The sequence below is a fragment of the Arachis stenosperma genome, chromosome 3, assembly GCF_014773155.1.
Source record: "Arachis stenosperma cultivar V10309 chromosome 3, arast.V10309.gnm1.PFL2, whole genome shotgun sequence".
Taxonomy (NCBI): Eukaryota; Viridiplantae; Streptophyta; class Magnoliopsida; order Fabales; family Fabaceae; genus Arachis; species Arachis stenosperma.
The window spans coordinates 16,347,139-16,408,086 of NC_080379.1; the positions used below are offsets into that span (position 1 = coordinate 16,347,139).

The 60,948-nt window shown below is 31.6% G+C and overlaps 4 protein-coding genes across 6 annotated transcripts; 1 reads left to right on the forward strand and 3 right to left on the reverse strand.

Moving 5' to 3' along the window:
- Positions 1-24,045: 24,045 nt before the first annotated feature.
- Positions 24,046-27,235, forward strand: LOC130967351 (purple acid phosphatase 2-like). The gene is made up of 8 exons (XM_057892166.1): positions 24,046-24,117; positions 24,565-24,768; positions 24,891-25,002; positions 25,623-25,852; positions 25,940-26,078; positions 26,306-26,526; positions 26,613-26,734; positions 26,822-27,235. The coding sequence occupies exons 1-8, from the start codon at positions 24,061-24,063 to the stop codon at positions 27,024-27,026; spliced, it is 1,290 nt and encodes a 429-aa protein (XP_057748149.1). The 5' UTR covers positions 24,046-24,060; the 3' UTR covers positions 27,027-27,235.
- A 512-nt stretch (positions 27,236-27,747) lies between these two features.
- Positions 27,748-33,706, reverse strand: LOC130967350 (putative disease resistance protein At3g14460). Of its 3 annotated transcripts, none has more exons than XM_057892163.1 (4): positions 30,374-33,706; positions 29,690-29,917; positions 29,211-29,405; positions 27,748-29,043 (listed from the first exon to the last, which is right to left on the reverse strand). In XM_057892163.1, exons 1-4 carry the CDS (start codon positions 33,507-33,509, stop codon positions 27,992-27,994), a joined length of 4,611 nt encoding a protein of 1,536 aa, XP_057748146.1. In that variant the 5' UTR covers positions 33,510-33,706; the 3' UTR covers positions 27,748-27,991. The 3 variants fall into 3 exon arrangements, with proteins under 3 accessions (XP_057748146.1, XP_057748147.1, XP_057748148.1); XM_057892164.1 differs by having other exon boundaries at positions 29,211-29,402; positions 30,374-33,705; XM_057892165.1 differs by having other exon boundaries at positions 29,211-29,378; positions 30,374-33,704.
- Positions 33,707-33,895: 189 nt separating this feature from the next.
- LOC130969237 (putative disease resistance RPP13-like protein 1) lies at positions 33,896-37,997 on the reverse strand. The gene has a single exon (XM_057894881.1). It carries the CDS (start codon positions 37,850-37,852, stop codon positions 34,331-34,333), a length of 3,522 nt encoding a protein of 1,173 aa, XP_057750864.1. The 5' UTR covers positions 37,853-37,997; the 3' UTR covers positions 33,896-34,330.
- A 2,635-nt stretch (positions 37,998-40,632) lies between these two features.
- On the reverse strand, positions 40,633-44,810 carry LOC130968402 (putative disease resistance protein At3g14460). The gene is made up of 2 exons (XM_057893654.1): positions 41,024-44,810; positions 40,633-40,892 (listed from the first exon to the last, which is right to left on the reverse strand). Exons 1-2 carry the CDS (start codon positions 44,544-44,546, stop codon positions 40,816-40,818), a joined length of 3,600 nt encoding a protein of 1,199 aa, XP_057749637.1. The 5' UTR covers positions 44,547-44,810; the 3' UTR covers positions 40,633-40,815.
- Positions 44,811-60,948: the final 16,138 nt, after the last annotated feature.

A 60,948-nucleotide genomic window follows, 5' to 3' on the forward strand; every position in this document is an offset into this window, starting at 1 on the left:
TTTTATTTATGAGAGAGTGTGAATTATTCTTTAATTTTTAATTAATTAATACAATTAATTTTTTTTATAGATATCTTTTTTCATTTAATACACAAAAAATTAATTTATTTTTTATGGGAATCAAATCTCAAACATCTTTTCCTCATTATTAGCTTTTTAATTATATTTGTAATTATATCATTTTATTTTAAATAAAAGTCTTAAATCTTTACATCATTAACCCTAAAAAGTATTTTTGAATCACCACAACACATTTTATAAAAAAAATCTAAAATATCAAATTTGATTGGTCTCAATTTATTGAAAATTAAAAGCATAAAAAAATGTTCGTTTATGACTTAAAAAAAAAGTTATAACAAATCAATTTTAATTCTTGAATTATAGATATTATATTTTTAAAATTATAAATGTTAAATTAAAAATATTTTAAATTTTTAATAACTTCTACACGGTATATACAACTCATACTTTGTTCGATTATATATTATAAAACAAAAAATAAAGAATCCCGCTAGGGAGTTAATTGAGTATTTGTACAATGTGTACCATAGATTATTTATTTAGCCTAATATGAGTTAAAAAATGAACATTTAGGATAAAATACTACTAATTTCTCAAACATAATACACTCATACTATCTAGAATAACCATCCAAGTATCAGGAATAATAAAGGAAAAATTATTGTAAAGGACCGCTAGAAAGATTTAATTATTAAAAAGGACCTTTAATATTAAAATTATTAAAAAGGACCAAATCTCCTTATAATATTTAAGAAGAAGAACCAAATCTTTCTATAAAGAGACAAATATATCTTTAATTATTTTTTATTTATTTTTTATAATTTTCCCTTAAATAATAAAAATTACTAAAATAATAATAAAAAATAAAATTTTAATAACAGTTTTACTAAATATTATTTTCTAAAATTGGTCATCTAAAATTTTAAATTAATAATTATTCTTCAGATACTTACACAATAATACTTATTTCGTGTTATGTATTATAGTAAATTGAGTTTATGAACTGATTCAATTTATCATGTATTTTCTATAATAATAAATTAAATTGGATTGATTAGATTTATTAAAGAATTTAGTGCAGATATAATTTTTCACTTGTTTTAATAAATTGAAATAGCCTAATTTGATTTATTTAGATATTTTGTCTTATTAATAATTAAATTTATTTAATTTAATTTATATTGATATATTTAAAACAGACGTGTAATCAAATAATTTTATGTAGGATATCTGTATAACTTTAATCTCTATTTATTAACGTAAATTATCTTTGAATTTATATCATGTTTTATTATTATAATTCAATAGCTAAATTAACATGAATGCTTTTTTTTTTCCAAAGATAGAAGACTCGAATCCGCGACCTCTTAATTGAATATGGAGAAACCTCTTAAAAAAAAATTAACATGAATGCTATACCCCAAAGAAAATATAAAATACAGAGTCTCTAAAAATTATAATCTTTATGTTGATAAATTTTATTTTTCTTAAAATTTTAATAATTTTTATTTATTTTTTTAATTTTGTGATCTTTACCCAACAAAAAAAATAAAGCTAAAAAATCAGAAAAGTAAAAAAATACATAAATAAATAATAAAAATTACTAAAATTTTAGAAAAAAAAATTGTTAATATAAAAATTATAAAAAATAAATAAAAAATAATTAAAGATATATTTGTCTCTTTATAGAAAGATTTGGTTCTTCTTCTTAAATATTATAAAAAGATTTGGTCCTTCTTAATAATTTTAATATCAAAGGTCCTTTTTAATAATTAAATCTTCCTAACGGTCCTTTACAATAATTTTCCCAATAATAAACATCCGATATCCTACTAAATCGAACATCCTTATATCTCCGTTGTACACATTGTAGATATACTCTATTGGCTCTCTATACTTCTTCAAAAACAAATATAAATATAAAAAAATTATAAAATAAATTATTAAATATAATTATTAACAGATTAGATTAAAATTAATAAATAAACATATATAAATATTAACAAAAAATATTAAAATAATTTAAAATTGTGATCTATTGACATATATATGTATAATAATTCAAAAGATATATATTTTAAAATTAGATAATATTAATCGTAAAAATCTGTTAATTATATATATATGAAATTACTAAAGAAGTTTTTAAATAAATTTTTTAACGCATCATATTAAAATCAACGAGGATTGAACAATGACAAATATGGAAATAAATTGAGGGCAATGCTTATAGGAAAAAAATTATTACATCGTTAAAATAGAGATAAATGAGCAATTTTTTTTATGAAAATAGCGCATGACCTTAAGAAATTTTAATGTTGCAAGACAAATTTTCTATCAGAAAGTTGCATATAATCTTCCGGAACACAAATTTTATATTTGATAAAATGATGTTATTTATCGAATATGAATTGATTGCTAATAGAATGACATACTATAATAAGTATTTATTATTGTGTCTAAAAGTTATTATTTAATTATTAAAAAAATTAAATAATTAATTTTAAATTTAAAAATATAAAATTTATTATAAAAAATAAATTAAAAAAATTAAACACAAAATAAAAAATACTATAAAATATTAAAATTGGCTTATATTATATATAATATTAATATTTATTTTTAATACAATCAAATATTTTAATATTAAATGTATGGACAAGTTACCAAAATAAATAGTTTGTCTTTTAATATTATTAGAATACAACATTTATCTATAGAAGATGTAAATGCATCTTTCTTATTTCTATAGAAACTGACAAAGGTATGTTATATTCTAATAATATTAAAAGACAAACAATTTTATTTTAGTAATTTATCCTGCTAAGTGTAATTATTAAAATCAAATTCAGTATAAAAATCAAAATAGGTGTAAGAAGGTGAAAACTAAATGTAGTTAATTACATTAATTAATATAAAAAAATATATTTTGACAACTTTTGGTCCCTTAACCTTTATTTTTCAAATTTTTTTGAGAAATAAATTTTGGTATTATTTATAGTGTATAAATACTGATACAGAAATAGAACAGGATACGATACAGAATACGTCGACACATAAATTTTAAAATCTTATAAGATACGGATACTCATATATATAAAATATAAATTATTTTTTAGATAATCGTACTGATATTTTGATATTAAAATATATTTTTTATTATTTTTAATGTTTTATTTTAATTATATAAAATATTTAAGATATTTTTGTTTTAATAAAAATAATATATACTATTTCTAAGTTTATTTTAAAAATATATGTTAAGAATAAAGTTAAATACGCTAACACATAATAATATTCAGGTGTGTTTAAATGCATTCGAAAAAGAATTTTTTATTTTTTATTAAAATACAGTTAAACATAACACACATATTAGATGAATTTCTATGAATATTGTGTCAAAAAAATTATCTGACCCGTAAATACAATAACTCAACAAAATGTTCTTACTTTATAGAGGATTATATATATGGGCAGTTAATTAACCACATATACATCATTACATTACACGAGTTAACAGCAATTTATATAGAATAATGTTAGTTAATATGCTACATATTCATCAAAATTAGCTATCAAAATTCGTTACCAGTATAAAATATATATTGAAATATAAATATATATTTAAAATAAATTAAACCACACATGTATTTATATATAAATATATTAGTGACTAATTTTAATAGTTAATTTTAATGTATAAATAATATTTTTGATTTATATATAATTATTAAGTACTGTAATTAACTTCAATTAAATAAGTGGCTTAATCAGTTTAATTAATCTAGCTAACTCAAGTTTCAACTATTTGTGCCTCTCTAACTATCTAGCATACATTAATTTATTACCGAGCATCCATCTAAACCATCACAATTATGCTAAAATATGTCGTAATATTATTTTTTTAGAAGTTTAAGAGAAATATTTTTAACATGCACTATCAAATGAGAATATCTTTTTCAAGTTTTCTCACTTAATTTTTTGTGTAGATTTTTTTTATTTGTCTTATATTTTTTTTGAAATTTATCAAACATCAACTCTAATAAACTTTTCAAAAATAAAATTTTAATATATAAATAATAATTTATATGCAATTATTTTTGTATTAAGTTGATAATTAAAAATTATTAAATAATTTAATATATTTGATAAAATTATCATTTAATATTTTTTAACCATCAACTTCATATAAAAATAATTATACGTGAATTTTCATATATATAGGAACAATATATATATATGATTATATTTTTACTCGTTCCATTAAAAAAAAGTGTGAACCAAAATAGTAATAATAAAAGACCAATATGTGTGTATACACAACAAGTAGCATTATCTTTTTTCCACCATGCAAGTTGACTTGGTAAGATACAAGGACTGAAAATTTTGACTGAATGAAAAGTTGAGAATTATCAACACTATAAATACATGCATATACATAGAGACTTAGCGTCAATTAGAAGATACAAATAAAAGCACTTATACAAAAACATCATATTTACAAACTAATAACTTTTTTTTTGTCTTACAAAATGGTTTCCTGTTTTATTTCACTCAACTTTGGAAACATGGCAAAGCGTCTTGTTGGGAGTCGAAAGAAGACTCAACCTGAATCTCAATCATCCAAAACATCATGTAAGTAGAAATTAAACCCTAATAATTCTTTTTTTAATTGTTACGGTTATTACATGTTTTGTACTCTATGTATATGTATGCTAGCTATATATCTCGCCTCATGATATATATTGAGACATTTTGTTATTACTTGAAAAAGAAAAGGAAAAAAAAAAGTAGGAACCTTTTTAATTTTGGCTTAATTTCTGGAATTAATATTTTATTTCTATTCATTTTCTTGTTATAAGAATAGCATGCTCACTTAGCTTGAATCCTTAATTACTTTTTATAATTTATGTATGTGAGCATATTTGCAGAGTATATAAAAATAATATTTTATATACAAATTAAAACATGTCTAAAATTATCGTGCACAAAACTTTATTTTAACTCAGTATATCTGTATATATATATGTACTTCTTCTGTATGCATATTTATATATATCAAATAATACTGCCAGTTTAAAGTTCTTAATTAATTATTTCATAATTTTAATTTTTACTAAATTGAAATACTTTGCAGCAGCTCCGAGAATTCTACTAAGAGACGAGCCACGGGGACACAACTTTTAAACACTGCTATATGGAAAATATTAGAGTCAATATTTTTAGTGAAGAAAAAAAAATAGAAAATTAGTTTGTGTTGATCGACTTAAATAAAAAGAAAAATGTTTCTAACATTATTCTTCGTGTGTATATATATATATATATATTTCGATCGATCGTTTTTAGGTTATTGTTGTGTAAGGTTCAATAAAAATATTTGATATTAGAATATTTTTTTGATGTTCCAGCATACTTTATATTTAATGCTTTTAATAAAATTCTAACTAATGTGATAAGATATGATTTAAAATATGTGTAAATATTTTTATATTAACATTATATTAAAATTAAATTTTAGTAAAAACGTGTATTCAACTAGACAAAAGAAAATCAACTACAGACAATGTGATGGTATACTGAAAACAAACGTTAAAAACAATTTAAAAAAGAATTAAACAGGTAAAATGTACATAATTAAAAACCATCTTAAAAACTGAAGTGCTTTAGGGTGAATAGCTGACCCATGTTATAACATTTTAGAATTAAAATTACTAGATACCAAGTAAAATGTCACCCTCAATTCTTCGTTCAACGGCAACATTTTAGAATTAAAATTAAAATATATAAAGAAATCAAAAACAAAAGTTTTCATCTAAACTTAATCTATTTTCCTAAAAAATAAATAAATAACATTTTAAGCATTTATAGAAAAATATCAAGACAATCTAGTGATGTCCATTTTCTGAAAGTGTCTCATCACTAATAATGGAATCTCATCAATGAGATAGTAGAAGAAAGAATTACTTTAATGTGCTTTTTTTAGGAGAGTTTGTAGTAGTGCATACAGTAAAAAGATCAACACATGTTCAAAAGTATGGAAAAATTAAAAAATAGCAAGCGTATATAGTGGTGAAATAATATTTTATTTAAACGAAAAAATAATAGATTTCACATAATTTACATTTATTTTTATTTTTATTTTTTATATTCTCTATACACTTTTATTCTATACTACGAAAATAGACATTTTAACAAATTTTAGCTAGATAAATAAAAATTTAATTCAAAGACACAATATTATTAAGAGTACAACATTCATCACAATATCACGTGAAGCTCAATAATAGCATGATATATATAATTGCAAAGTTAGCTTAGGTAAAGAAATTACATATACTTTTTACTAACGATAGCAGATTTGAACTCGCGATCTTTTGGGTACAAGAAAATTATGGCATTGAACTATAATTTATTGACTTTAAACAATTTTTTTTGAGTTGGTAAAAAACTGAAAATAAATACATATACTATATAATGTGTGAAAAATATATACATATTAATATTAAGCTTATTAATATGTGGGATTTTTATTTTAATAAATAAATTAATATAATAATTATTGAAATAAATAATTTAAAAAATATTTACCAAAATAAATATTATTCTTATATCTCGTTTACACTGTAAACAAGATAATTTTACACGAAACGAGATATACGTAGTTTTTCAATTTTCTTATATCTCGTTTATACTGTAAACGAGATACATGTTATCTCGTTTACACTGTAAATGAGATATATGTATTTATAAATAATTAAATATAATTTTTGAAAATAATAAAGAATATTAATGCTTTTAATTTGACCAAACTCTTAAAAATATAATGTTTCAAATAATAGAAAAAATAAATCGTCCATTTTAAATAAGAAGAAGATGCACTGTCCATTTAAAATAAGCACGTTAACGCGTTCATAAGTCACTGTTAAACTGCCCACTATTAACACGGTTACCTTAGATTGACTCTTGATGGAATCATCCAACTAATCAATTCATCTCTATTGAGTTCTTTGCACAATAAGGTTATTTAAATTATATTTCAAATTACTCCCATGCAACAAACAAAATTTTTATGCACGAGATACAACAAAAAAAATTTGTAAATTTAAAATTTAAAAATTTAAAAATTATATTTAATTATTTCGTTTAAAAATTTGAAATTTCTTTTGTCACAGGAGAGTACATGAAAATTTCGTATTTTGTTTGTTGTACGGGAGAACATAAAAATTTGAAATATAATTTAAATAACCTTATCTCAGACAGAACTCAATGGAAATGGATTGATTGGTTGGATGATTCTTATTAGGAGTCAATTTAACAGTGCACTTGTGTGCTTTTAAAGTAAACGTGTTAAGGTTATTATTTAAAATGGACGGTTTATCTTTTTTATTATTTGAAACCTTCTATTGTTAAGAGTTTGGTCAAATTAAAAGTATTAATATTTTTTTATTATTTTTAAAAATTATATTTAATTATTTATAAATGCATATATCTCGTTACGGTAAACGAGATAACATCTATCTGTAAATGAGATATACGAAAATTAAAAAACTACATCTATCTCGTTTACACTGTAAACGAAATACGTGTAAAATTATCTCATTTACAGTTTAAATGAAAAAAGAGAAGGATATTTATTTCGGTAAATATTTTTTAAATTATTTATTTCGATAATTATTATATTTAATTTATTTATTAAAATAAAAAAATCCATTAATATGCACCAGAATGTCCAATAAAAATAAAGAAAGTCTAAGTAACTAGCACTTTTATTAAAATTTGACCGGCACTTAACCAATAGAAAAAAATAAAGTAATTTCATACTATTAGATGAAATATCACACCATTAAAAATATCAATAATAACTAATTGATGGCTACAAATCACAAAACTTGTTGCACTCCTCATAAAAATAACCACATTACATGAAAATTGTAGTGCAAACATGATTATTATTAGGGACAAAATATTGTTGGCCATGGTGGAAACTCTCAACCATCGGGAAGATTTCAAAGACAAATCAAGTGACAGAATATAAGATGAAAATATATCATATCCAACTCAAAACCTTAAGGTGTCAAGTCAATAGGTCTCTCATTTTATAAATTTCATACCTTTCTTTTCTCTCTTTCTAGTGTTTCACTTTAAATACTCCTTAACAACTAGACCGATTAACCATCGATTCTGATACCACTTGTTGGGTCATCGTAGGTAGCTCTCGACCACTAGAGAGAATTTGGGGAGGAATCATAAGATGAGAAGGCACCACATATATATATATCCAACTCAAAACCTAAAAGGTGTGTGAGGTTGACAGATTAGTTTTGACGCCTAAGAATATCATTACTAGGAATATGATTTCTTGAAATAGTATTACCAAGTATATGGTATTCTATCTTTGGTTTATAAAAGTAAAATCCATGAAATATTAATAATATGTTTAGGAATGTGTTAATTTTTGTTTGGTTCATATTTAGTGTATTTAGAAATTGTGAATACTTTGTCCAAAATGTCCTTAAAATTTTCAATTAGAATATTAATGATTAAATTTAGTAAATATATATAATAAAATAAAATATTTTTAATGAAATTTTTTAGATTCTAAATTTTTAAATAAATTATAAATATAATAAAATATTATTTTTATTTTATTATTGATTTTAATTTTTTTAAATTTACTAAAATATCCCTAACGTGGGTTTTGATAAACATGAACGCGAACGATTTCCTTCCAGAATAAGGAGTGCAGTGGTCGTACAAATCCAAAGTGGTAGCGAAGCGGCGCTGACGCCGGTAGAGCCTCCATGAATTTGAGGAAAAAGCTCGCTGAGTTTGGTTTTCTAGAGGAGGGCTCTCTGCTAGCGTTTCTTTTTTTTTTTTGTTTTAAATGAGTTAGAAAAAATCTTGAGAGAAGGGTTAGAATTAAATTAACAATGGTATTTTGGTCTTTTTACTTTGTTATACACATTTCATTCCCATTGGAATTAAAGATAACAAGGAGAGAGATAGGAATGAAATTGGTGAAATTTTGATTCCAGGGATTAAAAATTACTTGGAAATAATTTTTTAAACTTTGAAACAAATATGGGAATAAGATATTTCTATCTAAACATTCATAGGAATATTCTAATATTACCCCAACCACACACACCCTGAGGTGTCAAGTTAATGAGTCTTTCATCTTATAAACTCCTTACTCTTCCTTCCCCTCCTTATTGTTGTAATGTGCAGCTTATTGGCCTTTGCATGTGAGGCGGCAGTGGCAACATCATATAAGTGTATGTGCATGCAAACTTTCATAATTCATACTTAAATAATAGACACTAACAACTCTCATCTCCCAAAAAAAAAGCTTTAATTTTCTATATGTAAAGCTAGGAATCTAAGACATCATATATACAGTAAAAAAATTGACCCCTGAAGCACAAATGGCCTAGGTAGTTACAGACTAATTTTGGAGAAAAAATGGGATAAGACATATCTTTAGATGATTGGGTGAGAAAGTTTCATAAATCAACATGTATTGCAACTTCAATTAGAAGAACAAAACGGGCTTTAATATTGTTGGGCCACTATGGGGAGATCTCAACCATCGAGAAGAAACCAAGTAAGAGAATATAAAATAAAAAGACATCACATCCAACTCAAAACCTTAACGTGTCAAGTTAATGGATCTCTCATCTTATAAATTCTTCACTCTTCCTTTCCCTCTTTCTAGTGTTTCACTTTAAATACTCTTTAACCACCAGACCGATTAACCATTGGCTCTGATACCATTTATTAGGCGATCATGGGGAGCTCTCGACCACCGAAAAAAGTTTGGGGAGGTATCAAGTTAGAGAACATAAGGTGAGAAGACACTACATATATATCTAACTCAAAACTTTAAGGTGTCAAGTTGGGTCTTTCATCTTATAAACTCCTTACTACTCTTCCTTCCCCTCTTTCTAGTGCTTCACTTTGAATACTCCTTAACCACCATACCGATTAACTATCGGCTCTAATACCACTTGTTGGGCTACCATGGAGAGTTCTCGACCACCCGAAAAGAATCAAGTGAGAGAATATAAGATTAGAATACACCGCATCCAACTCAAAACCTTAAGATATCAAGTTAATGGGAATCTCATCTAACACTCTTACTTCTCCTCTTTCTAGTACTTCACTTTGAATACTTCTTAACCATCAGACCGATTAATCATCGATTCTGATATCGCTTGTTAGGATACCGTGGGGAGCTCTCAACCCCTTGGGAGACTCCAGAGAAGAACAAAATGAGAGAACATAAGATGAGAAGACACCACATCTAACTCAATCCCAATATTTTTTTATTAATTTTTTTTAAAGTTTTTATTGTCTTTCGTTTACATGAGTTTTCTTCTTCTATTCTTTATTTATTTTTATTTTGTATGAATTTTTTTTGTTTGGTTTTGTTAAAATTTATAATTATAATTATAGTATATTATGTTTATTGTTGTAACTTTGTTATAATATGAATTATTGATTACACTAAAAACGATAAAATAAAAAAATTAACTATAACTAATAATATATTTATAAATAATAAAAATGTATAGTCTAAAATAATATTAAATAAAAGAATACAGATAATACTAAAAAAATTATGAGTAATATAATCTAATAAAGTATATTTTGATATATTATTTAATCATTCCTTGAATCGTGTAATTACCTTTCATAAGCACCAATGTTGTAATTATTACTGTTGTAATGTGCAGTTTATTGGCCTTTGCATGTGAGGCGGCAGTGGCAATATCACATAAGTGTATGTGCATGCAAGCTTTCATAATTCATACTTAAATAATAGACACTGACAACCCCCGTCTCCCAAAAATAAAAAGCTTCGATTTTTTATATGTAAAGCTAGGAATCTAAAACATCATATATATAGTAAAAAATTGACCCCTGAAGCACAAATGGTCTAAGTAGGTACAGACTAACTTTGGAGAGAAAAAAAAGGATAAAACACATCTTTGGATGATTAGGTGAGAAAGTGTCATAAATCAACATGTATTATAGCTTCAATTAGAAGAACAAAACGGGCTTTAATACTGTTGGGCCACTATGGGGAGACCTCGACCATCGAGAAGAAACCAAGTAAGAGAATATAAAATGAAAAGATATCACATCCAACTCAAAACCTTAACGTGTTAAGTTAGTGGATCTCTCATCTTATAAATTCCTCACTCTTCCTTTCCCTCTTTCTAGTGTTTCACTTTAAATACTCCTTAACCACCAGACCGATTAACCATTGGCTCTGATACCACTTATTGGGCGACCATGGGGAGCTCTCGACCACCGAAAAAACTTTGGGGAGGTATCAAGTTAGAGAACATAAGGTGAGAAGACACTACATATATATCTAACTCAAAACTTTAAGGTGTCAAATTAATGAGTCTTTCATCTTATAAATTTCTTTTACTCTTCCTTCCCCTCTTTTTAGTGCTTCACTTTGAATACTCCTTAACCACCAGACCGATTAACCAACGGCTCTAATACCACTTGTTGGGCTACCATGGAGAATTCTCGACCACCCGAGAAGAATCAAGTGAGAGAACATAAGATTAGAATACACCGCATCTAACTCAAAACCTTAAGATATCAAGTTAATGGGAATCTCATCTAATAAACTTCTCACTCTTACTTCTCCTCTTTCTAGTACTTCACTTTGAATACTTCTTAACCATCAGACCGATTAACTATTGACTCTGATACCGCTTGTTAAGATACCGTGGGGAGCTCTCAACCCCTTGGGAGACTCCAGAGAAGAACAAAATGAGAGAACATAAGATGAGAAAACACCACATCTAACTCAATCCTAATATTTTTTTATTAATTTTTTTTAAATTTTTTATTGTCTTTTGTTTACATGAGTTTTCTTCTTCTATTCTTTATTTATTTTTATTTTGTATGAATTTTTTTATTTTTTGTTTGGCTTTGATAAATTTATAATTATAATTATAGTATATTATGTTTATTGTTGTAACTTTGTTATAATATGAATTATTGATTCCACTAAAAACGATAAAATAAATAAAAAATTAACTAAAATTAATAATATATTTATAAATAATAAAAATTTATAGTCTAAAATAATATTAAATAAAAGAATACAGATAATACTAAAAAAATTATGAGTAATATAATCTAATAAAGTATATTTTGATATATTATTTAATCATTTCTTGAATCGTGTAATTACCTTTCATAAGTACCAATGCTATAATTATTATTGTTGTAATGTGCAGCTTATTGATCTTTGCATGTGAGGCGTCAGTGGCAACATCACATAAGTGTATGTGCATGCAAGCTTTCATAATTCATACTTAAATAATAGACACTGACAACCCCCGTCTCCCAAAAAAAAGCTTCAATTTTCTATATGTAAAGCTAGGAATCTAAGACATCATATATATAGTAAAAAATTGAACCCTGAAGCACAAATGGCCTAGGTAGGTACAGACTAACTTTGGAGAAAAAAAAAGGATAAGACACATCTTTAGATGATTGGGTGAGAAAGTATCATAAATCAACATGTATTGCAGCTTCAATTAGAAAAACAAAACGGGCTTTAATACTGTTGGGCCACTATGGGGAGACCTCGACCATCGAGAAAAAATCAAGTAAGAGAATATAAAATGAAAAGACACCACATCCAACTCAAAACCTTAACGTGTCAATTTAATGGATCTCTCATCTTATAAATTCTTCACTCTTCCTTCCCTCTTTCTAGTGTCTCACTTTAAATACTCCTTAACCACCAGACCGATTAACCATTGGCTCTGATACCACTTATTGGGCGACCATAGGGAGCTCTTGACCACCGAAAAAAGTTTGGGGAGGTATCAAGTTAGAGAACATAAGGTGAGAAGACACTACATATATATCTAACTCAAAACTTTAAGGTGTCAAGTTAATGAGTCTTTCATCTTATAAACTCCTTACTACTCTTTCTTCCCCTCTTTCTAGTGCTTCACTTTGAATACTTCTTAACCACCAGACCGATTAACCATCAGCTCTAATACCACTTGTTGGGCTACCATGGAGAGTTCTCGACTACCCGAGAAAAATCAAGTGAGAGAACATAATATTAGAATACACCACATCCAACTCAAAATCTTAAGAAAGTTAATGGGGATCTCATCTAATAAACTTCTCACTCTTACTTCTCCTCTTTCTAGTACTTCACTTTGAATACTTCTTAACCATCAGACCGATTAACTATCGATTCTGATACTGCTTGTTAGGATACCGTGGGGAGCTCTCAACCCCTTGGGAGACTCCAGAAAAGAACAAAGTTAGAGAGCATAAGATGAGAAGACACCACATCTAACTCAATCCCAACATTTTTTATTAATTTTTTTAAAGTTTTTATTGTTTTTTGTTTACATGAGTTTTCTTCTTCTATTCTTTATTTATTTTTATTTTGTATGCAATTTTTTATTTTTTGTTTGGCTCTGTTAAAATTTATAATTATAATTAAAGTATATTATGTTTATTGTTGTAACTTTGTTATAATATGAATTATTCATTCCACTAAAAATGATAAAATAAATAAAAAATTAATTATAACTAATAATATATTTATATATAATAAAAATTTATAGTCCAAAATAATATTAAATAAAAAATACAAATAATACTAAAAAAATTATGAGTAATATAATCTAATAAAGTATATTTTAATATATTATTTATATATTATTTTTAATTTAATAAGTAAATATTATTTTTATCATAAATTGATTAATAAAATTTACTTAAATATATAAAATAAAATAATTATTTAAATTTGTATCTTTTTTTAATTATTTAGCTCCTAAAAATGATTTTGAGCAATATAATCCAAATAATATGTTCTTTACTACGATTCATTTTAATATAGAAGTTGTCAAATATAAACGTAAAAATTGTAAACTAACTTGTATGGCTGGTAGACTGTTATAACCTAGATACAAACGAATTTAAAAGAAAAAAGAGTGAGACATATTTTTGGATGATTGAATGAGCAAGTGCTGTAAAGCAATTTATATTGCAACTTCAATTAGAAAAATAAGTTTAATATCTAAAAAGTATAGTTTGTAGACTGCAATGGCCAAGGTAGGTACAAACTAACTTTGGAGATAAAAAGGATAAGACACATCTTTGCATGATTAGGTGAGCAAGTGTTATAAACTAACATGTATTGCAGCTTCAATTAGAAGAACCAAACGAGCTTTAATACTGTTGGGCCACTACAGGGAGATCTCGACCATCAAGAAGAAACCAAGTAAGAGAATATAAGATGAAAAACACCACATCTAACTCAAAATCTTAACGTGTCAAGTTAATAGATCTCTTATTTTATAAATTCCTTAGTCTTTCTTTCTCTGTTTCTAGTGCTCCACTTTAAATACTTCTTAACCACCAGATCGATTAACCATTGACTCTGATACCATTTATTGGACAACCGTGGAGAACTCTTGAACACTGGGGAGACTTTGGGAATGAATCAAGTTAGAGAACATAAGATGAGAAGACATCACATATATATCCAACTCAAAATCTTAAGGTGCCATGTTAATGAGCCTTTTATCTTATAAACTCCTTACTCTTCCTTCCCCTCTTTCCAGTACTTCACTTTGAATACTCCTTAACCACAAAATCGATTAACTATCGGCTTTGACACCACTTGTTGGGATACCATGGGGAGTTCTTGATTACCCAAGAAGAATCAAGTGAGAGAACATATAAGATTATAATAGACCACATCGAACTAAAAATCTTAAGGTATCAAGTTAATAGGACTTTCATCTTATAAACTTCTCACTCTTACTTCTCCTCTTTCTAGTGCTTCACTTTGAATACTTCTTAACCATCAGACCGATTAACCATCAGCTCTGATATCACTTGTTGGGATATTGTGGGGAGCTCTCAACCCCTAGGGAGACTCCAGAAAAAAAATCAAGTGAGAGAATATAAGATGAGAAGACACCACATCTAACTCAATCCCAGCGTTTTTTATTAATTTTTTTGAAGTTTTTATTGTCTTTTATTTACATGAGTTTTCTTCTTTATTTATTTTTATTTTGTATGAAAAATTTTGTTCTTTGTTTGACTTTGTTAAAATTTATAATTGTAATTATAGTATATTATGTTTATTGTTGTAACTTTGTTATAATATGAATTATTGATTCCATTAAAAAAGATAAAATAAATAAAAAATTAACTATAACTAATAATATATTTATAAGTAATAAAAATTTATAGTCTAAAATAATATTGAATAAAAAATACAAATAATACTAAAAAAATTATGAGTAATATAATCTAATAAAGTATATTTTAATATATTATTTGTATATTATTTTTAATTTAATAAATAATATTAATTTTTATCATAAAATTGATTAAAAAATTTTACTTAAATATATAAAATAATTATTTAAATTTATATCTTTTTTAATCATTTTTTATCTAAAAATGATTTTATCTAATATAATTCAAATAATATTTATTTTACGACAATTCATTTTAATATAGAAATAGACAAATATAAATGTAAATATTATAAACCAACTAATATAGCTGGTAGGCTGTTATGACCTAAGTATAGACTAGTTTTTTGAGAAAAAGGGTGAGACATATTTTTGGATTATTGAATGAACAAGTACTGTAAACCAACTTGAATTGCAACTTCAATTAGAAGAACAATTTTAATATCTAAAAGGTATAGTTTGTAGACTGCAATAGCCTACGTAGGTACAGACTAATTTTGGAGATAAAAAGGATAAAACACATCTTTGGATGATTGGGTGAGCAAGTGTCATAAACCAACATATATTACAGCTTCAATTAAAAGAACAAAATAGACTTTAATACTATTGGGCCACTATGGGAGATCACGACTATCGAGAAGAAACCAAGTAAGAGAATATAAGATAAAAAGATAACCATCAGACCAATTAACCATCGGCTCTGATACCGTTTGTTAGGGTACTGTGGGGAGCTTTCGACCACCAGGGAGACTATAGGGAGGAACCAAGTGAGAAAACATAAGATGAGAAGACACCATATCTAACTCAAAACCTTAAGGTGTCAAATTAATGGGTCTCTCATTTTCTAAACTCCTCATTCTTCCTTCTTTTCTTTCTGTGCTTCATTTTGAATACTCTTTAACTACCAGACCGATTAATCATTGACTCTGATATCACTAGTTGGACTACCGTGGAAAGCTTTCGACCACTAGAGAGACTTCAGAGAGGAACCAAGTAAGAAAACATAAGATGAGAAGACACCACATCCAACTCAAAAATTTAAGGTGTCAAGTTAGTGGGTCTCTCATTTTATAAACTCCTCACTCTTCCTTCTCCTCTTTCCAGTACTTCACTTTGAATACTCTTTAACCAATAGACTGATTAACTGTCGTCTCTGATACCACTTGTTGGGCTACCGTGGGAAGTTCTCGACTACCAGAGAGACTTCAGAGAGAAACCAAGTGAGAAAACATCAGATAAGAAGATACCACATCTAAGTCAAAATCTTAAAGTATCAAGTTAATGGCTCTCTCATCTTATAAACAACCTAGATCTTTTCAAAGAAAACTTATATATAAATTTATTTGGCTAATGTAATATACCACAAATATTTTTCTCTAATGATGATTAGTGAACATGTAGTCACATAATCTATGCATAAGCAACAACGTTCCGATGTTGCATCAAAACGCACTCTTAACCTTTCAACAAAGCATCATAATAAACCTCAAATGGCTTATGTGATTCATGCAACACGAGTATTGACGCTACAGTTAATCAGAGTTTGAAAATTTTTCTCACGGTCTGACGTCCATACAAATGGTGCATCCTTGCGAGTCAACTTGGTCATAGGCAATGCAATATGCAAGAATCAAAGTTTCACAACTCCTCGTGAAGTCGCGTACTTACGAGTTTCATCTTCTACGTCCATAAGTCGTGTTCTAAGGAACTAAGTCTTGATGGTCACATCTGGGAATCGTACACGACACTGAAATAAGCTCAAGTTTAGTTCGAAAGGATACTAAACTCAAAAGAGAACGAATGGCACGAATGGTAGTCTCGAGAAATAGGAAGGATATCTTATATTACAATTAAGCGAAGTCGTAGAAAAACAAAACAATGAGATACACCAGAAAGAGAATTAAAGTGCATCTCAATAAAGGGATCTAAGTCAAAATTCCTAGATAGGGAGAACAAGGCATATCAAATCAAATAAGTTTGAGCTGATTTTAAAGAAATATAAGTTCGCGAAAGAAGGCAACTCAACTCAACAGCAAGTTCCTAAGGATCCAAGGATCACTTGATTGTATCAAAACAAGCTCGGGCTTACCTCGAAAGGTACATGATTCATGCATGGATACATGCGAGTAAAGAATAGGATTGGAAAAATGATCAAATCATTTTTCAAGAAGAAATTTGAGACAAAAACTTCAATGCAAGTTATAAAAGAAAAGGTTGATCGAGTCACAAGGATTCATTAGCACGCTCTCTCTCTCGCATAAAGCCACATGCTATCGTCTTTCTTCTTTATTGACAAAACCGGTACTCCTCATGGAGAATACTTGGTCGAATGAATTCCTTAAAGGCGATATTTCACGAGGCATAATTGAAATTGGTCCTACTCCTGACACTAGTTCTATTAAAAATTCTATCTCTCAAGAAAGGGAGAAAACGCATGTATATCCTAAGACTAGAATCACACTTTAGGGCCTTAACGTGTCCTTAATTTTAACTCAAGGTCTCATCAAAATTCTCGACTTCTATGATTATGATGTAACTAGAACCTCAATCAAATTCACGGCCCTCAAGAAAATCACATGATCAAGACCTTTAGAGAGAACATTTAATACTAACTGAAATTAGACCTAATCATCATTAAAGGGTCCCTTAAACCCAACCAATATATCATACCAAATATTTCAAAATTTTCAACACCCACTAAGAACAAGTTATTTCGTCAATTCACTAACACCTCAAATTCGGGAGTCAGGTCTAGTAGCATCGTCCACCGTCATGGCAAAATCTTGGCCCTGTTTTTGAGCTCGATCTGCATTCTAAGTTCTCCTACAAGCACAATACCTAGTCTTATGCCCTGGTAAGCCATATTTGAAACACCTCAACCCATCTGAATATGTCCTCGCTTGCTTTTCCTTTCCATTTTTATGGTGGTTGTCATTCTTTTAGTAATTGTTCTGACCCTGAGGATGTGGAGGGATGTAACCATTCCTTTTGAAATTCTGGCTCTTTGGTATAAAGCTCTTTCCTTTTCCCTTCCTGTAGGATTCTTGGCTGTCACTCTTATCCAAATCAGTCTTCTTCGAGCACTCTTCTGCCATTCGACTCTTGTTGACCAACTCTGGAAAGCTCCCTATCTCCATTGGTACCACAGTACGCAGAATATCACCTCTACCACCATGTCCATTACCACTTTCATTGCCACTTCCAGCTTGTTGTTCTATCCTATCCACTGCTCGGTTGGTCACAATAGCAGCAGCATTAATAGTCGTAGCCACATTCTCCATTGCGGCTATGAAATCAGCCAGACTACCTACCAATACGGTTTTCTCATTACCTTTTCGTCCTCGTCCTCGACCTCATCTACATCCACGAGACACCATTTGGGTCTTATCCACACCAAACAATTGATATTAAGGTGATTAGTCTCAATATCTCAAGTTTAGCGCTTTAAATTCTCAAAAGTATGCTTATGAACAGTTATGCTATATTTATCAAGCAGATATCCTAAATAACATATACACAGAGTATGCTCAGAAGCATAGTCAGTCCATCCTTCAGGCTCTACGAGAACAAACTGGGTCTAATACCTTAATGTAACACCCTAACACACAGAGCTTTACGCTTAATTTGTAAATCAGAAGTAGTGGAATATTACGACCTCTAAAACAGAAAAGTACATACATACATACATATATATTTGAAAGATAGTATAACCAGGAGCCTTGAAAGAAAGGATAAGCAAAGTAAAACAGAAATCACGTCGCACTCGAAACGTCAAGACCTGCGAAGCAAAGGCCTACTAAAAATATATATACATCCCAAAAGATAACTAAAACGTAAATCCTGTTTTTCCAAAATCAACTTCTAAGAGGGATATATAAGTTAATATACAAAAGTGGAATATATATATAAACTAAGTACCAAAAAATTCCTAAAATAAATCTTCGCTTCCAGAAGAGCATCCAACACGCTTAACGAGGTACATCACGTCCTGTATCTAAAAAATTGCACATTCCTGAAACGGGTGAGAACCAAAAGGTTTTCAGTAGGGTAAAAGTTCAAAATAGAGACGATATAAAATCACACGGACCCACTAGGCGATCATATACTCAACTCAACTCAAAATTTAAGGCTAGGGTCCTTTCTAAACCAAACAGGATAATCAGAACTAAATTAAGCTAATTAATGATCTCAGACTCCCAATTACTCCTAATACAAGTCACATTCTCCTCCAGAACAATCCTCGATATCACCACCACCAGCATAAGAGATGATTTTTCAGTTATACAAATACAAACAAGACAATACAAGGCATACACAGATAAGGAGAGCATATATAACAAGTAGATCAAATAGCAAATAGGCACAATTAATCAAGAAAGCAAACCAATTACAAGATGCACACCAAAATGATGCATGTCTGTCCTATGACCAATGAGCTCATCTGTCGGTTATGCAGCCAAACCGACATGTCCGGTAGCTAATCCTGGACAGTCCTTGGGTGCGCGCATCCCCAAGAGAAATTTACATCTCTTAGAGGAATTATCCGAAAAGGTATTAAGTGTCTAGCCACATCTTGCGATGGAGGGTCAACAAAGTCTCAAGTCTCGACTTAGAGCAAATGGGGTGAACCACTGCATCTACCCAGGGAGTCTCAATCCTCAGATTCAATTTCAATTCATTACGCAAGCGGGATAATACCCAGACCTCGCAATAAACAGTTATTTCAATCAATACGCAAGTGGGATATCACCCAAACCTTGCCAAACCAGCCAATCAGCCATACTCAAACATCGTCAATCTCATTCATTCATGTCTCGTATCAATTTAATATTTAGTAAGTTCATTACTTTCAAGTTCTCATCAATATTCATCAACTCTACTCCACAATCTTATCTAAAATCTCCATTTAATCCAATCCATAGGTTCATACTTATTCTCAGGCCAAAAAAAATAAGTTATCAGACCTTAATTGGGGGTTACAAAAGTTTACAAGCTTGTCAAAAAAGCTAAATAGTCAAAAACAGAGTTTAAGTGTGAAAACAGGGCTTGTGCATACGCATGCACCTGAAAGGTTTCCCAGCTTGTGCGTATGCATTTCTTTGTGCGTACGCACAACCTGTAAATTTCTCTTGTCATGCGTACGCACATACTCGTGCGTAGGCACGAGCACTTACACTCGCTCTACCTCGTGCGTACGCACCACTTTGTGCGTACACTTGACTAAAATCCTGGTTTTTCTACAACATCTCAGATTTTCAGTTTAAAACCACAATTTTTAATCACTCATAACTTCTTCTACAAAATTCAGTTTTTCATCATTCTTAAACCATCTTAGAGCTCTCATCACCACATTTAATTTAAGATAAATTTCATTGAAATTCGAACTCCAAGCGCCAAGTTATGACCCATTGAAATTAGTCAAAAACTCATTTTTACCAATATCTGCATAAAGTCATTTCAACCAAATTCACCAACTTACTCCATTCCAAACCATCCTAAACCTTCACTAGACATCATCAATACACATTCCTCAATACTCAAATATCTTCTAACTCATTCAAGCCTAACCAACCCAATTCCAATCCATATAACTTAAACCATCAAAACATCAATTTACATTACAATCACCACTTATAAATTTTTAATTTAAATTCATCTTTTCAACCACAATTCACGTTCAATTCATTCATATACACATTTTATATTACTCAATAATAATTCAATTTACATAACCAATCAATCACAATAACAACCATTTCTATTCAATCCCATCCCTAGAGATAATTAACCTAGGTTTTCACATAATCTTATATAATACCTGCTCAAAACTAAAATCCATACCTCTAGTGAAGATATTCCCAAGCTCCAGCACCTTAGACTCCTTCTTCCTCAAAGCAATCCAAGCTTTTGTCCACTTCAAGCTCAAATTTACACCATCCAAGTTCCAACCAAGCTATTTAATCTAATCTTTCCACCAATTTCATACAAAATCACAACTCTCAATACCTAGCCTTTATGAAATTGAAAGATTCAAAGGAAGTAAGATTTCCTTACCTTCACTAATTATTTTGATAAAATTCAGCAATAGCTCATATTAGAGAAACTCTAAACTATCAAAATTATAAAATTTCTCAATATCTAAAACTCAAACTCGAATTTAATTTGAATAGCAAAACTGGAGCAAAAAAGTTCGAGATTCTTACCAATCTATTCAGATAAGAACATAGAGGAAGAGATGAGTGACACGTGGCCGTAAACAACACGTCAATCAGAATTCGGGTTCGAAAGATATGAGTAATTGAAATAAAAAATGAATAGTACTCTAGGTTTTCTTCACTCTCTTCTCTCTTCACCGTTTCGTCCCTCTCTCCCAATGCGATGCATTTCTGAATTTGATGATCTTGTTAAGTGTGGGGGAGTATTTTAATAGTTGGGCTTGGGTTCAACATGGACCTGGTTCAATTATTTTATCCCATTTGTCCAATTTTGGATCAGAATTTTTAAGATTAGTGTTTTAATTCGTATTCTAATTATTTTTACTTCTTCAAACTATAATTTTAAATTCTTAATCTTCTTTACTCATAATTAGTTTATTAATTATAATTTAATTGGGTTTTACACCCTACATATTCATATTTTTTTTATCTCTAAAGACAATATCTTCTCTAAATTAGACAATCTTTTCTCCAATTCATATCTTCCAAAAAAATATTCTTCAACATTTGCGCCTTCACCTTAATAGTTAGCACTCAAAGTCTTTGTAAATTTTTTCAATTTTTTCAATTTTTTCATCGTGCTCATCAAGCGAGCCAAAGAATGATAAACTACACAAATTCTATCCAAATACAACAGTCTAAGCTTACCTTAAAGCATGCGAACCCAAAAAAAGGTCTATTGGAGTTGGTGGTTGTTCTCAACTTGTGGAGAATTACATAAACTCCGTAGAAACACTTTGAAATAGTGCCATCTCTATCATCACCTCCTTGTACAGTACACAGACTGGCATTTGAAACGGATCTCTCTTGGCTTCTCCCACCTCGCCTTGTGCTTGAAGAGCCTCCATCAGTAGCCATGGAAAATAGTTTCTTACCCTCAATAAGTATCAGTAGCAGCAATAATGGATTACACCTTCCATAGAGTTCCAATTTGAAAAGATAAGACTCAATATCGAAACGGATGTCTTTCATATTTGGAAACTTATTTATCTTATTCTAACACTCACCTATTCACATCAACAAGTAACAAATGGCTCAGCAATCTCCTCCAAGTCAACAAACTCTATTACGTCTTTCACCCCTAATTCCACGGAGGGATAAATATGTTACGCGTTCTAAAAGTGAAAGATTTAAATATATTTTTCAATCTTGGAAGACTTAAATATCCACAGACAAATAGGTCAAAAAATTTTTTATCCTTTGCTCTAAAACATATAGTTACAATTTTTTTTATAAAATATTCAAGAAGCATGACCCCTTATTGGCATGATAAAATTCTGCCACTATACAAAAATGGATTTTTTTTCAAAATTTGTTTTTGAGCATAAAATTAGATTTTGTAGCCAATTTTTTTTTCAAAAATAAAAAATAAACAGACCAATTCATATAATCTGTCAAACTTGTCATAAAATATTTCACATGGCATATCTCCCCTTCCTCACCTCAAAGGTCACAGGTTCAAACCCGACCGGTTGCACTCAGGGAGAAAAATGTGGTAAGTATGTGAGAAGTGTGTGAGTGTGTTGTGTATCTAGGATTGGGGGTTATCCAATCCATTGGAGTACCTAGAATTGAGGTTGTCCAATCCACCGACAAAAAAAAAAAGAAACAATTTTTCATGTCCAAAAAAGGTAATTTTTATTTTTCACCAAAAGTTCAATCTTAAGTCTTAACTATATATGGTATTATTATTTTTTAATATGTATATATTTCGCCCCTATTATTGTTTATAAAATTGATCCGACGCCAAGATAAAAATTTTCACTCTTAAATATTAAAATATAAAATATTTTTAATTTTATGCTTAATAATAATAATAATAATAATAATTGTGTTGCTCGCTTCTTAACAATTTTTTCTGAACTATGAATTTCTAATTTTTAGATATTTTAACATTAAGAATTTAAGATATTAAATAAAAGCATACAAATAGTTTAATATCTAACAACATTCATTTTTTTTTTGATATTATAAGTTATAACAACATTCAAATCTATCGTGGATTGAATGGTGATTTAAAATGAGCCTTTCTTCAACTCTACTAAAGACATAGATAAGTACTTGAGACAAGAGGTATTGTTTATGTAACACACATGTGTTTGGTTGCGAGCATGTTTTGTAAAATTTTCTGAGGTAGTGTCTCTTGTACTTTGTAGGATAAATCCTTTCTCCTAACATATTTAATCCATTTATTTTCAATGTCTAGCATTAAATCAATTATCGAGAAAAAATTATTAACAAAAATACAAGCCCTATAAATACCCAATAGCAAGAGCCATTAACGGTATAACTATTACTAAAAATCCCAAAGCTATAAATACATAAACACCATAACATGCATACAGGAAGTGTGGTGTAAATTAATTCATTTGAGTAAATTATTATTATAGTAGTTTGAGAAAAAAACAATGCATCCTTTGGGTTCTTCCCCATCATCATGTTTTGTAGCATTAGGTTTAGTTGTATGTTTTTTGGTTCTAAATGTGGCAGTTTTGTGCAATGGAGGCTCAACAAGCTCCTTTGTTAGAAAAGAGGAGAAGACTGAGGATATGCCACTTGATAGTGATGTCTTTGCTGTTCCTCCTGGTCATAATGCTCCCCAACAGGTATATATATACCAAAAAAATAAAAAAAATTGCAAAAACAGGTTGTTTTTTCATAATTAGAAATACAGAAAATGATAAAAAAAAAAGCATGTTTTTTCATAATATGCAAAAAAATTAGATGCATCTTGAAATTAATTTGTATGACTTATTTTGAGAAAATTTACATTTTTTAAAATCATACACAAATTTTTTCAGTTATGTTTTTTCCCCTTCTAATCTGTTGTTGATATTTTTTATTTCTGTTTTCACTATTTTGTAGAGTATTCAAAAATTTTATTTTAAAAGATAAATATTTTTATTTGTTTCTGTATGTGTCTTGAACAAAGTTGGGTTTGTTTTATTTGTAAAGTGAATTAATCAATAGGTTAAATGGTTTACTTTGGTTTGATTAGTTCTTGTGATTTAGTCTTCTGACATTTTTAAAATACTAATGTATAAATTAAAAAGGTTCATATAACACAAGGTGATCTTGAGGGGAAGGCAGTGATTGTATCATGGGTGACAATGGATGAAAAAGGGTCAAACCAAGTTCGTTATTGGAGTGAAAAAGACAAAAGCAAACCAAAGGTTTCTAATGGAAAAGTTGTTACTTATAAATATCACACTTACAAGTCTGGTTATATTCATCATTGTACCATCAAAAAATTGGAGGTATATTCCATTTTCTTCTTTGTTATTGTGTTTCTAGTTCTAGTTAAGATTTTGCCTTATGGATTAATTTTTTTTATCATTATTAGTAATAATTTTTTTATATATTTATTTCTTTTCTATAGCACAACACCAAATATTACTATGAGGTTGGAACTGGAAAATCGGCACGTCAATTTTGGTTTATGACTCCTCCAGAAGTTGGTCCTGATGTGCCATACACATTTGGTGTCATGGGTAAGTGTTTTTTTTTTTAATTTAATTTTACGCAAATTCCCAAACCATTTTTGATATTCATCTTTAAGGTTCCGTTTGATCAGTTCTCATAGACAGATTGATATAAATGCGGAATAAAAATGTTTGAGAGCCAATAAAAAATTAATTTAAAACACTCTAAAATTATCTAATTTTATATTTTTTAATTATAGCTAGAATAATTGGATAATATTAGATGTAACAAGTGTATAATTATAGATATTACATATATAATATATTTATAACTAGAATAACTTAACATTAAATAAAGTAAATTTAGGTTATTGTCTGCTTAACATTATTCAACGTGAATATACAGTAAAATATAGACAAAAAAATACTTTTATTTTTATATCTTATTTGATGAATAAAATAGATTACAAATCACCATGTTATCACTTTTTCACATTTTGTTATACATTTGAACCTTATATCTAAATATAGAAAAATAATAATTCCATTCAAAAGTGACTATCAAAAAAGAGTGGAATAACATAAATTTAAAATTTTTTATTAATAATAATTTGAGAGTATATATATATGTTAGCTGAATCTTAATTTTTATTAATTGTTGTGGGAATTTTTGTACGTATTTATTACAGGGGATCTTGGTCAGACTTATGATTCAAATGCAACACTTACTCACTATGAAAATAGCCCAAGTAAAGGACAAGCTGTGTTGTATGTTGGAGATCTGTCTTATGCTGATAACCACCCTAATCATGATAACGTTAGATGGGATACTTGGGGAAGGTTTTCTGAAAGAGTTGTTGCTTACCAACCTTGGATTTGGACTACTGGCAACCATGAACTTGATTTTGCTCCTGAAATTGTAAGCTTCAATTAACAATAATAGCTTTAATGTTCTTATATTATATCCAACTGATTTTTGAATGTTCTTTTGATTAATTTGTTGAAGGGTGAAAACATTCCTTTCAAGCCATTCACCCATCGTTACCATGTTCCTTATAAAGCATCAAATAGCACTCAACCCTTTTGGTATTCAATCAAGAGAGCTTCAGCATACGTTATTGTCTTGTCTTCATATTCGGCATATGGTAATAAAAAATCTTTAACTTTAAATTCTAAATGAAAAATCTAAATACTAAAGTTAGCTAATTTAAAAATTGATTCTCCATACTTTCTCTAATATTTTTACTATAAAAAATGTTTTTATGTGAAAATAATAATTAAATCAGTTTAATCAAACATGTCAAACTATCTAACAATTCTTAGCTATCATATTCACTTACGATAATCTAATTAATCTTCAAAATTATTTTAGGAACATATACACCTCAATACCAATGGCTATTAGAGGAGCTACCAAAAGTTAACAGGTCAGAGACTCCATGGTTGATTGTTCTTGTACATTCACCTTGGTACAATAGCAACCAGTATCACTACATGGAAGCCGAAACAATGAGAGTAATGTTTGAACCATGGTTAGTAGAGAACAAAGTTGATGTCGTATTTGCCGGCCATGTTCATGCCTATGAACGATCTGTAAGTACTAATACGACATAGTTTTACACAGTCATCTAATAAAATTCAGAAAGATAAACAAATAATGACAATTTTACACGAATCAGGAACGAATCTCGAATATTGCTTACAATATTCTAAACAAAAACTGCACCCCAGTAAGAGATCAATCAGCTCCAGTATACATAAACATTGGTGATGGAGGGAATGTTGAAGGCTTAGCAATCAAGTAAGCTAGATTCTAGATTTACAATGACATAGTGAGACATGAATATTTTATGAGTGTGTTTAATTTGTTTCTGATATGAACATGCAGCATGACAGAACCACAGCCAGATTACTCAGCACACAGGGAGGCTAGCTTTGGACACGCCATTTTCGACATAAAGAACAAGACACATGCTCGCTATAGCTGGCATAGGAATCAAGATGGATATGCAGTGGAAGCTGATTCTATGTGGTTTTACAATAGATTTTGGCACCCTCTTGATGATTCCACTACTAAGAAAGCTTCTCAGTAACCATAGATGCAAGAATGGTAGTTTTGTCTGGCTCACTCTGATTCTATTAAGATTCTAGCCTAATATATAGGCCAAATTAGGGAAGAACGTTTAGTTAAAAGGAAGGCAAAAAGATTGAAATAGGGGTATGAATTTTGTTATCCTCTAATTCTCAATTTTGTTTTCCAATACTAGCTGAAGTTATATTTTTTAATTCCATTTTTGAATTGTAACAGATTTAATATATATACAGTTTTCATATATGTATAAACCTACTTTTAGCCTTAGACATCAAATAAATAAGAAATAGAATAAGAAAAGTAAAAAAGAAAAAAGAAACAAGAAAAGAAAGTGAAATTCACAACTAGTGTAGATACAAAAGAAAAAGTAGAAATGATATTTTCTAGATAGATAAACTTCTAGAATGGATTAAATAGCAAGGGAAAGTTGAAAAGGTATGACACACTTTTAGCCCAATATCTGCTCCCTCTCTTGGCTCTTTTTTTTTAAAAAGAAAATGAAAGTTAAGTGAAAATTAAATAAATAGATTTTATAGTGAATGATACACATATGTGCTTATATTATATCCAAATAGCATAATAAAAATGGAAAAATCTAAAGGAGTTGATCACATTAAAATTTTTAATGCATGTCCAAAATCCAAAATGTCACTTGTAACCTGCAAGTGAAGCCAAAGAAGGGACAAGGATGAAGGATCTTATAAAGTGAGGATCTCACCATGTGCCACCTAATCATCCATGCAACACAAACACTTTTTCTTTGGAATAGAATTTACAGACGGGTTTGTTCTACCATGATTGTTTAAAATGGAGCTAGGATTAATAGTTTGTGTTAGAAACTTTATTATGACAGAATAACTGTTGATTTGATTTGATGATACTAAAATTACTTTTGCAAGTTTGTAACTATGAAATGGACATGAATTTTGTACTAAACTTATAAAAGAAGTAATGGTGGACCTTCCTTCATATTGCTGGTACGGCCAAACAAGCAGCCAATGCTCTTTCCAAGTGAATTACAACTTCAGCCATAGTTGGCCTGTCTCGAGGCGCTGCGCGCACACATTCTGCTGCTAAATACCCCACATACTCCTCAGCAGCTTTTGGGGGTGGCATTCTTGGATCCAAAACCTTGAAAATCTCATCTTGATCAATGTAAGGTACTGCAAAACTTGCCAAATGTATTCGCTCCCCATCATCAGCTCTATGTATGACTTTTCGGCCAGTTAGTATTTCTAGCAAAACAACTCCGAAACTATAAACATCACTCTTTGTAGTTAGCCTTTGAGTTAGGTAGTATTCAGGGTCCAAGTAGCCTGGTGTGCCAGCTATTTCAACTGAAAGATGTGTGTCCTCATCTTCAGGACCCTTCAATGAGATTCCAAAATCACACAATTTGCCTGTCCACTTGGAATCCAATAATATATTGGATGACTTTATGTCGCGATGAATGATTGGTGGGATAGCATAGTGGTGGAGGTACTCTATCCCCCTTGCTGCATCTAGTGCTACCTTGATCCGTGCCGGCCATGACATTAGAACAGAAGAAGTTTGGTGGCTGTGGAGATGATCATGGAGGCTGCCATTGTTCATGTACTCATATACTAAGATGCGCTCATTCGCGTCACGGCAGAATCCTAATAGCCCAACCAGGTTGTTGTGGTGGAGTCTTGAGTGAATCTGAAGCTCATTCACAAAGCCATACTCCTTCTCATCTTCATAGTTGGGAGAGATTTCAGCTCTTTTTATTGCAACTTCCTTACCATCTTGCAGTGTAGCATGGTATACTGATCCAAAGCCTCCTCTCCCAATCATTTTGTCTTCTGAGAAGTTTTCGGTCAATTCAAGCAACTTTTGCAGGGTGAAATCCTCCAAATATCTATCTTTTCCCTTGCTAGTTATGTGGCTGAAAGGGTTCTTTGAGATTCCATGGACAGTTTGAACTTCTGCTTCCATTGATGAGGTCCAAGTGTCATCTAATCTGGCAGGGTCATGGTCGCGGCCTCGGCCTCCTCTACCTGTGCCGTGTCAGTAAAATAAGCACTCAATAGAGATAATTATTCAGATGCTCAAAGAGTCTAATATATGAACTATTCTATTATCATCAAGTATCATACCCACACATAACAATGTTACCAACAAGTTCAAAAGTTTAATTCATACCCTTTATAAAACTAATACATACCTTTTTTAACTACTTCATCATCAGGTTGAAGGTCGTAGAAACCTTTTAATGTTGGTGGCATCCTTTTCTTTGTAACTAAACTTAGGTCCCATTGCTGGCTGGCAAAGCTTTTTTCATCTTTGTTCACACTTTCACCCTTTAAGCTGCTGGCTTCCAATTCAATTGATCCTGTTACAAACATGGTTTCCATTTCTGCTAATGAGTGAAAAAGAGGTAAGAAACATAAAGAGGCAAGTAACCAAAGTTTTTCATAGTTTTATAAGTCATAAAAAACAATATTCTGGATCAGGAAAAACTAAGCACTTAAGTAACTAAATATTTACATAAAGCTCAGGCCAATCATCTACCATTCCTACACTAAATAAACAGTAAGAATTATAGGATAAGGATCATAGATGCAGAGATGTTCATATAATGTGACTGACAAATAGACAAGAAGAACTAGAGCAATAGAGCATTAGGATGGACATAATATATACCTTCTTTGATTCCATCACCAATTTGAAGGTTGGAAGTATGAGCTATCTTGCTCCAGTCTGATTCATAGGATACATCTGACACCATTGGCATCCTTTTCCTTCTTTGATCCAATTTTTGGCTTTTAAGGCTTTCTCCATCTAAGATGCCTTTTCCTCCCTCCAAATATGTTGATCTTGTTACAAATCTCTTTTCCCCGAATTTTTGTTTTTGTTCAGGGATTTCCCCTTCTGTTTTGCAACCAGAAAGAGGTAAGAAACAGAACAAAACATACAAAAGGATGTAATTACAACATGACACACTGATAAGTAGTGACAAATCATTAGAGTTTTATATGTTGCTTTTGTGATCACAGAAACAAAATTCTGAATCAAGACTAATGAAGTACTTGAACTGATTTCACATGCCAAACCAATTCAAAAGGCTTGTAATTGCTCAGTGTTATTTATATATATGCTTAAAATAATGTTTGAATTTTGAATGCATATAAAATTATAAACAGCAAATGCATACAAACTTTCATGATCAGGCTGCTTATCACCCTCACAAATGCTAAGCTAGCAGTTAAGAATATAAGATGCATATGCATAAAAATGCCACTGACAAAGAGACATGAACTAGAACATTAGGATAACTATTTTAGGGGTTTTCTTTTTTATGTTTAGTATAATGAATCCAATTCATACCTTTTTTAACTTCATCAATTTGTAGGTTGGGAATATGAGCTATCTTGCTCCACTCCGCTCCCGCTCTATGCAAGAGTTTCTGGGACAATATTGGGGACTCTTTGATGCAAAGACGAGTCAAGGATGATGGCAGCCCTTCTGGCAAGGAATATAGCCCATGACAACAGTTGATCTCCAATGTCTCAAGAGCTGTCAAATGCTGAAACCCTGTGCCATTCAAAATTCTGAGACTCAAAAGTTTACTCATGCGTAAAGACCTGAGATTTCTTGGCAAAAAGTCCTTATCCGGAAATGACTTCATGCCAATGCATCCACTTTCAATCTCAAAATGAGTTAATGAGGGAAGTGTATCCAACTTCCACTCCTTTTGAGGTGCAAGTTTGTCAGAAAAGGTGATAGAAAGTAAACTTAAACTAGATGGCAAGCCCCCTTCAGGAAAAGATTCAAGTTCTGGACATTTGTCTATAAGCAATGATTGAAGTGATGTAAGATATGCTAAATGATTAGGCAGTGACTTCAACCTTCTGCAATTAGATATTGATATTGATTTAAGGTAAGGAGTTGGCAATCCTGTTTCTGGAAAGGATATCAGATTAGGACAGTCCCGGATTTCCAACGACTCAAGTTTCAGATTTCGATCACGAAGTTCCTCAGTTATTGAAAATAACTCTAGTTTGGGACAATCCTTGATATAAAGAGTTCTGAGTCTCGGGAAAAGGTTTATGGATATGGAGGCGAGCGATTCGCAGCTACTACTTATGCAAAGATATTCCAAGAATGCAAATTTCTTGTGTGTTCCGAGAGGAATGAGGAAATCTAAATTTGGGCATTTGTGGATATAAATTGTTCTCAGGGAACTGGGGTGCAGAACATCAGAAAAGTTCTTGAGAGAGTAACAATCAATAAAAAATAACTCTCTGATATTTGAACAATCTTTTAGAAATTCATCTGGTAGGGACTCAAGGAACTGGCAACCTTCAATTCTTAGGCTTTTTATTCTGGATGTCAAGTTGCACAGCTCTGATGCATCTGCAATCTTCACAATTTCAAAAGAAGACTCAAAATCTACCATGCCTCCATCATCATCTGAAACTAATTCATCATTCTTACCATTTGCGATAGGAGGCATTATAATTGTGGCATGGTGTGAGGAGGATTCTGAAGTCACTTGAGTCACACTTGTTGCAAGAATCTCAGTGCAGCCTTGTTCTTGTTCCTCTTTCTGTTCCATCAAGTCATGGACTTGATGAGGTATCTTAGGTAGTGGAGACACGAGGCGATCACATTGAAATATTTCAAGCTTTTTAAGAGAAGGAAGGCACTTAGGCAAGTCTTGCAGCAACTGTGGGCATTGTATCAAGTAAAGCTCGTGGAGACATGGAAACTGAAGACTTTGATCATCTAAGAGGATCCATTCTTTCCAACTAGGCATGTCCACAAACCACAGGATCTTCAAGGACTTAAATGGAACATGCAAAGAACACTGTCCATAGAATTCATTGCCTACTGATCTTACATTGCCACACCCTCGAATATATAGCTCTTCAAGAGACGAAAGCTGTCCAAGTGGTGGCAAGAACTCACAATTCTTACAGTCATAAATACAAATCACCCTCAAATTCGCAAACGAGGCGTCTCCTAACCAGTATGGAAATCTTCTATCAGGACAGCCTGAAATCTCCAACACTTTTAGCTGTTTTGGTGGCTCCAAATATTCTAGTGCTTGCTCGCATTCAGCAAAGCGCAGCTGATTCCATCTCAAGACAAGATCTTCCAAGTGCCTCTTTTCTTTCAATTTGGCTTCTGCAGCATTCCTAGCTTCCACAATGTTCTGCAACTCTGTGATGCTTAGCATTTGGATATCCGATATAGTTGCCAACTCTGTCAAATTTTCCCCAGAATTCATGTTGACCGTGAAGCCAATCAAGGTTTGGAGGTTGTTGAAACTTGCAAGCTTTAAGGACATATCTAGCAGCTTGGTTCCCATTAGATCAAGGTAACGCAAGTTAACCAAATCTTCCATGGTACTTGGCAGCTCTCGGAGATAGCAGCAGAAAGCCAACTTCAATGTTTCCAAACTAGATAGCATGCCTATTGAGTCCGGCAATGCTCGAATTTCAGAGAAAGAGAGGTCAATGTATTCAAGAAATCTTAGTTCTCCAATCTCATCTGGCAAATATGATATCCAAGAGCCTACAATTTCGAGGCGAACTAGATGATAAAGAGACTTTCCGGTCCACATAATAGAAAAGCCTTGTGGATCATTCTTTTCATCAACAAGATCAAACAAGGAATCTTCCAATGACAAAACATGATCTGAAAGCATCTCGAACGCAACGTCCAGCTCTGATGTGGTGAGTATTATCGCACTTCCCTTGCCTGCAGCATCAGAAAAACATGACCAAAGGGCTTCCCAGCCAGAAAGATTTCGAAAACCGTTCAAAACAAGAAGAACCTTCTTCCCCTGCAAGCACTTGTGCAGTCTATCAATCAGTTCTGGTAGACTTTCATCATAGTGAAAATCTTGATTGAAACTATCAAGAGTTATCTTAGCTAAACTCTCGGAATCAAGATCCCATTGAAAGTCAACCCAACCTCGAAGTTCGAAACAGGCCTTGACTCTGCCATGGTAGTAAACGAGGTTAGCAAGAGTGTCCCTTCCGGTCCATGCCGCTCCAACCACAGCAATCACAGGCGTATTTTCTCGATCGGAGAGTAAAAGGTCAACCATCTCATTCATCTCTTTATCTCTTCTTAGATTCTGAGAAGGAGAAGAAGATAGTTGTTCTTGTTTCTCGGTCAAGAAGAGAAGATGCTTCTGGTTTGTTATGGTTTCAAATCTTCGAAGGACGAACTCAAATTCACGTTTAGCATCTGCAACTGTTGTTGCTATTGCTTTTCCAGAATCGAATTTGCAGAGAAGCTCGTCCAAAAGGTACATGATATCTTGGAAGTGACAAAGCCACTCTACCATGTTATTGCTTAAGGTTGAAGTTGTGGCGAAGAGATTCTCTTGAGCGTCGTCGGCGACAGCAGCAACGGTCAGCAAAGACTGATGAAGAAACTCCATGGTTTCTTGATTTTGAAGGTTCTTGAGCATCTTCCTAGGGAAGGCAGAGACTAGTGGCCAGGCCATGGCCAATCTGAAAGAGAAGATGCAACAGAATTCTGAAACAAGAGCTTAATAAGAAAGTCAACGGTTTGAAAGTAGAGGAAAGGGAAGGGGTGTTGTCTTCAACTACCTAATTAATTTCGCCTATTATTTTCTTAAAGGAAAATTCTACTTTTTCATGTATAATTAACTTGGTCCTTCACAGAACTCACCTAATATTGACCACAGAACTTGGTACTTTTTTTTATCTTATTTTTTGTAAAAATGATCCAGCTGCTTTTCTAAGTTGGAATTAGGCACAACAATTTAGTTAAAGCGCATGAGACATTTTTTGAGACTGTCTCCTCTAGCTAATCGTTATTTAATCAATTTAATCCTGAACAAAATCCTCAAAAAAATTATACACCTCAGCTGCATTTTCTATGTTGATTCCTAAATCCTAGGTTGTCTTCAAAGCTTCTCCCCACTGCAAAGAAACGCCCTGCAAGCGAACTCTGTGCATACAGGACACTGATAACACAACCCAAATACCAGTGGCTCATTATTGGCACAATCCAGTTGAAGATCATTGATCTTGTGCTTTTTCTTTTTTCCATTAAATATGAAATTTTATTAACAAGTATAGAAGGATGTTACAAAGAGCATGGTGAACAAGAGATTCTCAATACAAAAGGTATCAACAATAAACAAAAGAATCCATACAAAAAACAATGGTTTTGAATCCCTCATCATATCATATCACACAGCCACAGATCAAAGATGCTAAACAAAGCATTCCAATCAGCCATAGAACATTGCAGAAAACAAAAAAGTTCCAGTGTTTTGTCCTTCCACATATTGTTTCTTCACACAATGTCTTTGTTGGGAATGTGAGCAATGAGGGGCCAGTAAGCTCCCGTCTCAAATTGGCAGAGAGGAACAAGCAAGGGACAATCTGCAATGATAAGATTTGACAAGGAACCCGGAAGCCCCTGTGAAGGTAGAAACTCAAGCATGCTACAACCTTCAATCACCAAATTTTTAAGAGCAACAAGGTGTTGAAGACCATCATGATTCAAAGATGTGAGGTCTTCAAGTCCCATGATATGAAGATCAGTCAAGCAAGCTGGAAGTAATCCTTCGTCTGGAAAGGACTCTAAACCAGTTAACTCCCCTTCAATCCCAAAGTACGAAAGCGATAGCATTTCGTGCAGACCCCACTCTTTCTGGGGTGCTAACTTTTTGCAGTTGCTAATAGAAAGCACTTGAAGATTAGGAGTACGCAACCCTCCATAAGGGAAGAACACTAGGTTGGGGCAATCCTTCAGTTGAATCTTTTCAAGATGGTACAATTCTTCTGTAAACTCATTTGATATACTTAGAGATCCAAGATTTGGACAACCTTGGATATGAAGGTGACGAAGCCGGCTAAAGGAAGACAATGAAAGGATTATGAGACTGTCACAACTGTCTTCAAGGTGCAAATGCTCAATCATGTGTTCTTCTGGATAAAGCTTTAGATTCCTACACTTGCCTATGTAAAGTGACTCTAACCTTATGGGAAGACCAAGTGCAGGAACATATTTAAGTGATGAACAATTGTATATGGACACTTTGCTTACATGTTCATTCCCTTGCATCATTTCCCTAGGTAGGGACATCAACTCATCACAATCAAATAGCTCTAATTCTCTTAACATTGGAACCCTTGGAAGGGAATTAATGCTACATTTAGCAATTACTAGTTTGTTCAGAGAACGCAAACGTTGGGGTAAATTTCCTGTTAATTTAGGACAATTTTGAATGTGAAGCTCTTCAAGAGAAGGAAAACACTCTTCAATGTCAATTTGCAACCACTCCTTCCACCTATGCATGTCCTTAAAAGTCAAAACTTCAAGGACTCTAAAGGGTGAATTTGTGTTACCATAGAACTCAAGGCCCACTCTTTCTAGCCATGTCATTTTTGCTATTAAGAGGGTCTTCAGAGAGTTTAATTGCCCAAGTGGTGGCAATGTCAAGCAGCTAATGCAACCAATTAGTTGTACAGACACCAAGTTAGAGAATAAAGGGTTACCTAACCATTCTGGAAATGTTCTGCCACCATAGTTTTCAATCTTGAGCCTCTTCAAGTTTTTATGCGGCTGTAGATTATAAAGAACAATTGCTTCCTTGGATAAATTATGGACATCGTTTGTCCATTCGAATACCAACTCATCAATAAATGTCTTCATCATCAAGTTGGCCCCTGAGGCTTCTGTGGCATCAATGACATTCTGCAGATTCACAATTGAAAGTAAACCATGCAGTTGAGACAGAGCTCCTAACTCACTAATCCTTGATCCACTGCTTTTGCCCACGATGAAGGTAGTAAGATGTCGAAGAAGCTTCAATCTACCAAAATTTGGTGGCATCTCTACCAAAGGAGCACCAATAACATCAAGATGGTGCAAATCAGTCAAATTCTCCAGATCTTTGGGCAAACTAGTGAGGCAATCACAATGTGCTAACAGGAGTACCTGTAAATTGTACAAACACCCTGTAGAGCTTGGTAACTCTTGAATCCTTGTATAAGAAAGATTCAGATACCGCAAATGCTTCAAGTTTCCTATTGTAGAGGGTAATGTAGAAATCGGATAACTAGACAAAGAGAGCACGCGAATGCGTTCAAACATTGGTATCACACTATTGAAATCATTGTCAGTTAATGAATCAAATTGCCTACTAGAGTTTGAGTCTTTGAATGGTAGAAAGGTCCACACTTGTGAAAGATACCTCTTAGGCACATCAAGCTTGTCTTTTGAAAATGATAAATGGCGAACCTTATCAGGAATTTTCTGATCACCACCCTCCTCAAAGAAGTGGAAGAACTCGCCTCCCACGTACTGTGCCAAGTCGCTTATCAAATCATGCATGATGACACACAAGTCATTACCAGTTGGTCGTTGTAGTAATGACCTTGACAATAACTCCTGCAAGTATTGCTCGCCTACATCGTGCATTGTTTTAGTCTTTGATGGTTGCAGAAGGCCCTCAGCCATCCACAAATGGATTAGGTTCACCCTATCAATTTCATACCCCTTAGGGAACACAGAGCAGTAAGCAAAACAGGCCTTCAAATGCGACGGAAGGAGTTGATAGCTCAATCTTAAGGCCGGCAATATGTTACTCTTCTTAGCATCCAAATCCCACATCTTGCTTTGCAGTATGACATTCCATTCTCTAGCATCCGTTACCAAGTGTAAGAGACTCCCAAGAACTTTTGCAGCAAGGGGAAGACCTTTGCACTTCCTCACTATTTTCTCACCAATCTCCACCAAAGTTGGATCAGCTGTACTCAGGTTTGTACTCCCAAAAGCGCAGTGGGCAAAGACATCCCAACAATCCTCGTATGGAAGCGGCGAAAGGAAATAAGTGACGGCAGCACGGATAGTAGTTGCAACGTCTCCATTGCGAGTGGTGACTAGAATAACACTACCGGGAATAGCATGAGAAAAGGCCATCTTGAAGAGCTCCCAATCAGAAAAGCTCACAGACCAAAAATCATCTAAAACCAGCAACAACCTTTGTCTTTTCAACTTGCTATTAAGTTCAACCTGAAGTGTGTCCAAGTTGTCGCTCATAGACTCACAAACCTTCCTTGTTAAGTGCAGCACATCGGATCCCGCCGAAACTTGAATCCACGATAAAGTGTCGAACATTGGCACTAACCGAGGGTCGTTAAACAAAAGCTGAGACAGAGTGGTCTTGCCAATCCCTGCCATGCCAACAATTGCAACAACACATACTGGATCAACTTGCTCACTCATGGCAGCGAACATGAGTCGAATGATTTCGTCTTTTTCATGATCCCTGCCATACACCTTAGACTGATCTACCATACGAGTTGTTGGAACATACATTAGATCAGCACTTCCTAGTTCTAACTGGGATTGCTTTTCATGAAGTTCTCTGAGACCTAGACAATCTTTCTGATCCCTTAAAACTTGAATTCTAATGTTTATCTCATCAAGACTAGAATTCAATTTACTGGTAATAGAGTCCAAGAATTCTCTTACCCATTCCATGGCAGTGTTTGACTTGGATACCAGATTTAAACGCAATACTTCGGTAGCAATCTGGTCCAAAAGGTCTTGGCCATGGTACACAGTTTCTCTGAGCTCGTCAACCCATATCTTGACATATGGATTGACAATCTGTTTCTCTTCTGCATCTGCAAGGACAGCATTCACGGAGAGCAACTGCAGCTTTAGCTTCTCTGCCGCGGCCGCCGCTGCCGATGCTGCAATAGTTCTCCGAGAAAACAAATCCAAGAGCTGACGAGAAGCTAGCCTGTCAATCAAGACCTGCAAAGCGGCAGGGAGAAGAGCACTCACCAGCACACCCACCATTGTGCCTTCTAACACATGCAACCACTAACTTCACACGATTCTTGATTAGAGATCCAAACAGAGTAATTGATAACTAGCGCCTTTTTTTTTTCACTCTGCGTCTCTGCCTCTAGCTTGAGCCCAATATGGAACACTGCATCAATGGTTGACTTTGGAAGTTTCGTGGTAGGAGAGTCATTATTACATACTAATACTATTAATATGAGCAGTACACGGTGATGGTTGGTAGCTTACTTTTCTGGTCAACGGAGCTTACAAAGTGAGATTTGTTTTAAATTGTTTTTTATTCTGTTCTTGCCACAATTTCTTTTTTCTTATTATGAAAAAGTTGAATTTCATTATCAAAAAGCACAACTAGACTTTTAACTTTTTTTTTTGGTTTATATTTTATAACTAGACTTTTATATATATATATATTTTAACTTTTAAGTCAGATGTGTGTTACTAATAGAGTCATGGCTCGACCCAGTTTACTCGTCAAAATAGGTTCAAGCCCAAAAAAGGGAAAGTATGAAGAGTTAATGGAAGTTTAGGTAGTATTAGAGATATAATCATTAGTACCATCAGCGTAAGTTTTTGGGATGAGTGGTATCATGATATGGTATTAGAGTTTTAGATCTGAAAGGTCAAGAGTTTGAATTTTGGTGAATTTTAAAATCAGCTTAAACTTTTAAGATGAGTAGGATGGTTATTCTTAATATTATGGGTGATATTTATTTTGTAACTTATATAATCCATTGTACACATTATACAAATAAGTCATTGTCTCCCTAGCGAGACTCCCAAACAAATATAACCAGTTCATAAGAGGGTCATTTTGGCATGACTTGGATAATCCGCGAATTAAGTGGATTCGAGTCGGACTTATATTTCTTTCCTGGACTCACACTTATGGTCAACTATTACAACTAGACTATGATACCCAATTATTTTGTCCTTCCAATGGGCCAATAGTATTTTTTTTTTTGTTTTTTACGAAGATATTTCTGTTTATGAGAAAGAATAATGCTTCTCATCCAAGTATTTTTATTAATTAAGTTGGTCTAATATAATAAAAATAAATTATTATTAGTATTATTTTAAATTTTATTGTTTTTTTTGTGACTCTTTTAAATTTTATTGTTTAATTTAGTTAAATTTGATTCATAAAAAAAATTTGGATGTGTAATATTATTGTATTAGAACTGCATTCTAACCACATTCCTTTTTGTATTTATGCAAGACGCTGGAAATCTCAAAGAAGATTGGTGTTAACGTGTTGTTTTTGCATTTTAACTCTCATTCTCGTTTTTCTAAGATAGATACTGCAAACTTAGGTTCAGACTAACCCGGCTATGTGTGATAAGCTGCTGCAACAGAAAAATGTATTTTGCACCAAAATCAATATACAAAATAATTTTTTATAATGGACAAAACTTATAAATTTCTATAATATAGCTATTACACTCCTGAAATTATATTTTAAATCAAAGTATACAAAAAAAATTATCAACAGAAAATATTAGAGTAAATACTAAATAGACAAAAATACACAAGAATTTAGCGAGCTGATTCAAAAGTGATTTGGATCCAAAATCTACTGACTGAACTCAAATTGTCATAAAAAATGGTTCCAACATTGTTCTGCGACATCAATGTTGTGCTGTTAACAGCAAATCAATTCTGCATAATAAGAAAACATTTTGAATTGGATCTCCATTTTATTAGTAAAAGAATCAATCAAAACAAATTAAATGTGGTGCACATCCCTTCCACAAAACAAATTGCGGACATCTTCACAAAATCCCTCTCTTTCACATCATTTGATCGCTCTAAAACCAAACCAAGGTAACTTGGAAAGTGAACTTGGATTTGAGGGAGGATAATAGCGTAGAGACTGAACATATAGAGCATAAAGTGCAGAGCTAGTGTTGTTTATAATTGGTAACAACTAAATCAGTTTAGTTTCCTTTTATATACATTCTGTTGCTTCTTTAGGTCAGTCTTGGACTCTATATATAGTGCAGAGTCATAACAGTGTAACACACAATCAATTCATAATATAATACATGCATATTGAGTTACTTCTCTTCCAAGACTTTCATCTTCAATCTTGCATCGTTCAAAAGAATTCGTGAGTTTGGTTGTCACCTGATAAGCTGGATACATCAGATTGAGGGTTTTCATATTGTTACTAGCTATCTTTGTGATAACTTAGGTAGATATAGAAGACGTTAATATGATGGGAAGGAAAGAAAAGGAAAGGACAGGACAATAACAATAAGCATAATACTTGAGTCATTGCACTAAATAGAAAATAAATAACACGTAAAATTGGGGCTAAAATGTGAGAAATAGAAATAAATACTTAACTAGAGTGTTTATACTTGGGAAAATAAATCTTAATATAAAGAATAGCCTAAAAGCTAATCTAGCCCAGGATAAGTGTTGCTTTGTTGAGCACGTATATACAATTATAGATGTGAAATTATCCAAAGTTCCAAACCAAAGAGAACTGTTATGAGAATTTCCTAGAGAAGACAAGGATTATTTTGGTGTAAAATGATGATATTAAATTCGTTAACTTGTATTGAGCTTCTGCTTAAGTATTTATACAATGAGTTACAATGACTAGTAAAGAAGTAACTAAGTGCCACGTCATTTAGTGACTTACTAATTTTCTAACTGCCTTAACTAACATCGTTAACTAATCTAACTGCCACAATTTACACAGCTTGGCACTACCTAGAGCAAGAGTACAGTAACATTAACAAGAGGCTTTAGGTAGCGGTAACAGTAGCTATAATAAAATTACCATTGCCATCACCGGGACTGAATTTTATTTCAACCAAAAATGAAAAGATTCTTAGTAAAGTAAGAGAAACTCAAATGGTTTGGCAAGAAGTTCACAACACAGGCTAGTAGAGGAAGAGGACACAAGCTTTCATTCCGCCACTTCCTCTTAGTTGGGATTGCAACAGCTTTCAGAACCCTCTCTTTGGTTGTGGCTGCTTAAAACTTAGTGATGCAGCTTCAACTTCCTTCCCTGGAATTATTGTTTCTGTTCAATGGTTGCACACATATCAAACCATTCAGCGGCTCAACAATCTGATAAATGTTGGTTACAGGCTTATAAAATATAAAATAACTTTCTAACCCAATACTATAAATTTACACATTCTTCAATCATACCTTTGTTAACTCCATGACCTGCAACATCATCAATTTGTATGTTAGGGATATGAGCTACCTTGCTCCACTCTTCCCCTGCTTTATACGAGAGTTTGTGGATCAATATTGATGATTCTTTGATGCAAAGACAAGTCAAGGATGATGGCAACCCTTCTGGCAAGGAGATGAGTCCGTGGCAGCAGTTAATCTCCAATGTCTCAAGAGCAGTCAAATGCTGAAGCCCTGTGCCATTCAAGACTCTCAGACTTGAGAGTTTGCTGATGCGCAGAGACTTGAGATTTCTAGGAAGAAGATCCTTCTCTGGAAATGATTTCATGCCAATGCACCCACCTTCAATCTCGAAACAAGTTAATGAGCAAAGCGTATTCAACTTCCACTCCTTCTGTGGTGTAAGTTTGTCACAAAAAGCAATTGAAATTAGACTTAAAGTGGATGGCAAATCTGGGAAAGACTCGAGTTCTGGACATTTGTCTATAAGCAATGACTGAAGTGATGTAAGAGTTAAGAAACGATAGGGCAAAGACTTCAAACTTCTGCAGTTAGATATTGTCATTGATTTGAGACTAGGAGTAGGCAATCCTCTTTCTGGAAAAGATATCAGGTTAGGGCAGTCTCGGATTTCCAAAGACTCGAGCTTCAGATTTTGGTCACGAAGTCCCTGAGCCACTGAAAACGACTTGAGATTGGGACAATCCTTGATATAGAGAGTTTGGAGTCTTGGGAAAAGGTTTATGGAGATGGATGTAAGAGATTCACAGCTGCTACTAATAAAAAGATGTTTCAAGAGTTTAAACTTCTTGTGTACTCCAAGAGGAATGATGAACTCTAAAACTGGACATTTGCGGATATGAAGTGTTCTCAGGGACTTAGGGTGTAGAACATCGGCAAAGTGCTTGAGAGAGCAACAATCAACCAAAAACAACTCAAAGATATCTGGACAATATTTCAAAAACTGATTGGGTAGGGACTCAAGAAACTGGCAACCTTCAATCCTAAGGCTTTTTAATTCATCTGGCAAATTGCAAAGCTCTGATGCATCGGCAACTTTCAAAATATCAAAAGAGTACTCAAAATCTGGCATGACATCGTTGTTACTATCATCCTCATCATCATCTACTACTGGTTCATCAACTTCTCTAATAATAGGTTCCATTATGAAATGAAATACATTAGGTTCAGCCGCACTTGTAGCAACAATATCATCACAGTCCTTTTCCTTTTCACGTTCAGCGGCACTTGTAGCAACAATATCATCACAGTCCTTTTCCTTTCCCTTTTCTTGTTCTTGTACCAGTAATTCATGGTTGTCAGGTATCTTTGGTCGTGGAGCCACAAGAAGACGATCACACTTAATTATTTCAATCTTTTTAAGAGAAGGTAGGTGCTTGGGCAAGTCTTGCTGCAACTCTGGGCAATGTATCAAGTAGAGCTCACGGAGGTGAGGAAAATGAAGCCTTCCATCATCTAAAAGAATCCACTTTTTCCAGTTTGTCATGTCCACAAACCACAAGACCTCCAAAGATTTAAATGGTACATATGAAGTACACTGCCCATAGAACTCACTGCCTACCGATCTTACATTGTCACACCCTTGAATAGAGAGCTCTTTAAGAGATGAGAGTTGCCCAAGTGGTGGCAAGAAAGGGAAATTTCTAGAGTCACGAAGATGTAGGACCTCTAATGTCCTGAATGACGAATCCCCCAACCAATTTGGAAATCTTCTAGCTGGACAGCCCAAAATTTCGAGCGTTTTCAGCTGTTCTGGAGGTTCCAAATACTCTAGTGATCTTTCGCATTCAGACAGACCCAGAGTCTCAAGAAATTTGGGCTGTCCTGGTGGCTGCAAATGCTCTAATGCTTGTTTTAATTCAGGAGCATACAACTGATTCCATCGCAAGATAAGATTTTCTAGATACCTTTTCCCTTTCAAATTTGCTTTTGAGGCACAGGTAGCATCCACCATATTTTGCAACTCTGTAATGCTCAGTGTTCTGATGCTTGGAAGACTTGCCAACCCTACCAAATTAGACCCAGAATCCTTGTTCGCTGCAAAACCAAGTAGCGTTTGGAGGTTTTTCATTTTCCCCAGCTCTGTAGGCAACCATATTGGAAAGTTACTTCTGCCTGTGATATCCAGATAATGTAAGTTGACAGAAGGCAAAATAACACTAGGCATCGGAGGAAGTTCCCCAAAAGACAACTTTAAAGTGTGCAAACGAGATAGGAGAGTCACTGAATTTGGCCATCTGCATACTTCACAGAAAGAGAGGTCAAGGTACTCAAGGCATCTTAGCTCTCCAAACTCATTCGGCAGATTTAGCCTCCAAGCACCTACTATTTCGAGTCGAACCATATTGCGAAAGTTGTATGGACGGAATCTTGAGAACTGAATGGGGAGACTAAAGTCACTCAAGTCTAACAAATGTGATCGATTAATCTTGAGCAGCTCTTTCCATGCGTGCAAGTCTTGGTAGTCATACAAGACACTACCAAGTTTCTTGACAGCAATAGGTAGCCCTCCGAGCTTTCTCACAACTTGCTTAGTCATGGTCACAAATTCGAGATGTTCATTCTGGTTTCCATCTCCAAAAGCATGATCTGAAAACAATGAACACGAGTCTTCCAGGGATAATAAGCCCAGATGTAGAACTTGATTGGAACGCACCTCTAATGCAGCCTCTAGCTTTGATGTGGTGAAGATGACCGCACTTCCAACAGCAGCATCGGCAAAACATGCCCAAAGGGTTTCCCAGGCTGTAAGACTCTGAATTCTATCAAGCACCAGCAAAAACTTCTTCCCGTTCAAGCACTTCCTTAGACGACCAATCACCTCCTTTAAACCATCTGAACAAAGAAAGTCCTCGTCAAAACTATCAAGAACAATATTCCCCAGACTCACAGCATCAATACCCTCTTGATAGTCCACCCAGCCTCGGAGTTCGAAAGAGGCCTTGACTCGGTCGTCGTTGTAGACAATTTCAGCAAAGGTGGTCTTACCGATCCCTTCAACGCCCACTATTGCAATCACAGACGTGTTGCCAACGGTACCACTGGATCGATCAGATAGCAAATAGTCAACCAACTCATTCTTTTCTTTTTCTCTTCCGTAAACATCAGCCTTCAGATACGAAGATCCTTGCAGTTGCTCTTGATCTTTCTCACCTTGTAATTTCTCGGTCAGCAGAAGAAGATGCTTCTGCTTTGTCATGACTTCGATTTTTTGGAGTATGAACTCCCAATCAGGTTCAAAATCCGCAAATGCATTTGCAAATAAGCTATCCCACAGCAACATGGACAAACGGTGCATCACATCATGGAAGTGGTGCATCCACTCCGCCACGTTACAGCTGGCAGATCCGGATAGGGGAAAAAGCTTGGCTTCCGCGTCGTCGGCGACAGCGACAAGGGTCAGCAACGACTGATGCATCAAGGAGGTCAGAAAATTGGGATTGATCTGTGGATTGTGGAACAATTCCAGCATCCGCCGAGGTAGCAAAGACAGTAGTCTCTTGCCCCTCCCCATTAACACCTACCTGATTTCTGTACTCCAAAGTCGGAGACTCGGAGTTCTTGACTAATTGACTATTGATAAAACAAAAACAAACATGAAATTGAAATTCAAGGGAGTAGAAGAAAGCAAACCACGTTCGTAATTCGTAGGTACGAAACGTCGTCACCGGCTAGGTTAGGGCTCAGGGAAAACGCATAGGAGTCAACTCCGGAACCACAAGCCCTTTTTTTTGTCTGGGAACAGCGGAAGACAACCCAGTAAATTTGTTGAATCGGGTTTTTAATTTTGAAGTAATTAACTTTATGCGGAGGGATTTTTTTTTTTTACATATAAATAGAATAAATTTTTTATTTACTAATACGTGTAAATTCTATATTATTTATGAATTTAAAGTTCAAATTTGATTGGCATTTCGAATGTAGTATACGAGATAATACATAAAATTATATAAATTTTTTTTATTAAAATTTAAATAAAAAATATATAATAATAATTATTATAAATATTTTATAATTTAAAAATATTAAAAATAATTAATATTTATTTTAATTAATTTAAATTAGTTGAATGATCATTTTATTTGTCTATTTAGACAAGTATTTGAAATTCGAATCTTGTATAACAATCCATTAATTACCAACAGACCATTAATAAATAGAGTATCAATATGTGGTAGATTAGTTGTTGACTTACCGAGTTAAAAAATTCGTAAAAAAAAAATTGTATTTGTCTTTAAAATAGATTAATTTTTCATTAATAGCAATACTTATGAACTTTTGCCTTTGCTAAAATTTACTTGGGACAATTTTATTTATTAGTATTATATTCATTCTTGAAGTTAAAACAATATGATCAATATTGTTACTTGTTAAAACTTCACATTTTATGAAATAATTTTTAAATTTTTAAATTTTTAAATTTATGTCATTTCAAAAGTTATTAGATCGATTAATATTTCTTTGTAACATGGTGTACCAAAACACCATCGTTGAGTATTGGTTAGTGTGAAGAGAAACCAATAACAATTTTTGTTATTTAATATATAATTTATTTTATTGAAAAATAAATTAATATTTTCTAATTTCTTACACCATTTTATTTGACAATATTTGCCATTAAAAAATAACAAATGACCATATTATCCTACAATATATATGATGTATAAAGTAATTTTTTATTTTAAAATTAATTCTGATTAGTGAGATAAAATTTAAAATTTTTTTATTTTCTTACTTAAATTTAAATTTAAATTAAAAATTGATTAACAACTCATCTTTTTTTAATTTCAATAAAAAAATAAATTGGTTAGGATTCAAAATTTAATAATTTCAATCACTTAAATTTCAATTACCAAAAATTAAATTAAAAATTAATTGTAAACTTAATAATTGATTATATATATATATATATATATATATATATATATATATATATATATATATATTAGTACATAAATAATGATAACCAATGTATTGATTATTTATTTATTTTAACAGAATTAATGTATAATTTATTGAGAATTGATTTATTATCCAAAAATTTTTTTATAAACTTTGTAATATGTGAAAATAGTGATCTTATTTTTTATTATTATTTAAAAAATTCTTCATAATTTTTTAATTATGTAATTAACTTAATTAATAACCTTTATTATTACTTTTATACTAAAAAAATATCAATTTATACTATTTACATATTTTTTCACTACTAATAAATAAATAAGTATTTACATTATTATATTTATTGTCCTAGATGATGACTTAAGTTACTTATTTTGTATGCTAAATAATATTTTATATGTTAAATTTATTAAATATTAAGATGAAAAAATTGTTCAATAAATTATATAAATAGTCATTACAGAAAAAAAATTACATATCATATATAATAATCCTTGATATATATAGTGTCATGTATATATTAAGATGATCTATTTTAATTATGTGAGTGATTATTGTTATTTTCACTTTTTTGGTACATTAAAAAATAATATTTAAAACTAAAAAAGAGATAATTAATTTTTTTAATTTGAATTAAAAAAATATCTTGTAAATATATCGAACTTTTACATATACTAAGTGTTATAATATTAAACAATATAGTATTTGTTATAACAATGACTCAAAATATTAATCTAAGATATATTTAGACCTAGTAAAACTTCAATGCAAGCAAGATCAATTAAAATTCATTGTTAGGGTCCCAAATCCGATTCAGGTTCATTACCTTAAAGGCTCAATGCAGGTGAAGTCCACGCGTCTCCTCTTAAATCGGCTCAGATTTGATCTCTGTTGCTAGTTAGATATGGTAATGAGTACCCAGGAGAGCGTGAGAAGCCCCTTCCCATCCTTCACTCCAATTTAAAAAAAAAAAATGCTCCCATCCTTCTCCATCATTGCAAGTTCCTGTTTAATTACCCCTTAGAGAATGCAGATCTCTTCGGATATCTACGAATATTCTCTGAAAATTTTTAAAAAAATAATACAAAAAGACATAATATAATAATCATAAAATAATCAATTCAATATAATTCAACACAATTTATAACATATTCGTTATGAAAAATAACATTTTAAAAGGAGATAATATAAAAAAATATTCCAACATAACATAACATTTTTGGGATGATATTGAGCGATGTAGTGATGGACTTGAAAGGTAGAGAAAGTGAGTTAGAGAGAGAGGATCGTGGCTGAGAATGAGTCTGGAAGAAAAAGGAAGAATTCGAATTGGAGACAGAAATTACAGTTACTAAATTCAAGAAATGGATTTATATATATATATATATATATATATATATATATATATATATATATAAATTAGAATAAATTAATAATTTTATATTTGCGTATATTTAATAGGTTCCATCGGGTGGGTACTTATTTCGGTGTTCCATTAGGGGTGGCAAATGGGAAAGCCCGTCCTGTCTCGCCAAAAGCCTCCCATCTGGTGGGCTGGCCCGCCCCGCCCCGTCTAGTAAGATGATCTTGAATTTCTTTCCCATCCCGCCTAATAGTAGGCTAGCGGGTTGGCGGGCTCTCCTTTTTTTTATAAACCATTAAATATTAAATAATATATAATTTCACAATAATTTCTAAAAATACAAAAAAATATAATTTTTAAATTCACACACATTAAAGTATTTATAATTATAAATATGTAATAAATATAATTATAAACCAAATTTTTTAAAACAAAATAATAAAACCAACATTGTTCAAAAACAAATAAATATTGTCCAAAATAAATAATTAAACATCTTCAAATTTATAATCAATCAAACATAAAACACAATCCAAAATATAACTTAGAACATCTTCAATTATCATCTTCATCCTCTTGTAAATCAATAACATCATAGAAATTTGTAAAAAAATAGCCCTGACAAAATAAAAGCTTGGCCCAGCGGGGAAGCCTGCCCGGCCCGCCAAAGCCCATGAATTAGCCAGTGCAGGGTAGGCGGGCTTTTTAAGTTTGGCGGTCTCAAATTTCCAACCCAACCCATCTTTTATGGCAGGTTATGTGGGCTAGCCCGACGGGGTTTCGACCCGTTTGCCACCCCTAATTCCCATCTATCCCCAAAATGCAAGTAATCTCTGCAAATACCCGTTTTGGTTGTTTTTGTGATCATCCCTATTGCTAGCATTCATTGGTTCGTGACGTGAAGTTATTCTAGCCACTCAACAATTCTCAGATAATCAAAGTTTAGGTTATATCATTTTTATAAAGTCACATGTATCCTTGTTATAATAATATTAATAGAAGATAAATAGATAAAACACTAAGCTATTGTTTGGATATAAGATGGAAAATAAGAGAAAAGAAAATGGAAATAAAGAAAATGAGAGGAAAGAAAAGTATATTTTTTTGTGTGTTATTTAGATGAAGAAAAAATGAATGAAAAGAAAATAGAAGAAAGATTTTCTTTTGCTTGAATGGAAAGAAAAGTGAGAAGAGAAAAAATTATAATAGAGTAAAAATATATTAATATTTTTATATATTATATATAAATTATAATTCAAATACTAATTTTGTATTTTTATCCATGTTTGTACTTCTGCATCAGTTTTGTAAGTTCTAGAAGTTTTGAAAATTTTATTATAAATTAATTTTAAGTTTAATTATTTATTTATGGCTTTAATTTCAAAAATTCCTTTATTAAAGATAATTAAAGTAAGTTTTGATTAATTGAATTTGAAATAAATTAAGATTTTTATTCAATTTTATAATTATTGAAGTATTTTCTATATTTAAATTATAAAGTTTAGTAATCGTAAAATAATAAAAATTTTATATGATTTGGTTTAAATAATGAAAATTTCGGAATTTAATACTTTCAATTTTTACAGACAAAAAAAATTAACTATATTATCTCTAATTTTAAATTAAAATACTTGATTGGATGTCAATTATTAATTGATAATTAAATAATATTTTAAAAATAAACTTAAAAGATTAAATTAGATTTTTAATTAATACTCTATACCCCTAATTTTATTAAAATTATCTAAACTACCCTAATTCTAAACCTTTAGATCTCTTAGCTATATAGACATTATGCATAGCTTTTGAAACGGGCTTCGTTAATAGCCTTTTTGTACCATTGATTTAATAATAATAATAATAATAATAATAATAATAATAATTTATTATTATTATTATTATTATTATTATTATTATTATTGTTGTTGTTATTATTATTTTTATTGTAGTAGTAGGAGTAGATCATTATTATTATTATAAGTAGATCATCATTATTAGGTTTAATTACTTTGTTAGTTCTTATAGTTTTGCGAAATTTTTAATTAGGTTCCTATACTTTTTTTTCTTTTAGTTAAGTCCTTGCACCAAATTTTATTTTTAATTGGGTCCCTATACTTTTTTTTCCTTTTATTTGGATCCCTAATAATTGAGTCCCTATATAATTAAACCAATTACTGTTAAGAATGACCTAATTAAAAAAAAAAATTGGTGTAGAGACCCAATTAAAAGGAAAAAAAGTATAGGGACCTAATTGAAAATTTTGCAAAACTATAAGAACCAACAGAGTAATTAAATCTCATTATTATTATTATTATTATTATTATTATTATTATTATTATTATTATTATTATTATTATTTGGAAAAGTCTAGGGACCAGCAATTTTATTGAATTTTGACCAGTATGTACTATGTAACCAGCAGAAAAAAGTGAGTCATTCTCGCACAATTAAATCATCATTGATAGCTATTTAATGGCTACTAATCACAAAAATTACTAGCCCTAGCATTGCTCATAATAATTTACTATTAATATTAGTAGCAGGAGTACTCCATCCAGTTGCACCCACACACACTAAATTGGGTGTTGCTGTTGGTGCTTGCGATGACGATGATGGAAGCTTCTATTGTGGAAGGGTTGTCATGAATTTTACCAGGCTTAGTAGTTGCCTTTGATTATATATATATTATAAGATCTGAGAGAGAGAGAGAGAGCGGAAGAGGGAAGAGAGGGCTTGAGGAAGAGAAAGGGAGAAGAGGAAGGAACAGTGGCGCCGGAGGAAAGGGAGACCGCCGCTGCAGCTGCGCCACCGCCATCGCGTCCTGCTGCCTACGCCGCCACCATCTAGCTCGAGCCACCACCGCGCCATACGTCACCATCGCGAGGAAGCTCAGAACCGAGGGATAGAGCCGCGCGAGGAGAAGAAGGCGTCGTCGTCTGTGGAGCCCGTGTCGTTGCCGTTGCCGTCGAGGTTTTTCCGTCGCCGTTCCTTGCCATTACCGAGCCACCGTCAACGCAGATCTGACCAGAGGAGAAGAGGGAAACGCGACCAGAATGGGATGGAAGGGAAGGAAGTCACCAGCGCCGCCGTCGGGGTTACCGCCGCTTCTGCCGCCGGAGAACACCTCTGCCGCCACTGAGATCTGCCGCCGGTAAGGTTTTAAGTTGGTTTTCGTTTCCTTTGAATCTCCGGGAGCTTAATCATCGCTGTATGTTTGTTTCAGTTGCCGTTGCCGGAGTTCTGGTCGCCGCTGCCGTTCGAGGTGGTTGCCGGAGCTGCCGCCAAACCGGTTCAGCGACCGCCGCTGTTTCATTTTCTTAGTTCGGTAAGTATTTATGTTTCGGAAACCCGCGTTAATATTCTGTTATGCTTGGTTATAAACTCTGAGGTTTTGGTAACGTAGGATCGTGTTTTGAGCGTTGCATGTCGCTTTTAGGTTGCTGTGAGTACTGCGAAAGTGATCAGGGACCGAGTTTGCGGTTGCTGTTGGTTTCGGGTTAAGAGAAATGGTTTCGTTGATGCGTTGAGTTATGGTTTCGACGAGTCGAGGAAGGGGTTTTTCTTAAAATCTATTTTACCTTTCAGAGTTGTGATAAATAGACATTAATGCAAAAGAATATATTTTTGTGATTATATTTGTCTTGTGGATGTGATGGTTTGTTGGACTGGATTATTGGGCGCTTGATTTCGTGAGTGGTGTATGGTTGTTAATAAAAATCGATTTGAAATGTTATTTACTTGATTATTAAGAAATGTGGATTTTCTTGGTTTTGGAGTTTACTTGGTAATATAAATGAATCGATTTTAGAAATAATTTGAGATATGAAAGTAAATTGATTCTGAGAGCGGTTTGATTTTGATTATAAAAGATTTAATATTTGATCTGATTTGATTTTTAAAAAAAGTTTTATCGTTGGAATTTGTTTGATTCGAAGATAATTTGATATTGGAATTAGTCCAACTCTTGGAAAATGAGATTTGAAAATGGTTGAGAAAAGGTTGAGAAATGTTTGGATGGGACCCGAAAAGAATGGCAGTGTCCGAGTTTCAGAGGAGATGCTGCCGAAATTTTATAAATTAAAAATTTTATTTGAAGTAATTAATTAAACCAGAAAGGAAAAGGGGGGCTTTACTCCACACTCCATGTCCCGCATAGAGAAGTCAATTCATCAACTGGCTTGGTGTCGGCGCTCGGCTTGAAGAACCGGAATTGGCGACTTTGCCTCCTCTCTTTGGATTGGAATAGTCTTATTTAGTAGACAGAGCTGGATGTTCATGTTACAAGTTCCTTTTACCTCGTCTCTGAACACGTAACCCGAGTAGTGGCTTCTTTCTTTGCTTTGACTTCCAGCCCACCTTCACTAAGAAGCAACCAGCCCATAGGAATAAGGAAGATCAGCGGAAATGGCTAGCCCAGAATTAGCCGGTCGGCTTAATTTGGCGATAGATTAGCCTCAAGCCAATCAAAACCATCCTATCGGCGGAGGATTGGCATTGGAAGAGAGGCGTGAGACACTCTAATCTTTTAAGATTTATTCATTTATCAGAGAAAGAATTATGTTTTGAATTAGGTTTTGTTAATGGATGGAATAGAAAGAAGGATGAATTGGGATTTGTTAATGGATGGAATGGAAAGAAGGATGATGAGGATTTTTTTTTTTGAAATATGGTTTTTGAATGAATTTGGAAATGAGATTTGGATTGATGAATGATTATAATGTTGAGAATGTTGAAACATAAACTTTGAATTATTCACATGGCTTATGAATTTGAATTATCTGAGATACGAAGTTCTCTGGATAAAGTACCATGGCTTGCCACCACGTGTACCAGGTTGAAAACTCGATACTCTATTGACCCTACGATGTAAGTGTGACCGGGCACTATATAAATTCCCGAGAATGTTACCCACCATTGAGCAATATTGATTATTTGAGAAAAAGCTATGCATAGACTCTTGGGGATGCACGTCGGGGGACAGTCTAAGGACAATTCAGACTTGTCGGGTTGGCTGGATAACCGACAGATGAGCCTCATCAGCCATAGGACAGGCATGCATCATATGCATTTGTATGCTTTGCTTGTGTTTGAACTTGTTTTGGTTTGTCTAATTGCTAAACTGTTCTTAACTGCTACTTGAACTATTTGCTGTAACTGCTACCTACTTGTGTTTTCCTTGTCTGTCTTGCCTGTGTTTGTCCTGGCGTGCTACATTTAAGAATGAACTTTGGTGCTGAATTAATGATTATGTTGTTTGATTGCGTTGTTGGTTTCTGATTGAGATTTTCTTATAAGAAATGAAAGGTTTCGGATTTCTGAAAGATTAAACATTGTTTCTTCGAAAAGGTTTTGAATAATTACCTATTGGTTTTTTAAAAGATTCATAAGGCAATGATAATCACTAAGCTTGAAAATAGTTTTCTTATTAAATATTTTTTTATGACAACTTTGAAATTCTGTGGTGAGACAGTGTGGTTAGGTTCTCACCCCCTACAGCTTGACCTTTTTTAGGAACCGGATGAAGAAGCATTATGAAGAGTTATACTGCGTTTGGTTTACATGTTGTATTAATTAGATTATTTTCTTCCCTCATCTTTGTTATTACGAGTTTTGTAAGAGGGATCGGAGTTTTGTGGTTTATATGTATATTATTTTATAAGCTATTAGGTGAGAAATCTTGTATATGAATCTATGTGTTTATTTTTTTTGAGATAAAATATTTATTTCCAGTTTTCAAAGAATTTAGCGATATGGTGTCGAGTCACAAGCTCGTATTTTAATATCTAGTATATAAAGTAGTCGTAATACTTTTTGCTATCAGAGTGGCGCAGCCGGAAGCGTGACATTCTGATAGTGAGGGTGTTACAAGTTTTCTTTGCAACTTTGAAGAGAAAAAATTTACATGAGCCCTACATATACATTTATGTTTTCCATTTAATTTCTTTGTTGATCCAAACAACGAAAAATTGATTTTTTCATCCATTTTCTTTTCCAGCATTTTATTTACCTACAAATTCTTCTAATTCAAATAATGCATAAATAAGTCACACTTTTCATATATATAACAATAACTAATATCATATATTAGGTTAATTTACGTTGATAAACCAAAGCCACCCCAAAATTACCTAAATCCCCCAAACCCAAAAACATTACCTAATTGTCTCCATTTACATTTCTATATAAATCAAATTTAATGAATTCGAATTAGGGTAATAAGTAGTAAATCGAATCTATAGGATTCGAATTACTTGACATTGTGATTCGAAAGTAAATTGAATTCAAAGAATTCGAATTATGTCATTCCCTACTAAATTGAATCTATAAATTTCAATTTATATGGTCCATACTAAATCGAAGCAATAAGGTTCGATTTATACTCATTTAGTAGCAATCCAGCTCATTGTAAATCAAATCTCCTTCATTCGATTTAGTAGTATAGATAGCATCCAAGTAATCGAAACTTATAGATTCGATTTACTATGAAAACACATAATTCGAACTCCATAAATTTTATTTACATAGATATGTAAATCGAGACATGCACTTAGCCTTTTTTACTTTGGGGGATATATATAAAATTGGTTTGCAAATGGTTTATAAAGGTGATTTACTCCACATATTATAACTTGTGAAATCATAATATTTTGAGAAGTGATGTATAGGCAACTTAAATGTTGATAAGTTTAAAAAATGTTAAAAAAATAAAAATATAAAAAATTACATTTTGATCCATAAGGATTTTTTAAAAAAAAAATTGTTCATAGTTTATGATTAATAACTTTAAAATTATATATATGTTATTTATTTTATATATTTCTTTTTATTTTATAGAGACTTCTAATTTTGTTATCAGCAATGTTAGTGGTTATTGAGAGATTTTTACCTTTAAATAAATTATAGAAAAATTAAAAATAAAATTGGTTGCTATTTTTTTGACTAGTCATTTAGTTTTTAGTTTAAATTAAAATTAAATTATATATTCAATTTATATTTGTTTGTTTATCCTAATGATTGTATATAATAGATAATATATTTAAGGGTAAAAAATCTAAATAAGCCAGGCTGAGAATTTTTTTACCCAAATCAGCCAAAATAAAAATTTTTTCAGCATTCAACCAATGACCAATTTAATGTAATTCGAATTAACATAATTCGAACTACAATTGCAAGTAATTCGAAACAACATGCTTCGAATTAAGATCATACAAAATTGCATGTAATAGGAATGTCTCTAGGATCCCCCAAGTACATCTCTGGTGACAAGAACCTCTTTCCGTGCTGATGCCACCAGTCCAAGAAGTCATGTGAAGGACCCGGGTCTGCAACAACGTCAAACCGAAGCACGTGCTCCGCACGTGTCTCCCAGTGAAGATGCTAGTGCTGCAACTGGTGCGGGAACCAACGATCACCCCCTCGACCGTCCTTCGACATCAAGAAGTCGATGTTCAGGGCGAGACGGGGGCAAGCCTGTACGCCTCCAAACTGCGGTAACACCCTATCAACCTGGTGCCACTCAACCACGGTAAAATATATCAGCGACGTGACAGAACGCCATAAAGTCGTATGACGAGGCTCCAACACCTCCGGATGGACAACCTGAACGACCTCGGGTGTGCTATATGGCATCCATATAAACTGAAAAAAGAATCCCGAATACATTAGAAGATAAATTTAGCTATAACTAAAATTATATTGACTAAGCAAAGGAGGTTTGCATACTCACATCCCTAGGCTGTAACATGTCGATCCTCAGCCGAGTCATCTGCACCCAAGGTCCCTTCTCGCTAACACCAGGATTGTAACCTGACCACCTGCAAAGGCCGTTAAGATACGAAGTCAATCATTAATATGATGAAGTAGAATAACATTACAGGTGAGAACTTAAATAAATAGATTAAGTAAACATAATATAATGAGGTAGTCGTATCTGGATGCCAGGGGCCAGCTAAACGAATCAAACCCATCAGGCCGAAATCTAGGAAACCGCTAAAATACCCAGGACTGAAGTAACTGTAATGACCCAGCTAACTTCACGGCATGCCTGTTGGCCACTCGACACATACACCGGTACAACCATGCAAGCGCCACCAACCCCCAACTGTAGCCACCCATCTCCTCAAGCCTAGCCACGTACGGTAGCCATCTGATGTGAATACGATTGCCGAACTTGTCGGCAAACAGCTGGGTGTCCAACAACATCATGATATAGGCACGGGCAAAGCGCCTAACTGTCGCCTCATCAGCCCCCTCGGGGCACTCTCTAAAAGTCTCTTGGAACTAGCTGCAGTTCACTGCGAACTTTTGAATTTGGCTCGGGGGAAGTAACACACCGAGCAACTCCTGGAATCACTGCCAAGCTGGCCGGCCACCCTGTATGTATACGTGGAAATCTGTCAGGCAACCACTGACGTAATGTCCGTCCACTGGCAACCCCAATTGGTATGCCACGTCCTGAAGTGTGATCGTGCACTCTCCGAACGGCATGGGGAAATTGTGCGTCTCCGGACGTCACCTCTCGACGAATGCACTCACAAGCGGCTCGTCTAATCAGAACCAGCTGTCATTTAGTCTCGTAAGATGGTATAATCCGGTCATCTGCAAGTACGGAACGTACCTCTCATCGAGTCGCATTATCTGCTGCCGCCGTATACTCGATATGCAACGTCGGGGCTGCGCATTACATGGACCCCATAATTAGAACAAATTCAAAAACCGGTTACAAATACAAATCAGGACATAAACAGCTAATAAATACCACATGCAAAACGAGATATATTAAACCACTACCAAAACCCCATTGTCAAACCGCATCCAAATAACCACTAGAAACACAGCAGCCTAAAACCGCATACAAAAAATAACTAGCATAAACCAGGGTCAACTCCACTTACAAAAACCACCGGCCAAAACCACTCAAATTAACAACTACCAATACCACCTATGTAAACCACTAACATAAACCATCAACAAAACCGCATACAAAACCACTATACAAAACCGCATGCAAAACCTCTTATATAAACCACTAGCAATACCACTTTAATAAACCACTATCATATAGTAATAACAAAAACCACTAAACATATACCGCTATCAAAAACCACTAACCTCATCGTTGATCACCCCGGCGATATGAGCGACTCCATCCAAACGATACAGCCTTCCCGGATCGTCCCCCATCGCGTCAATATGCCTCTCGAGTCTTTGTCGTACAGATTCTGGGTCGTTTTCTCTGGGATTTGGTGGGGTATGAGGAAGGGAAACAGATTCGAATGAGCTTGGTTCGAACTCTTTATATAGGCAACTCACTAGTAATTCGAATCAACTAAATTCGAATTACTTAATGTCACCAACAATGAATAATTCGAATCAATATGATTCGAACTCCTTAGTGTCACGTTCCCCTAGTAATTCGAATCGATATAATTCGAATTTTTCTTCTCTAATTTGATTCAACTTGATTCGAATTACATGCAATTTTGTATGATCTTAATTCGAAGCATGTTGTTTCGAATTACTTGGAATTATAGTTTGAATTATGTTGATTCAATTTACATTAAATTGGTCATTGATTGAATGCTGAAAAAATTTTCATTTTGGCTGATTTGGGTAAAAAAATTCTCAGCCTGGCTTATTTGGGTTTTTTACCCTATATTTAAGCATGTTTTAAAAGAAACTATTGAATTTTATATAATTGAAAATTAACTATGAAATTAAAACTAAGATGAAGTGAAATACAATAAATATATAAGGAGTGAAAGTAAAATAAATAATTAAAAATAAGGTAATAAAATAATAAAAACAAAGTAGAAAATACCGAAAAATAATGCACGTAGTTGATAAAAATACACTGTAAAAAAATTAGTATAATCAATTAATAGAAAAGATGAAAGACAAAAATTAAGATATATTTTTGTTAAAAAATTAAAAAAAACGTTGTGAAGAAGAACCTATTAATCAAGTTTTATGAAAATATTATAAAAAATTTAAAAAATTAATAAATAAAATATTAACTCCTTTAAGAATTATTAATCAAAATACATAAAAACACATTCTGATTCCTATATATAGAAAATAATAAGAGAATAATTCAAATTAAATTTATTTATTTTATTATTGATTAAATAATTTAATATTTATTTTATTTTGGTCAAATCAGATAATATAATTGAAACATATTAAAACTCTAAAGGTAAAATTAAAATTAAATGTTAAGGATAAAATTAAAATAAAATTGTATTTGCTATCTTGTAATTTTTTTAAATAAAAATTTCACTTATACATCTTTAAAATGCATCACTTTAATACAATGATATTTTTATTAAAATAAAAATTATGATAAATATCTCATATATTCGTTAGTAAATTATATACAAATATTTTTTGAAGCATATCACTTTTATTATATAAAAATAACTTAAATACATTTTAATGTGATTATGATAATTCATTAAGTATTATATTTTTTTACTAATTTATATTTAATAATTCACCTCTAACTTTAAATTATAGTAAAAATGTAAGATATGATGCCAAAAAAAAAGCTAAAGCGACATAAATTTTTTACTAACAAAAAACAATTTTTTATTTTATTTTTTAGACATGTATCAATTTTTTTAAGTTATACATTTTAATTTATATAAATTAATAATAATTAAATGTACAAAAAAATACTAATTAATAAAGAAATAAAATTTAAGATAAACATGTCTTGAACAAATTAAAATAAAATAAAGATTTTTAATTATGATCATTAATTATAATCACATATATTTACTTCAAGATTTATACATCGAAAACTTAGTATATTAATATCTTGTATTTTTTTTTTCAATTTTAGATTATCATAAACATTAGTTACTCTTCAATAAAATGATCTTAAAATTATATAATAATTTTCAAATTACTAAAAAAAATATACAATTACCTAAAATATAATATTTGTGTAGTAACTAAAATTTAATTGTCAATATAAAAATAACATATAATATCATTTCATAATCAAATAATGAAATAAGTATTTAATTAAAGAATTTAATATTTATACAATAATATGACAAAATAAATTAAAATTTGAGTTTAACCATAGCAAGCGCTCAAATTTAAATTTTCATAAAATAATTTAATTTTGTTAAAGTGAGTTGCGCAATAAAAAAAATTCATAAAAAATTTGTATATAAAAGTAGAAAATAATTTAATTATAAATACAAAATTAAAAAAATGATTCTTAAAAGTTGAATATGCAAATAAAAATATAAATTATAACTTACAAAAATTATCTCTAGAATTTATTACAATAAATAATAAAATTGTAAAAGTCATGTATTTATATAAATTAAATTATATTAAATTATAAGATATCTAGGTATTTAATCAACCTAATTAATTAGTTTGCAATTGATTTGATTTAATAATTTAAAAAAATTGAATAACCCTTTTTAGAAATATGCTAATCTAAATAGTATATATTGAAGATAAGAAAAATATAACTAAATTATATAATACAATATAATATTCCTAAAATTTGTTTTATAGCAGATCTAATGTCAAGATATTTATCATCATCTGTAGTATAATCTTATTTTACAATTATTTAAACATTATTTTTATGAAAAAATCGTATCATTTATTTTGAAAATAAATATTTATTCACTATTATAATTTAAATAGAATATAAAATAGATATTAAACCAATTTCTTTTAATAATTACGCAGTCACAAAGATCCATCAAGAACATGAGATTTAAGAACATACAAAATAAATATAATACCTACAACTTTTACACTACTACAATAAGATGATTATTATAAGTCTTTTTAGTATAAATTAAACAGAACAACATATAATAATAAAGAAATAATCAAATCCAAAAAACAAATTATAGAACACCTATCGTACACTACGATGGTTAGTATTGAGGAAGCTTTAACCATTTATTCTTTTATTAGCTATCTTTTTATCTACTCTGCACTTCATCTACAAATATGTTAAGGACTAAACATATACTTTAACCTTTTAAAATCTCATATATTCTTTCCAAACACAATATTATTATGTTTTTTTTTTATAGAAACCATTGAATGGTTCTCTTATAATATATATGACTTTTTATGATAATAAAATAAAAATGAAAAGTATGAAATAATATTGTGTATGTTTAAGTTAATTTTAATCTTTTTTTAATAACCAAATTTGTCATAATGTAACTGATAAATAATGACAGTTAATACGGATTGGATATGTTTTGAGTATGCTATACATTTTATGACTTTATACGAAACAATATTAGTTTTAATTTATATATTTATTATTGGATATTAAAAATAAAAAGTATTTGTATTGTTAGCATTTTTCAAACCTTCCTCAACTCTGACCATGATTAGGCCTAAAAGGTCACATACCTCGTTAGAAATAAATGTAATTCAATCAATTTTCATCTGATAGTGCTATACATTCGCATAATCATAGGAGAATTAACTTTAGCGAGATAACAATATGGTATTTAATTACCACATGAATATTTTTATATATAGAATTATCAATCAATTATGTATGGCTTCTGATGAAAATAATATATTCAACATACATGGATATTGTTTGTTAGGTAAAAGATAACAAATTGACAAAGAAAATTAATTACAACGGGTATATTCATTTTAAAAAATATTTTTCTATGTAATACTATAAAAAATATCATGGTCACCCTGAATTATTATAGGTTCAACTTCCATCGACAACGGTAGAATACCTAAATTGAGACATTTTCAGACTATAATATTTGTCAAACAAATGATTAATGAAACACTCATATCCATACCTTCTCATTTTGAGTATATTTATAAATAAAAAAAGAGTTGAAATAGCAAAAACGATAAAAATGATGATTTTTATAATTTTGTGTGGCTATCTATATATAGAAGTCCAGAAGACCATGATTATCTAACAAAATTAATTTTATTTATTGCATTCAATTTGAATAAGTAAAAAATTATCTTATTTTAATTTAGTCCTTAATTTACATTATTTAAATTTTGTTCAATATATATGATTTGATTTGATTTAATTATTAGTGAAAAATATCTCGAGAACCTATTTTATTCATAGATTTATTATTTTAATGATTAATTAATTAATCTAATTAATTAATTAATACAAATAATTAATATAATTAATTTGGTTTAATAAATTAAAAAAATAAATTAAAAAATACTAACAGAACATTAAAAGAAATAAATTAAAAAATACCATTAAATCAAATTAATATAAATTATAATAAATTATGTGATATTTAAATATCTAATCAAATGAATTAGTTGATATAGTTAATTTATCATAATAAATTGTATTTAAAGAGTTAAAAGAAACAAATCGTTAAACACTACTCTTATAAGCATGTCACGTTAACTCCATCACTAAGTGCAAATTAAAAACCTAATTTTTATATAATAGAATAGATAATAAATAGAATATATGAGAATATGATATGTGACATATTTTAATTATAAAATTGGTATTATATAATAAATTTTTTCTGAATCCTTATTGTTTGTTCATTGCTAATTTTTACATAATCTATTCTATTAATTTCGCCTATAAAGTTATCAACTACCTAATATTATGATTTAATTAATAAGAATGATGACATTA

What these genes read in the sequence shown, in the direction of transcription:
- LOC130967350 (XM_057892163.1), bottom strand. Translation starts at nt 33,509, where the DNA reads ATGGCCTGGCCACTAGTCTCTGCCTTCCCTAGGAAGATGCTCAAGAAC. An exon ending in AATTGATGAAGTTAAAAAAG is followed by an intron (nt 29,918 to 30,373) that starts GTATGAATTGGA and finishes GTTGCAAAACAG; the next exon opens with AAGGGGAAATCCCTGAACAA. An exon ending in TGATGAAGTAGTTAAAAAAG is followed by an intron (nt 29,044 to 29,210) that starts GTATGTATTAGT and finishes GACACGGCACAG; the next exon opens with GTAGAGGAGGCCGAGGCCGC.
- LOC130968402 (XM_057893654.1), bottom strand. Translation starts at nt 44,546, where the DNA reads ATGGGGAGGGGCAAGAGACTACTGTCTTTGCTACCTCGGCGGATGCTG. An exon ending in AGGTCATGGAGTTAACAAAG is followed by an intron (nt 40,893 to 41,023) that starts GTATGATTGAAG and finishes ACCATTGAACAG; the next exon opens with AAACAATAATTCCAGGGAAG.
- LOC130967351 (XM_057892166.1), top strand. Translation starts at nt 24,061, where the DNA reads ATGCCACTTGATAGTGATGTCTTTGCTGTTCCTCCTGGTCATAATGCT. An exon ending in GTACCATCAAAAAATTGGAG is followed by an intron (nt 24,769 to 24,890) that starts GTATATTCCATT and finishes TCTTTTCTATAG; the next exon opens with CACAACACCAAATATTACTA. An exon ending in TTCATGCCTATGAACGATCT is followed by an intron (nt 26,527 to 26,612) that starts GTAAGTACTAAT and finishes TACACGAATCAG; the next exon opens with GAACGAATCTCGAATATTGC.
- LOC130969237 (XM_057894881.1), bottom strand. Translation starts at nt 37,852, where the DNA reads ATGGTGGGTGTGCTGGTGAGTGCTCTTCTCCCTGCCGCTTTGCAGGTC.